The sequence below is a fragment of the Choloepus didactylus genome, chromosome 21, assembly GCF_015220235.1.
Source record: "Choloepus didactylus isolate mChoDid1 chromosome 21, mChoDid1.pri, whole genome shotgun sequence".
NCBI lineage: Eukaryota > Metazoa > Chordata > Mammalia > Pilosa > Megalonychidae > Choloepus > Choloepus didactylus.
This window is the reverse complement of record NC_051327.1, coordinates 41,126,068-41,198,156: the sequence shown is the minus strand read 5'-3', so window position 1 is coordinate 41,198,156 and position 72,089 is coordinate 41,126,068.

The window sequence follows — 72,089 nt, the reverse complement described above, 5'->3', positions numbered from 1 at the left end:
TTAAAGGCAAACTACATAGTATTCTTAATGAATATCAAAATCAAAATTATCAGAATAAAACAAATTTATTTCAGTTTTAAAAAAAGTGCCAGTTTGAATGTATTATGTCCCCCAAATGCCATTATCTTTGATGCAATCTTGTGGGGCAGACATATTAGTGGGAATTAAGTTGGAACATTTGGATTAGGTTGTTTGCATGGAAATGCACCCCACCCAACTGTAGGTGATAACTCTGATGAGATAGTTCCATGGAGGCGTGGCCCCACCCATTCAGGGTGGGCCTTGATCAGTGGAGCCATATAAATGAGAAGACAAGCAGAAGGAACTCAGTGCAGCTACAGCTGTGAGTGACATTTTGAAGAGGAGCTACAGCCAAGAGGGACACTTTGAAGAATGCACAGGAGCTGAGAAGAAGAGCTGCAGATGAGAGACAGTTTGAAGACGGCCGTTGAACGCAGACTTTTGCTCTGGAGAAGCTAAGAGAGGAAAAACACCCAAAGAGCAGCTAAGAGTGACATTTTTGAGGAACTGCAGCCTAGAGAGGAACATCCTGGCAGAAAGCCATTTTGAAACCAGAACTTTGGAGCAGATGACAGCCACGTGCCTTCCCAGCTAACAGAGGTTTTCTGGACACCATTGGCCATCCTCCAGTGAAGGTACCCGATTGCTGATGTGTTACCTTGGACACTTTATGGCCTTAAGACTGTAATTGTGTAACCAAATTAACCCCCTTTTATAAAAGCCAATCCATCTCTGGTGTTTTGCATTCTGGCAGCATTTGCAAGCTGGAACAGAAAGGTAAATTCAATCTCATTAAACCATTTTAGCATTGAAAATTCAGTTAGTTGTCAGTGTAAAGAATAGAATGCGTGCTTCATGCTTGTGATGAATGGAATCTAGACCTACCTACATGCAAATCTAAGACTAGTAGAAATCATTTAATATTGCAGAAGGTTTCCCAGCTGCCATGTCCAACCATTGCAAACACCATGCTAATTTGTGAGTACCTCTGAATTCGTGAACTGCAACAAAAGAGAAGCAAGAAAATGGTTGCTTGGCATAATTAGGAAACAATGCTTAATTTTGGAAGAGTATATTGCATTCATGTAATCTGAGAGGAAGGATGTGGCAAGTTAATTAACTTGTCTTTTCTCTTACCTAAGTATTTTCAATGTTGAAATCTCTGCCTTTCAAAGTAGTGTTTGTTTCCCACATCATCAGGGGCACCAGAGATAAATCTTCATGGAATTTGGAAGCAGTTGCCTTAAAAAAAACACAACTTTTTATTTTGAAAAGATTTCAAACTGACAGGACAATTGAAAAAATAATACAAAACCCATATAGAGAATTCCATCATACCCCTCACCCAGATACCCAGATCCACCAACTTTTAACGGTTTGCCACATTTGCTGTATCATTCTATTACCTATCTCTATCATCTATCTATGTACCTATCTGTCTACTGCTGTCTGTCTGTGTACCTATCTATCTGTTATCATCATCTATCTATTTACCTATCTATTTTGTAAAAATTTGAGAGTAGGTTGTATACATCCTGCTCCTTGAACACTCAATACTTCCATGTACATTTCCTAAGTAAGAACAAGGATGTTCACTTATGCAAGTATGTAATTTATCAAGTTCAAGGAATTTCACATTGATAAAAAGCTTTCAGCCTATATTCTGATAGTTTCAAATGTCCCAATAATGTCCTTTTTGGTATTTTCTCCTCCATTATTAGATCCAGTCTAGGATTATGTATTGCATTTAATTGTCATTGCCTTTTTATTCTCTCTCTCTTTTTTAAGTTATGGAAACATATACAACATAAACTTTCCCACTGAAACCACAGACAGGCATACAATTCAGTGGGAATAATCACATTTGCAATATTGTGTTACTATCACAGCCTTCCTTCACCAGAACTTTCCCATCTGCCAAAACAGAAACCCTGTACTCATTGTTTATTAACTCCCCATTTGCTCTCCCAGCTACCCCTGGTAACCATACTCTACTTTCTGTCTCTATAAACTTGCATATTCTAGCTGTTTCATGTAAATGGAATCATATAATATCTGTCCCTTTGTGTATGGCTTATTTCATGCAACATGATATTTTTAAGGTTCATCCATTTAGTAGCATGTATCAGAACTTCATTCATTTTTAAGGTGGAGTAATGTTCCATTGTATGTATACGCCACATTTTGTTTAATCCACTCATCTGCTGATGGGCATTTGGATTGTTTCCACCTTTTTTATATTGTGATTAATGCTGCTATGAACATTGGTGTATAACTATCCACCCAAGTCCCTGCTTTCACTTCCATGGGGTATATACCTAGGAATGGGATTGCCAGGGCATGTGGTAGCTCTATGTTTAACTTTTTGAGGAACCATCAAATTGTTTTCCACCTTGGCTGCACCATAACATGTGTATACCGACTGTGTATGGGAGTTCCTATTTCTCTACATCCTTGCCAGTACTTGTCGTGTTCCATTTTTAAAATGCTAGCCATTCTAGTGGGTTTGAAGTGGTATTATGTTGTGCCATTTGTAAATCTTTGGAGAAATGTCTGTTCAAGTCCTTTGCCCATTTTAAAATTGGGTTGTTTGCCTTTTCATTGTTTGGATGGAATTGCCTTTTGGTTTAAAGATACAAAGCCAAGGATGCAGAAAAGCGTCTCCCTGGTGCCTGAATGGTGCTAGTCTTGGTAGCAGGTGTGTAGGGTTATGGGTCACACTCTGATAGCATTGAACACCAGATCTCAAATGATGGAGCCTAGTGTTCTTTAATAAATTGATTTGTGTATCTGTTTGTAACATGTGGGGCTCTCTAAATTGTGGGAGCCCAACGTGGGGGCTCCTCTTGCCCATATCTAAGAGTGGTACTGACATATAGGGTGAAAAGGAGAGAGACACAAAGGAATTTGCAAGATATAGGCAGGGACCCAATCACGTAGGACCTCATAGGCCATGTTAAGGGGTTTGGATTTTATCGTAAGTACAATGGAAGCCATTGAAAGGTTTTAAATAGGAAAATTGCATGATCAGATTTGTATTTTTTAAAGATCACTCTGGCAGGTGTGTGGAGGAGAGATTTGAATGGGGATGTGAGGAGAGCCGCAAGGAGGCTATCACCATGGTTTCTTACGTCCAAGGTTCTTTGCTTCTGTAGACACATCAGCCTCGGCTGGTATCTCTTACATGGGAGGATATATTCGCATTCATTCTGGGTTTGTTTTTCGGAAGGGAGTTAGGCTTAGCAAATACCTTCTTGCTTAGGGAAAAGCCCTTCTTGAAACATGATTTTTTGAAAATCTCTAAGATTTAGGTTCAAATTAGCCATGGGATAGAAGACAAACAACCAAATTTGCTCAGTAGTCATTGTGGTGAAATGAACAGTTAGAAAATATTTGGGCCAAAGGATTCTCTAGCTTTGGAGAGGGTCAGGAGTTGAACTAGGAGGAATTGCTCTCCATTCCCTTATGCCGTAAAATGGATGGCCCATTCCATGAAGGGGGATGGAGATGAGGAGGTGTGATGGTAAGAGAAAGGTGTGTGTGGATGTCAGGTGAGCACTGCAGCAGCTCTTGGGGAGTCCCAGATCTCTGCTGTGCGTGGTGCTGTTGTGGATTTCCATGACCACTCCTTCCCTATGGACAAGGAATGTTTGATTCGGGAGGGTGGGGCCTGTGGTCTCACCTCTTTCCTTTTGGAAACAGCAGCAAGCCTTGGGGAGAAAGGCATGGAGGAAGAGAATGCCAGTGTTCTTGAATACTTGGGGATTGACCCCCAAACATTTTATTATTCAGGTAAGGACAATGAGCAACTTGTCACGGTTAACAGTAGTTACCTTGAAACCTCAGAATTTCCTTTAACATTGTCTCTCTCCCCATCCAAAGAAAAGCCCATGCTGGTGGATTATCCCTCAGTGGAATCTCTTCCTCTCATCTCCCCATTCGCATTCCCCAGGCCACTCGCTTAGTCCAGGACCTTTTCATCTTGTGTGTCATGTCATACAAAGGGCATGGGTTCTGCAGTCAGACAGGACGGGATTGGAACCCCAGTTTTCTTTGGGCAACTGGTATCACCTCTACAAACTGCAGTTTACTCATCTGTACAATCAGAACAATGACAGAGCCAGTTTGAGGAAGAAATGCAATCACGGGGTCCGGGATTAGTTTCCTTCCCTTTGACACCACTGTAAGGTCTAGTGACAGGTCAGAATTAGCACTCAGGTCTCCGGGCACCAGAAGAGGCCTGTTCCCTGCTTTAGATCCTCCTCTCTATTGGGCAGTGACTGCTTTCTCTCTCAGGAGGCATGTCTTGAGTTTCTTGAGTTTTGGGTGTCTGTGGAAGAGCTCTCCTCTTCCAGTCCAGTTGTGGCTGACCCTATTGGTCTTTTATCCAAGAACCATCCCAACTTCTTCCTCATTAATGTTCTCAGGAGAAGCAAACAGCATCCTCAGCCTCTGGGGATGAACCATAATTGGTTCAAGCCAAGCATATGCTCAAATCTCAGCTCTACTGCTTACTGGCTGAGCAACCTTGTGCAAGTTGCTTTACCCCTCTGAATTTCACTGCTGACATCCGTAAGTTGCTAATACGGACAGACGAGAGGCTACATGGAAGGTCCCTGGCATACCAGGAACACTTGATAACTGGTAGCTGTCCTGATATCTGACTGCTTTGCTTTTTACTTAAATGTGGGGTGTTGGATTTCTAGCTACATGGGTTCAAACTGGGATTCAAACTCGGATTCACTTTGAATTGCACTTCTTACACTTTAATGTGCTTAGGAATCACAGGGATCTTGTTGAAATGCAGATTCTGATTCAGTAAGTTTGGGGCAGGACCCAAGAGTCTGCGTTTCTACAGTGCTCCTAGGTGATGCAAAAGCTCTGGTCCATGGACCGCACTTTGAACAACCAGGTCTATGAGGAATGCAATACATAGAAGTCCTGTCGATGGCAGGTAGAAGAAGAGGAGTGAGAGCCTGTCTCTGCTCGGCTTTTTGCTTCTCATTCAGGCTTCTCTGACTTCTGGATGGGGTCTCTCTTGAGTAGAAGAAATTGTAGTTAGGCTCCAAATCTTGACAGTCTCATGCCTCAAGGTCACTCAATCCAGGCAGAGCAACACAGGAGCCAGGGGTGACGGCCCCGATTCTTCGAGGCCGTTCAGCGCATTTCTGAGTGATGGCTCCTTACGAGCAGCAAATTGTTCTCCGAGTTTGGGTTCTGCTCAACTGCTTCAGGCAAACCTAACCTTTTAAGCAGCAGCGGTGTCTGTCTGGGTGTGCAGAGGCACTCAGGGAACGAGGGGCAGGCAATTCTGATTAGGAGAATTACATTTGAGATGCAGTCTCAGATTGGTCTCTGCAAATGGCATCGCTGCCAAAATGAATGTGTCTGGAGGTTGAGGCTGAAAATGCAATCCTGTGGTGAATGGAGGGAGGTGTGTGTCATCGAAGTCCTGGAGTGAAGTCACCTGGGCTGTGACCTCAGAGTTACTGGGAAATGGCTGAAGGGGTTTGGGCTGCTGGGCTCAGAGTTGGCGAGTGGTGCATCTCACTTCTTGTTTGGGGCTCTCCTCTCCTTCCTCAGTGTCAGTGTCTGATACCAAAGATTTTGCATATATTATCTCAACAAATCCTCAAAACAAAACAATGCTGTCTTATAGGGACTGCGTTCATGTTCCCTAAGAGGAAATCCAGGCTCATGAAGGCTAGATAACCTGCCCAAGGTCACATGGCCAGAAAGTGGCAGAGCTGGGCTTTGAACCCACAGCTGTCTGACAGCCCATCCACACGCTGTTCAAGTACTTCCCCATCTTCCATGCCTTCTAATTCCTTAGTGAGCCCTACAGCATCAAGTGCAGTGGATGATAGTAACTGCTGATTGAGAAGTACTGCATGGGCAGAGGAAGTTCAAAACTCAACCTGTTCCACATCCCTTAAAGCAAACAGGCTGTGAATTAACCCCTTAAACACGGCGTGTGGACCCCTCACACTTCTCTTCAATGACTTAGCCCTTCATTTCACATGGGGGCAATATTGAGATTTAAAAACCATTAAGGAAATTTTTTTTTGTTACTCTTTATTGGGAGCCTATCACTTGGGAGCCTGGGTTCAGTTCTAAAACTGTTTACATATGTCTTCTCAAACCATTCTTTTCTGGGAACTGGATGCCATTATTATTCCCATCGTATAGATTATGAAGTAGAGATTCAGAGATGTCAAGAAACATACTCAAAATCTCAGCTAGAAAGTGACAGTGAAGGTACAGTGATAGTGATAGTGACCCCAAGGCTGAACACTCCATCATTTTATTACACCAGGAGAACTACTGCTGAACCCTTGCAACACGGGGAAGAGGGCTTCCTCTACGTTTGCAATGTGCATCCATCCCACTTCCTGGCATCCCTAGTTGCTGCAGTGATTCCTCATCTGCTTGTACATTTCAAGAAACATCTCAGTTGATTACAAGTTGTTTAGAAGAACTTGGCCACGGTGCCTGTTTTCAGTTAATATTGGACAAGATGGAAAATGGCTTGGTTCTAAGTGCTTTCTAATCAGTGACAACAGATGTTCACAGAAGGCAGAATTTTCTTTGAGTCAGTGTTTTGATAATAACATTAAACACACATCCTAAGGTAGAAAGAGGAGCTTTAGTTTGGGCCGTGTGTGCTTTTGCAGAGAGATTTTGGATTAATGGTGATGGAGCCTTCTATGCATCTCAATAATTAGGGTTGGCTGCCCTGAGATCACCGGAGCTGACTCCTTCTTCTCCAGCTTTGGGGATAGGAAGAAGGATGCCTTCTGAGTTGGGATTATAAGTGATTTAGACTTTTTTACTTAATAAAATCCAAAATACAAAGGAAATAAAAAAATCCGTTTCTTCTTGTAAATACCTCCTCTCTGCAAGGGCTCCTCTCTCTTTGTTCCTTTGGAGGATGCGGTGGTGTGCTGCACCCAGCTCCCCCTGGTTCATGAGAACACACTGTTAAATATTCAGGAGTTTTGCAAGTGGTTGTTAAACTGTTCGTAGCTTGAAATTTGTGATGGTGAGATTATTTACATTATGGACATCATCAGTGCTACAAATCATACCACTTGTTATAAAGGACTGTAGTTGACATTTGTGGTTTTTGCCTTTGGAAGCTCTAGTCCTTTGCCTCTTCTGATAATGGCAAATTACTTTGAGGATCACCATTTATTCATCTCAGGCCCTTTGGTTTTGGTGGAATTGACCATATTCCCAGCTCCACCATTGAGCATGTGACCTAGGCTTGGCCAATCAGAGCACCCCACTCCACTGGCCACAGTGATTGGTTCACAATGTGCATGTGACCAATTAAAAACCCAGTTAGAGCTAATTATGGAGTGCTTGCGGTTGCTTCAAGGAAGAGAATCTTGCTGCCATGAAGGAAAGAGACTTGTAGCTTGGAGAAAGCACAGGAGAACAAAGAGCTGAGAGAGGGAGGGACCGGGTCCTGATGATGTCGTTTGAGCACCTGCAACCCATGCCTGAAGACATTGAAATTATGAACTTTGAAATTGCTGAGTCAGTAAAATTGCCCCCCACCCCACCCCTCACCTCCGTTCAAATTCCAGTTTTACCACTTTCTAGCTGTGGGAACTTGGATAACTCCTAAGCATCTCTGAGTCTCAGTTCCTTCATGTGAAAACGCAGTATTGTTAGTGTCTAATTTTCATGGTTGGTATGAAAATTAAATTAGACAATCCCTAAAAAGTGCACACTGTTGTTTTTTTAAATTTGTTTTTATTAGAGAATTTGTAGGCTTGCAGAAAATACAGAGTTCCCATATCTCCACCCCCATTTTTAACAATTTGCATTAGTGCAGTAACTTTGTTACCATTTATGAGAGAATAGTACTGTAGTTGTAATACTGTACCATTATCTGTAGACCATGTTGGTGTTTTAGAGTCCTATGGTCTTTTTGTATTTAATTTTTTCCTAGCAATTCTATAAGACCACTTAAAATTTCCCCTTTTAACCACATTGAGATATATAATTCAGTGGCGTTAATTACATTCACAATGTTGTGTTACCATCACTACTATGTATTACCAAAACTTATCCATCACCTCACACAGAAATTCTGCACCAAGTCTGTACAAATTAACTCTACATTTCTTACACCCACCCCAGCCCATGGTAATGTGTATTCTAATTTCTGATGCTATCACTTTGCTAATTCTAATTATTTTATATCAGTGAGATTATGCAATATTTGTCCATTTATGTCTGGCTTCTTTCATATGACATGGTGGCTTCAGGGTTCATCCATGTTGTCACATGTATCAGAACTTTGTTCCTTTTCACAACTGAATAATATTCCATTCTATGTATATACAACATTTTGTTTATCCATTCATCTGCTTCCATCTTTTGGCAATTATGAATAATGCCACTGTGAACATCAGGATGCGAATATCTGTTCAAGTCCCTGCTTTCAATTCTTTTGGGTGTATACCTAGAAGTGGGATTTCCAGGTCTTAGGGTAATTCTTTACTTAATTTTCTGAGGAACCACTAAATTGTTTTCCACAGTGGCTGCATCATTTTACATTCCCACTAACAATGAATGACTGTTCCTATTTCTCCATATCTTCTCCAGCATTTCTTATTTTTAATTTTTCTAACAGTAGCCATTTTAGTGGGTATGAAATGGTATCTCATTGTGGTTTTGACTTGTATTTCCCTAATGGCTGGAGATGCTGAGCATCTTTTCTTGTGCCTTTCAGCTATTTGTATATTTTCTTTGGAGAAATCTCTATTCAAGAATTTACCCAGTTTTTGATTGGGTTGTTTGTCTTTCTGGTATTGAATTGTAGGATTTGTTTATAAATTCTGGATATTAAACCCTTATCAGATATGTCATTTCCAAATATTTTCCCCCATTCTGTAGGGTGCCTTTTTACTTTCATAATGAAGTTCTTTGATGCACAAAAGTTTTTAATTTTGATGAAGTCCTATTGATTTTTTTTTCTTTTGTTCCTCATGCTTTTGGTGCAAAGTCTAAGAAACCATTGCTGAATACAATATAGCTTCTTCACATGTTTTCTTCTAGTTTTTTTAGTTCTATTTAGGGCTTTAATCCATTTTGAATTAATTTTTGTATATGATGTGAGGTATGGGTTTGTGCCAGTTTGGATGCCCCCCAAAACACTATGTTCTTTGATGCAATCTGTGGGGGCAGACATATTAGTGTTGATTAGATTGGAATCCTTTGAGTGTTTCTGTGGAGCTGTGACTCAATCAAATGTGCGCAAGACCTTTGATTGGATAATTTCCATGGAGGTGTTACCCCACCCATTCAGGGTGGGTCTTAATTGAATCACTGGAGTCCTATAAAAGTTTTCACAGACAGGAGGAGATGCTGCAGCCAACAGAGACACTTTGAAGAATGCACAGGAGCTGAGAGTGGAGCTGGAACACAACCTGGGATCAGCAGACACCAGCCAAGTGCCTCCCCAGCTAACAGAGGTTTTCTGGATGCCATTGGCCTTCCTTTGGTGAAGGTATACTTGTGTTGATGCCTTAATTTGGACTTTTTCATGGCCTTCAGACTGTAACTTTGTAACCAAGTAAACCTCTTTTATAAAAGCCAATCCATTTCTGGTATTTCGCATAGTGGCAGCATTAGCAAGCTGTAACAGATTTTGGTACCAGAGAAGTGGGGTGCTGCTGAGTTTGCAAATACCAAACATGTTAGAATGGCTTTCTAAATGGATATGGGGAAATTCTGGAAAAATTGTGAAGAGCTTGATAGAAAAGGCCTAAATTAGCTTTGAAGAGACTGTTTGTGGAAATATGGACTCTAAAGATAGTTCTGATGAAGCCTTAAACACAAATGATGAATGTGATTTTGCAAACTGGAAGAAAGGTGATCCTTGTTTTAAAGTGGCAGGTTATTTGGCAAAATTGTGTCCTGGTGTCAGATGGAAGGCAGAATTTGAAAGTGACAAGCTGGAATACTTAGCTGAGAAGATCTCCAGACTACGTGTGGAGGATGTAGCCTGGCTTCTCCTTGTAGCTGATAGTAAAATGCGACAAGACAGAGATAAACTGAGAAATGAACTCTTGGGTACAAAGAAAGCAGAAACTGATAGTTTGGAAAATTCTGGGCTTCCAAAAAGTGAGACCTCAGAAGCTACAGCCCCATGTGAGGATTTAACCAAACATGGAAGCTGACCACCATTTCAGTACAAGCTAGGATTGGAGATGGAATTATCCAGAAAGGATTTGTGGAAAGTCCTATTGTCTGAAGGTTTTGACCCTGTAAACTTCATGCCAAGCCAACAAGATTTTTGTGAGATCTCTGTAGAAGGAGCCACTGCTGGTCTGGACTGGAGGAGATGGAGAAGGAACAAATTGAAGGAAAAATTTCTTCAAAGACAGAGCCGTGGGGATTGAGGTCTGGAGTCAAGAGGTCTTGGGCAGGGAGAGCGGAGCGGCCCACACACATGGAAAGGGTGAGTTTGTCCCAGAGGCAGAGCATGGGCCTTCCGCCTTGATGCTCAGGAAGAGTGCTGCCATCCCAGGCCTCAGAGAGGGTGGAGCACATTCCTTGGGGATTGGGGAGAGCCTGGCCACCACCCCACCATTTGGAGAGGGGAGAGCTTTTGCCCTGGAGAGGCAGATTCTGGGTGACACCCCAATGTTTGAGGAAGGTGGGGGCAAGAAGGTGGTCACCCCAATGTGTGGATATGTTGGAACACTCACCCCAGTGTTTGGAGAGAAAGGGGCTGCCATGAAGGCCCTTGGAAAGGGTTGGACTCCTCCTTTCTCAAGCCCCAAGGATAAAATGTCATTGTATAAATGACTCTCAGACTTTGAAATCTGATGGAGTTTGCCCTGCGGGTTTTAGGAATTGTTTTGGTCCAGTGAACCCTATTTTCCTTTCATTTTCTCCCTATGGCAATGGGAATGTTTATCCTTTGACTGTCCCTCCTTTGTATATTGGCAGCAGATAACTTGTTCTAAGTTTCACAGGTCCACACCTATAGGGGAATTTTGCTTTAGGACAGACCATGCCTGTAACTGATTTTGATGGGATCTTGTACTTGCCTACTGTTACTGAAATGATTTAAGCTTTTTTGATATTATGTGGGGATGAATGTATATTGTATATGGAAAGATCATGTCATTTGGGGTCTAGGGTATGGAATGTGCCAGTTTGGATGTATTATGTCCCCCAAAACACCATGTACTTTGATGCAATCTTGTGGGGGTAGATGCATTAGTGTTGATTAGGTTGGAATACTGTGATTGAGTGTTTCCATGGAGATGTGACTCAATCAACTGTGGGTGAGAATTTTGATTGAATAATTTCCATGGAAGTGTTACCCCACCCATTTATGACGGGTCTTAATTGAATCACTGGAGTCCTATAAAAGTTTTCAGAGACAGAAGGAGGTGCTACAGCTAAGAAGATGCATAGGAGCTGAGAGTGGAGCTGGAATACAACCTGGGATCAGCAGACTCCAGCCACCTGCCTTCTCAGCTAACAGAGGTTTTCTGATGCCATTGGCCTTCCTTTGGTGAAGGTATACTTGTGTTGATTCCTTTATTTGGACATTTTCATGGCCTTCAGACTGTAACTTTTAACCAAATAAACCCCCTTTATAAAAGCCAATCCATTTCTGGTATTTTGCATAGTGACAGCATTAGCATACTGTCCACCTTCATTCTTTTGCATAGGGATATCCAGTTTTCCCACCATATTTTGTTGAAGAGACTAGTCTTTTCTAATTGAGTGGTCTTTGCCCCTTTGTCAAAAAGAAATTGGCCATAGATGTAAAGATCTATTTCTGAGCTCTCAATCTGATTCCATTGGTCTATAACTCTGTCCTTGTGCCAATACCGTGCTGTTCTAATCACTCTAGCTTTGTAGTAAGTTTTAAAATTGGAAAGTATGTGTCCTCCAACTTTGTTCTTTTTAAGATGGTTTTGGCTATGTGGGCCCCCTCATTCTTCCATTTATATTTGATGATTGGCTTTTCTATTACTGAAAAGAAAGCTGTTGGAATTTGAATGGCATTGTGTTGAATCTGTAAATTGCTTTGGGTAGAATTGACATCATGACAATATTTAGTCTTCCAATCCATGAGCATGGTATGTCCTTCCATTTATTTAGTTTTTCTTTGATTTCTTTTAGTAATGTTTTACAGGTTTCCATGTATAAGTCCTTTACATCTTTGGTTAAATTTATTCCTAGATATTTGATTCTTAGTTGCTATTGTAAATGGAATTTTTCCTTAATTTCCTCTTCAGATTGTTCATTACTAGTGTTTAGAAACACTACTGATTTTTGCATGTAGTTCTTTGTACCGCACTACTTTTCTGAATTTGTTTGTTAGTTCTAGTAGTTTGTTTTGTGTGTGTGTGTGTTTGGATTCTTTGAGATTTTCTATATATGGGATCATGTCATCTGCAAGTAGGGAAAGTTTTACTTCTTATTTTCCAAATTGGATGCATTTTATTTCTTTTACTTGCCATTTTGCTACATGATCTTTGTAAGTCTTATGCTTTTTTTGGCCCCCAATTCTTCTGTTAATGCCTATTTTCATAATTGCTTTGGTTAGAACTTCCAGTACAATGTTAACAACAGTGACAGTGGGCATGCTTATCATGTTCCTGGTCTCAGAGGGAAAGCTTTCAGTTTTTCACCGTTGAGTGTGATGTTAACATGGGGTTTTCATATATGATGTTTATCATGTTGAGGAAGTTTCCTTCTATTCCTAGTTTCTAAGTGTTTTTATCAAGAAAGGATGCTGGATTTTCTTCATCAATTGAGATGATCATATGGCACTTGTCATTTGTCCTACTACTGTGGTATTTTACATTAATTGATTTTCTTATATTGAACCACCCTTGCATGCCTGGGATAAATTCCACTTGATCTTGGTGTATAATTATTTTAATGTGCTGTTGGATTTGGTTTGCATCTATATTAATAAGAGATATTGGTCTGTATTTTTCCTTTCTTCTGATATCTCTATCTGGTTTGGGTATTAGGGTAATGCTGGCTTCATAAAATGAATGGGGGAGGTAGAAAGCCAGGAACTGCGTGGACTGGACACCACAGAGCAATCTGACTTTGGGCATACTTCATACAACACTCATGAAAACATGGAACTGCTGAGATCAGCGAAATCTGTAAGTTTTTGTGGCCAGGGGACCCGCACCCCTCCCTGCCAGGCTCAGTCCCATGGGAGAAGGGGCTGTCAGCTCTGGGAAGGAGAAGGGAGAACTGCAGTGGCAGCCCTTATTGGAAACTCATTCTACTGATCCAAACTCCAACCATAGATAGACTGAGACCAGACACCAGAGAATCTGAGAGCAGCCAGCCCAGCAGAGAGGAGACAGGCATAGAAAAAAACAACACGAAAAACTCCAAAATAAAAGCAGACGATTTTTGGAGTTCTGGTGAACATAGAAAGGGGAAGGGCAGAGCTCAGGCCCTGAGGCTCATATGCATATCCCAAAGAAAACCTGATCTCTCTGCCCTGTGGAACTTTCCTTAATGTCCCTAATTGCTTTGTCTCTTAGCATTTCAATAACCCATTAGATCTGTGAGGGGGGCCCTTTTTTTTTTTTAATCTTTTTTTCTTTTTTTAAAACAATTACTCTAAGAAGCCTGATACAGAAAGCCTCAAAGACTTGCAATTTGGGCAGGTCAAGACAAGAGCAGAACTAAGAGAGCTCTGAGACAAAAGGCAATAATCCAGTGGCTGAGAAAATTCACTAAACACCACAACTTCCCAAGAAAAGGTGGGTGTCCACTCACAGCCATCATCCTAGTGGACAGGAAACACTCCTGCCCATCACCAGCGCCATAGCCCAGAGCTGCCCCAGACAACCCAGTGTGACGGAAGTGCTTCAAATAACAGGCACACACCACAAAACTGGGCGTGGACATTAGCCTTCCCTGCAACCTCAGCTGATTGTCCCAGAGATGGGAAGGTGGAGCAGTGTGAATTAACAAAGCCCCATTCAGCCATCATTTCAGCAGACTGGGAGCCTCCCTACACAGCCCAGCAGCCCAGAACTGCCCTGGGGGAACGGCACTCACCTGTGACATAGCACAGTCATCCCTCAACAGAGGACCAGGGGGTGCACAGCCTGGAAGAGGGACCCACTCGCAACTCTCAGGAGCCTTATGCCAATACCAAGGACTTGTGGGTCAGTGGCAGAGACAAACTGTGGCAGGACTGAACTGAAGGATTAGACTATTGCAGCAGCTTTAAAACTCCAGGATCACGAGGGAGATTTGATTGTTAGAGCTTTCCCCCCTCCCTGACCGCCCAGAAATACGCCCCATATACAGGGTGGGCAGCACCAACTACACACGCAAGCTTGGTACACCAATTGGACCCCACAAGACTCACTCCCCCACTCATCACAAAGGCAAAGCAAGGGAGAACTGGCTTGTAGAGAACAGGTGGCTCATGGATGCCACCGGCCGGTTAGTTAGAGAAAGTGTACTCCACGAAGCTGTAGATCTGATAAATTAGAGATAAAGACTTCAATTGGTCTACAAATCCTAAAAGAACCCTATCAAGTTCAGCAAATGCCAAGAGGCCAAAAACAGCAGAAAATTATAAAGCATATGAAAAAACCAGACGATGTGGATAACCCAAGCCCAAGCACCCAAATCAAAAGATCAGAAGAGACACAGCACCTAGAGCAACTACTCAAAGAACTAAAGATGAACAATGAGACCATAGTACAGGATACAAAGGATATCAAGAAGACCCTAGAAGAGCATAAAGAAGACATTGCAAGACTAAATAAAAAAATAGATGATCTTATGGAAATTAAAGAAACTGTTGACCAAATTAAAAAGATTCTGGATACTCATAGTACAAGACTAGAGGAAGTTGAACAATGAATCAGTGACCTGGAAGATGACAGAATGGAAAATGAAAGCATAAAAGAAAGAATGGGGAAAAATTTGGAAAAATCGAAACGGACCTCAGGGATATGATACATGATATAAAACATTCGAATATAAGACTCATTGGTGTTCCAGAAGGGGAAGAAAAGGGTAAAGGTCTAGGAAGAGTATTCAAAGAAATTGTTGGGGAAAACTTCCCAAATCTTCTAAACAACATAAATACACAAATCATAAATGCCCAGGGAACTCCAAATAGAATAAATCCAAATAAACCCTCTCCGAGACATATTCTGATCACACTGTCAAACACAGAAGAGAAGGAGCAAGTTCTGAAAGCAGCAAGAGAAAAGCAATTCACCACATACAAAGGAAACAGCATAAAACTAAGTAGTGACTACTCAGCAGCCACCATGGCGGCGAGAAGGCAGTGGTATGATACATTTAAAATTCTGAGTGAGAAAAATTTCCAACCAAGAATACTTTATCCAGCAAAGCTCTCCTTCAAATTTGAGGGAGAGCTTAAATTTTTCACAGACAAACCAATGCTGAGAGAATTTGCTAACAAGAGACCTGCCCTACTGGAGATACTAAAGGGAGCCCTACAGACAGAGAAACAAAGAAAGGACAGAGAGACTTGGAGAAAGGTTCAGTACTAAAGAGATTCGGTATGGGTACAATAAAGGATATTCATAGAGAGAGGGGAAAAATATATATGGCAAACATAAACCAAAGGATAAGAAGGCTGATTCAAGAAATGCCTTCATGGTTATAACGTTGAATGTAAATGGATTAAACTCCCCAATTAAAAGATGTACATTCGCAGAATGGATCAAAAGAAAAATGAACCATCAATATGTTGCATACAAGAGACTCATCTTAGACACAGGGACACAAAGAAATTGAAAGTGAAAAGATGGAAAAAAATATTTCATGCAAGCTACAGCCAAAAGATAGCAGGTGTAGCAATATTAATCTCAGATAAAATAGACTTTAAATGCAGGGAAGTTTTGAGAGACAAAGAAGGCCACTACATACTAATAAAAGGGCAATTCAACAAGAAGAAATAACAATCATAAATGTCTATGCACCCAATCAAGGTGCCACAAAATACATGAGAGAAACACTGGCAAAACTAAAGGAAGCAATTGATGTTTCCACAATAATTGTGGGAGACTTCAACACATCACTCTCTCCTATAGATAGATCAACCAGACAGAAGACCAATAAGGAAATTGAAAACCTAAACAATCTGATAAATGAATTAGATTTAACAGACATATACAGGACATTACATCCCAAATCACCAGGATACACATACTTTTCTAGTGCTCACGGAACTTTCTCCAGAATAGATCATATGCTGGGACATAAAACAAGCCTCAATAAATTTAAAAAGATTGAAATTATTCAAAGCACATTCTCTGACCACAAGGGAATACAATTAGAAGTCAATAACCATCAGAGACTTAGAAAATTCACAAATACCTGGAGGTTAAACAACACACTCCTAAACAATCAGTGGGTTAAAGAAGAAATAGCAAGAGAAATTGCTAAATATATAGAGACAAATGAAAATGAGAACACAACATACCAAAACCTATGGGAAGCAGCAAAAGCAGTACTGAGGGGGAAATTTATAGCACTACACGCATATATTAAAAAGGAAGAAGAGCCAGAATCAAAGAACTAATGGATCAACTGAAGAAGCTAGAAAATGAACAGCAAAGCAATCCTAAACCAAGTAGAAGAAAAGAAATAACAAGGATTAAAGCAGAGATAAATGACATAGAGAATAAAAAAACAATAGAGAGGATAAATATCACCAAAAGTTGGTTCTTTGAGAAGATCAACAAGATTGACAAGCCCCTAGCTAGACTGACAAAATCAAAAAGAGAGAAGACCCATATAAACAAAATAATGAATGAAAAAGGTGACATAACTGCAGATCCTGAAGAAATTAAAAAAATTATAAGACGATACTATGAACAACTGTATGGCAACAAACTGGATAATGTAGAGGAAAGGGACAATTTCCTGGAAACATATGAACAACCTAGACTGATCAGAGAAGGAATAGAAGACCTCAACCAACCCATCACAAGCAAAGAGATCCAATCAGTCATCAAAAATCTTCCCACAAATAAATGCCCAGGGCCAGATGGCTTCACAGGGGAAATCTACCAAACTTTCCAGAAAGAACTGACACCAGTCTTACTCAAACTCTTTCAAAACATTGAAGAAAATGGAACACTACCTAACTCATTTTATGAAGCTAACATCAATCTAATACCAAAACCAGGGAAAGATGCTACAAAAAAGGAAAACTACCGGCCAATCTCCCTAATGAATATAGATGCAAAAATCCTCAACAAAATACTTGCAAATCGAATCCAAAGACACATTAAAAAAATCATACACCATGACCAAGTGGGGTTCATTCCAGGCATGCAAGGATGGTTCAACATAAGAAAATCAATCAATGTATTACAACACATTAACAATTCGAAAGGGAAAAATCAAATGATCATCTCAATAGATGTTGAAAAAGCATTTGACAAAATCCAACATCCGTTTTTGATAAAAACACTTCAAAAGGCAGGAATTGAAGGAAACTTCCTCAATATGATAAAGAGCATATATGAAAAACCCACAGCCAGCATAGTACTCAATGGTGAGAGACTGAAAGCCTTCCCTCTAAGATCAGGAACAAGACAAGGATGCCCGCTGTCACCACTGTTATTCAACATTGTGCTGGAAGTGCTAGCCAGGGCAATCTGGCAAGACAAAGAAATAAAGGCATCCGAATTGGAAAAGAAGAAGTAAAACTGTCATTGTTTGCAGAGGATATGATCTTATATCTGGAAAACCCTGAGAAATCGACGATACAGCTACTAGAGCTAATAAACAAATTTAGCAAAGTGGCGGGATACAAGATTAATGCACATAAGTCAGTAATGTTTCTATATGCTAGAAATGAACAAACTGAAGAGACACTCAAGAAAAAGATATCATTTTCAATAGCAACTAAAAAAATCAAGTACCTAGGAATAAACTTAACCAAAGATGTAAAAGACCTATACAAAGAAAACTACATAACTCTACTAAAAGAAACAGAAGGGGACCTTAAAAGATGGAAAAATATTCCATGTTCATAGATAGGAAGGCTAAATGTCATTAAGATGTCAATTCTACCCAAACTCATGTAGAGATCCAGTGCAATCCCAATCAAAATTACAACAACCTACTTTGCAGACTTGGAAAAGCTAGTTATCAAATTTATTTGGAAAGGGAAGATGCCTCGAATTGCCAAAGACACTCTAAAAAAGAAAAATGAAGTGGGAGGACTTATACTCCCTGACTTTGAAGCTTATTAAAAAGCCACAGTTGTCAAAACAGCATGGTACTGGAACAAAGATAGACATATAGATCAATGGAATCGAGTTGAGAATTCGGAGATAGACCCTCAGATCTATGGCCGACTGATCTTTGATAAGGCCCCCAAAGTCACTGAGCTGAGTCATAATGGTCTTTTCAACAAACGGGGCTGGGAGAGTTGCATATCCATATCCAAAAGAATGAAAGAGGACCCCTACCTCATACCCTACACAAAAATTAACTCAAAATAGATGAAAGATCTCAATATAAAAGAAAGTACCATAAAACTCCTAGAAGATAATGTAGGAAAACATCTTCAAGACCTTGTATTAGGCGGCCACTTCCTAGACTTTACACCCAAAGCACAAGCAACAAAGGAAAAAATAGATAAATGGGAACTCCTCAAGCTTAGAAGTTTCTGCACCTCAAAGGAATTTCTCAAAAAGGTAAAGAGGCAGCCAACTCAATGGGAAAAAATTTTTGGAAACCATGTATCTGACAAAAGACTGATATCTTGCATATATAAAGAAATCCTACAACTCAATGACAATAGTACAGACAGCCCAATTATAAAATGGGCAAAAGATGTGAAAAGACAGTTCTCTGAAGAGGAAATACAAATGGCCAAGAAACACACGAAAAAATGTTCAGCTGCACTAGATATTAGAGAGATGCAAATCAAGACCACAATGAGATAACATTTAACAACGATTAGAATGGCTGCCATTAAACAAACAGGAAACTACAAATGCTGGAGGGGATGTGGAGAAATTGGAACTCTTATTCATTGTTGGTGGGACTGTATAATGGTTCAGCCACTCTGGAAGTCAGTCTGGCAGTTCCTTAGAAAACCAGATATAGAGATACCCTTCGATCCAGCAATTGCACTTCTCGGTATATACCCGGAAGATTGGAAAGCAGTGACACGAACAGATACCTGCACACCAATGTTCATAGCAGCATTATTCACAATTGCCAAGAGATGGAAACAACCCAAATGTCCTTCAACAGATGAGTGGATAAATAAAATGTGGTATATACACACGATGGAATACTACACGGCAGTAAGAAGGAACGATTTCATGAAACATATGACAACATGGATGAACCTTGAAGACATAATGCTGAGCGAAATAAGCCAGGCACAAAAAGAGAAATATTATATGCTACCACTAATGTGAACTTTGAAAAATGTAAAACAAATGGTTTATAATGTAGAATGTAGGGGAACTAGCAATAGAGAGCAATTAAGGAAGGGGGAACAATAATCCAAGAAGAACAGATAAGCTATTTAACGTTCTGGGGATGCCCAGGAACGACTATGGTCTGTTAATTTCTGATGGATATAGTAGGAACAAGTTCACAGAAATGTTGCTATATTAGGTAACTTTCTTGAGGTAAAGTAGGAACATATTGGAAGTAAAGCAGTTATCTTAGGTTAGTTGTCTTTTTCTTACTCCCTTGTTATGGTCTCTTTGAAATGTACTTTTGTTGTATGTTTTTCTTTTTTTTTTTTTTAATTTTTTAAATTTTTTTTTCCATACAGTTGATTTAAAAAGGAAAAAAAAGGGGGGGAAAAAAGGGGGAAAAGAAAAAAGGAAAAAAATGTGTAGTGCCCCCTTGAGGAGCCTGTGGAGAATGCAGGGCTATTGGCCTACCCCACCTCAATGGTTGCTAACATGACCACAGACATAGGGGACTGGTGGTTTGATGGGTTGAGCCCTCTACCGTAGGTTTTACCCTTGGGAAGACGATTGCTGCAAAGGAGAGGCTAGGCCTCCCTATAATTGTGCCTAAGAGCCTCCTCCCGAATGCCTCTTTGTTGCTCAGATGTGGCTCTCTCTCTCTAGCTAAGCCAACTTGAAAGGTGAAATCACTGCCCTCCCCCCTACGTGGGATCAGACACCCAGGGGAGTGAATCTCCCTGGCAACGTGGAATATGACTCCCGGGGATGAATGTAGACCTGGCATCGTGGGACGGAGAACATCTTCTTGACCAAAAGGGGGATGTGAAAGGAAATGAAATAAGCTTCAGTGGCAGAGAGATTCCAAAAGGAGCCGAGAGATCACTCTGGTGGGCACTCTCACGCACACTTTAGACAACCCTTTTTAGGTTCTAAAGAATTGGGGTAGCTGGTGGTGGATACCTGAAACTATCAAACTACAACCCAGAACCCATGAATCTCAAAGACAATTGTATAAAAATGTAGCTTATGAGGGGTGACAATGGGATTGGGAAAGCCATAAGGACCACACTCCACTTTGTCTAGTTTATGGATGGATGAGTAGAAAAATGGGGGAAGGAAACAAACAAACAAACAGACAAAGGTACCCAGTGTTCTTTTTTACTTCAATTGCTCTTTTTCACTTTAATTATTATTCTTGTTATTTTTGTGTGTGTGCTAATGAAGGTGTCAGGGATTGATTTAGGTGATGAATGTACAACTATGTAATGGTACTGTGAACAATCGAATGTACGATTTGTTTTGTCTGACTGCGTGGTATGTGAATATATCTCAATAAAATGAAGATTTAATTAAAAAAAAATGAATGGGGAAGTGTTCCCCTCTATTCAATTTTTTTTTGGAAGTTTGAGCAGTATTGGTGTTGTCTTCTTGGAATGTTTAGTAAAATTCCCCTATGTAGCCTTCTGGTCCTGGGTTTATCTTTTTTTTGGGGGGGGGGGGGGTTGGTTCTGATTCAATCTCTTTAGTTGTTTTTGGTCTATTGAGATCTTCTATTTCTTCTAGAGTCAGTGCAGGTAATTGACTGTATTTGTCCATATCATTTAGGTTATCTAGTTTTTTGGCACACAGCTGTTCTCTGCAGTTGTTTCTGTGGGGTGAGTAGTAATGTCCTCCATTTCATTCCTGATTTTAGTTATTTGTGTCCTCTCACTTTTTTCTTTGTCAGTCTAGCTAAATGTTTGTTGAAGACATTCTTTTCAAAAAACCAAATTTTGGTTCTGTTGAGTCTTTTTTTAATTCTCTATTTCATTTATCTCTGCTATAATCTTTGTTATTGTCTTCCTTCTGCTAGCTTTGGGTTTAGTTTGCTCTACTTTTTCCAGATCCTCCATTGTGAAATTAGATCTCTGATTTGACATCTTTCTCCTTTTTTAATATAAGCATTTAGAGCTATACATTTCCCCCTGAGCACTACCTTTGCTGCATCCTGTACATTTTGGTATGTTGTGTTTTCATTTTCATTCATCTCAAGATATTTCCTAATTTCCCTGGGCTGCCTTCTTTGACCCAATGGTTGTTTAAGTGTGCATTATTTAATTTCCACATATTTGTGAATTTTCCAGTTCTCCCTCTGTTATTGATTGCTAGTATCATTCCATTGTGGTCAGAGAAGAAACATTGTCTGATTTTAATATTTTTAAATTTATTGAGACTTGTTTTTTGCCCTAACATATGGTCTGTCTGGAGAATGATCCATGTGCTCTAGAGGATAATGTGTGTTCACCTGCTGTTCAATGAAATGTTCTATATATGTCTGTTAGATTTGTTTGGTTTATAGTATCATTCAAGCTTCTATTTCCTTATTGATCTTCTGTCTAGATGTTCCATCCATTATTGAAAGTGGTATACTCCTACTATTAACGTAGAACTATCTATTTCTCCCTTCAAATCTGTCAATATGTGCTTCATATATTTTGGGGCTCTGCTGTTAGGTGCATATATATTTATAATTATTATGCCTTCTTGTTGAATTGGCCCTTTTAGTAGTAAATAGTGAACTTCTTTGTCCCTAGTAACTGTTTCTGACTTAGAATCTATTTTATCTGATATTAGTATAGCTACCCCAGCTCTCTTTTTGTTACTATTTGCATGGTATCTATTTTTTCCCATCATTTCACTTTCAGCCTATGTTTGTCTTTGAGTTTAAGATGAGTTTCTTTTAAGCAGAATGTAGTTAGGTCATGTTTTTTAATCCATTCTGCCAATCTCTGCCTTTTGACTGGAGAGTTTAATTCATCGACATTTAAAGTAACTACAGATAATTCAGGACTTTCTTCTGCCATGGTCTTTGTAAGTCTTATCCTTTTTTTGGCCTTCAATTCTTCTGTTAATGCCTACTTTCATATTTATTTGATTTTTTTTTGTATTGTACAATATTGACTCCATTCTCATTTTTTTCTGTGTAAATTTTTCATATATTTTCTGTGTGGTTACCACTGAGATAAAATTTAACACCTTAAATCTATAACAATTTTGTTTGATTTGATACCAACATAACTCAATAGCTAATGCTAACACTCTTCCCTTATCCCTTTGTCCCCTCACCTTCTGGTTTTGCCTTTTAGGAAATTTGTCTTTATACATTGTATTTCACAAACCATGGATTTGTCATCATTATTTATGTATTTACATGCTTCAACCTCTAAGGAGTAAAAAGTTGAGTTACATAAAAATATGGTAGTACTGGCATTTATAGTCACCCATATGGTTACTTTTACCAGAGGTTGTTATTTCTTTCTGTTGATTTGATCCACTGTCCAGTGTCTTTTCCTAAAGAACTCCTTTCAGCATTGCCTGATGGTCAGATCTAGCGGTGACAAACTCTCTTAGCTTTTGTTTATCTGGGAATGTTTTAATCTCTCCCTCGGTTTTGAAAGACCGTCTCACTGGATACAAAATTCTGGGTTGGAAATTGTTTTTTGTTCTCAGTACCTTAAGTATTCCTTCCCACAATCTTCTTGCCCCCATGGTTTCTGATGAGAAATCTGTTCTTAATCATATTGGGTCTCCTTTGTACATGACACATTTCTTTTCTCTTTTACTTTCAGAACTCTCTTCCTCTCCTTTGCGTTGACTTCCATGTGACCAAATGTATTTCTCTTGAAGTTTATCCTGTTTTGTGTTCATTGGCCTTCTTGGATGTGCATATTCAAGTATTTTGCTGAACTCAGGAAGTTTTCTCTCATTATTTCTTTGAATATTCCTCCTGTGCCTTTATCTCTTTCTTCTCTTCCTGGGATTCAGCCTGACTTATTTCAACTGTCTTGTCTTCAAGTTCATTGATTCTTCTTCTGCCAGCTTCAATCTGCTGTTGAAACCCTCTAGGGATTTTTTCATTTCAGTATTGTGGTCTTCAACTCCAGTAGTTCTGTTTGGTTCCTTTTTATAAGTTCTATCTGTTTATTGATATTGTTATATTGTTCATGCATTGCTTTCCTGGTATCCTTTAGTTCTTTCTCTGTGTTTCCCTTCATCTCTTTGAGTACACTGAGTATCATTTTTTAAAAATGCCTTTGCCTGGTATATCTATAGACTGGTCTTCTTTATTGATGTTTTCTGGATATTTATCCTCTTCCTTTGGATGGACCAGCATTTCCTGTTTCTTTGTTTGTCTTGTATTCTTTTATTGCACACTTTACATTTTAATATTTTGAAGTATTAACTCTGGGGTTTAGTCCCTGAGCTTTCTGTTTCTTGAGTGTGTACACAGTTGGTGTTATGACAGAGATTTCCTTGAGTGTCAGGAGCTAACAAAACCAAACCCATGCAAAAGATGTCTTTCACAGTCTTTGCAAATTGGCTTTGCATTGGCTGGTGCTCTCCTTCAGAGTTCAGCTCTCCCATCCAGAAGGTCAACCCTAAGTGAATGCAAAGTGCAGGATCCTCCTTGTCTTTTCTGAGCCTGTGTCTTAACCTGGGCTTGTACTTGCTAGTGGTGTTAGGAGTTCCCCTGTTTACAGGAATTTGAGTGCCCCCTCTACTTCCTATAAGTAGACTTTCTCCCTCTCCAGGATGCTCTGTTGTAGGACTTAAAGCAGGTAAACCTTTGCCCCACGTTGTTTGACTTAATTGTTTCTTACACTGCTTTAGCTGTCCCATGTTGCCTTTGCCCATAGGGAAAATTAGAGGGGCCACCCTGAAAGGAAATTCCTAGGTTAGTCTTTCTTAGCTGGAACAAGGCCAGGGAGACCCACTGTGCCATGATCTGCAGAAGCTGCTCAAAAGTGGTGAGCAGTGATCAGACTGCACACCCTTGGATCTTGGGGACCTAGGTCTTTATATACCACCCTGGCACCAGCAACCTGCACCAGAAGCCGGTGTTGAAGATTTCATCATTGCCTGCTGTGAGGCTGCAGGATGGGAGAATGCTAGCCATTGCACTGAGCATGAAATTCACCGGTATTGACTGCAATTTAACAGCCTCGTCCTCTCATTCTTCCCTGGTGGCTGCACAGTGTTCTATTAGACTCAGGAGTTTCAAAATAGTTGACTCAGAAAGTTCCTGCCAGTTCAATAGTTGTTCTGGTGGAAGGGCCAAATTTTGCAGCTTCCCAATCTGCTATCTTCCCACAATCTTCAATCTGTACAGGATTCTGTACAGAGTAATATATTACTATAATTACTGGTCTAATGTGCATGCGGTAGTCCGAGACCTTTTGTTATGCTTTTTATAATGGACTTTATATGGGAAAATATCTTCCAAGATGCAAAGCCATGACTTCCTCATGCTTGGACCCCGAGGAATTCCCAGGTTGTATCACTGAAAATCAGTAATTTATGGTGAGGGGAAGATTTTAGATCTGGAAGGGATCAGAAAGCGATTCCTGGTGCATGCCTGAGAGTGGGTTCCATGACATTTCATTCCCCCCTGTTTCCCTGTGTTTATTGCTCAGTGGGGTTCCATACAGACTAAGAGAAGCTAAGTTATGTCATGAGTAAGTGGCCAGAAAAGGAACCAGAATTCAGAGCCAGTCTTCTTAACTTACAGTGTATGAAGGAAAGGTAGCTATTAAATATAATCTTAAAACCTGACACTGGAAATTTTCCTGGGGAAACAACTGCCATTGATAAGCTCAATGGTTTAGATAAGCACTGCCCCAAAGTAAGATCATGTAGTGCACATGTGAAATTTTAAATTTTCTAGTAGCCACAATAAAAAAGTAAAAAGAAACAAGTGAAATTGTTTTACTTATTTTATTTAGTTCAATATACCTGAAGCATTTATTGAAATTATTACTGAGATATTTTAATTTTTGTACCAACTTTTCAGAATCTAATGTATATTTTGTACTCATGACAGATCTCAATTTTGCTCAGTCACCTTTCAAGTGCTCATTAGCCACACGTGACTAGTGGCTGCTGTATTGGTTTAGAGAGTGAACCCCAAGGATTTGCTAAGCTGTTTTGTAGGAGATAAAGAGAGAGACTGGCAGCGGCATCTAAATGCAGAACATTCTGGCAAAATGACAGAATAATATATACTTCTGCAAAGCATATTGAGATACGTCCCTGGGAATTTCCAAACATTGTAGGAAAATCAAACAATCCTCTCTGTGCTGGTGAAAGTGTTTTTTAATTGTGAAAACCTGAAGAAAGGCTTAAGTTTCCCACAGGGCATGGTGTGGTCAACCAGAAGAGCCTGCAAACAAGTTCACTGGCACCATGCATTCCACAGTGTTTGGAGGGGCTTTGAACAGGAGTGTAAGTCATTGGGAAATGATGGTTTAATGCAATCCTATTTTGATCCCACAGCTGGTAATGGGGTAACTCAAATAACAAAGTACATTGACTGATAAAGGGAGACACAGGGGTCTGCATGAACAAAGGAGGGTTCCTTGAGGCAGTGATGGATGGGCCAAGTCTTGAAGAATATGGAGGGGAGACGGGTCTTCTCAGAAGAGGGGAACACCAGAGAGAGCAGGGAGCATTCTAGGAATTTCAAGGACTTCCCTTTGGTGGGAACGTGAGTATGAGGGGATGGTGGCTGGAAAGAGTCAGAGAGAAGGGTGGGAAGCAGATCCTGAGAGCCCACATAGACCACATAGATCATGGTAAAGAGTTTGGATCCTATCTTCAAGGCTATGGAATAGAGTTTATGTGCTTAAAAGGTCATTTAGGCCATGGGGCCATGGTCAGAGGGGCAAGGGGTAGAGGCAGAGTGATTAATCAGGGGCATTGATTTATCCAGATGAGAAGTGATGGTGGCCTGGGTCTACTGTGCAACTGGTGAAGATAGATAAGAAGGTTCTAGACATGTTTCAGAGGGAAAACAGACAAAATCTGATGACCAGTTTGTGTATGTATGTGCCTGGGTGGGTAAGTGTGTGGGATATGGGATAGAGGGGCATGAGAGAGAGAGAGGAACCCAGGATAATTTCCAAATCATGTAGAAGATGATGCTATTTAGTGAGTAGAAAATTAGCCAACCAGGAATGAAGGATAAGGGATATTGACAATGAAGGCATTTTCCAAACCCCTAAATCAGACACCCACATTTTGAGGAGAAGAGAGGATAATTGAAATCAAGTTTCTCCTAGAAATTCCAGGAAAGCCACAGGATTGTAGAGTTGGGAAAATTGTATTTCCTCTCTAGGTCTGGATTTTTTTTCCCATTTGCAAAATGAAAATAATAATTCTTACTTTTATAAGGGTGCTGACAGAATAAAGTTCAATGATAGATGCAGAGGCATTTTGAAAGTAAAACATTCAATTATTATTATTGTTATACTTATCGGAAGGGTAACTTACTGGAAATTTCTCATCATTATTATCAAAAATCAAGCTGACACCCTGGGCTAGTGGGTTATGTAGATAATTATTCCAAGAGAAATTTGCAACAGAGACAAAAACTCTGTGTTTTGGAAGCTTACAATGAATGGTCTTGGCATTCAACCCATTCATCCATATGTTCGTTCACTCAATGATTCAACCTTAATTGTGCACCTACTAAGTGCTAGACATTATGTTGGTTGCTGGGAAATTGAAAATCTGGTTTCTGTTACCAAGGAGCATGAAGAACATGTCCAATAATTCCAATTCCATCATGTTTGAAGTTTATTATCATCCACAGGATACTTGTACACACTTTATTCTCTTCGATGCTTTAGAAATAAAACCCTCCAGAGTAGCACCATTTTCCCACTGTTGTTGACATAAAGACTGAGGTGTAGAAGGATAAGTTACCTTGGCCAACGTTACCTAGATGGGGACCCAGGACACAAATCATGAATCCCAGCTCAATGCTAAGGGTGGATGACTTGAAATAATAACACCAGCTACGATTTATTGAATGTTTCCTGTGTGCAAGATGCTGTGCTGACTGGAAATATGTTATTTTAGTCAATTCTCCTGACACTAAGGAGTTAATTTCATCTCTAAAGGACAGACAACAGACATATACACACACACAGCCAATTGACCAAGCACTTACCATACGCCAAGCACTGAACTTGCATTATGTTATTTGTTCTTCACAATGGCCCAAGAAAATTGACACGATTGTCATCTCTATACTGTGGATGGGAGCTCTGAGGCTCAGAGAGGTTAAGTAACCTGCCCAAGTTCACACAGCAAAAGACACAAATGAAGTGCCCTAGAGTTCAGCAGATAGCCATTTAGTGGTTGGCCTGAAAAGGTAGAGGAAAGCTTCCAAACCCACAGAAGTGAATATGGCTCTGGTGGGACCTGGTGACAGATAAGTGGAAATATATACATCCAGGGTGTGACCGGGACAGGACTGAATTGGGGTGAATGTTTCAAAGCCTGGACATTGGTCTTTCCCTACCATCTGGCAATGGCAACATTCTCTTCTCCCCACACCCCAGGAGCCCTGTTTCCTGTTGGCTCTAGGAATCCCCAGGCCTGACCTATTCCTCTCACTTCCCTGATAAAATGGAACTGTCAGGGTCTTAGGCTGTAGTGTTAGTCCCAGGCTGTGAAAATGAGGAAAAGTTACTTAACTTCACTGAGCCTCAGTTCCCTCATGGTTAAATGGGCTTAACAATGCCTACTGCTTAAGACTATTTTGAGGAATCCATGTACCTGCAGCAGTTATTACAGTGCACGGCCACCCTGCAGGCACTCGGAGATGTTGACTATCATGATGAGTCAATTCCCCAAGAAATACCCTTTTATGGCTGTTCTGATGTCAAAGCATTAATATTTGCAGGTAGAATATCTGACCCTCAAATTGCATTTTCCTGGCATCAACCAAGTCTGTTTTATTTATTTGGTCCACTTTGTGGGTGGGGATGCTGACTGTAATGCTAGCTGTTGTAACAAACAAACCCCTAAATTTAGTAGCTTAACACTATAAAAGTTTGTTTCATGTCGAAGTCCAACGTGGGTGTTCCTGGTCCCTGGGGTGGTTGTTTGCAGGATGATTCACGGACTCGAGTTCATTCCAGCGTGTGGCTTTGCTCCCTTCTCTGGGGTCTTGGAGCCTTCTGCATCCAGCCAGAGGATGGAGAGAAGAATGCGGAGGAGCAGGACAGGGAGGTTTTCATGGGCAAGGCATGGAAGGGGCTCACACCACTTCTATCTACATCCAGGGTCTAGAATTCAGTCTTACGGCCACATATATCTGCAAGGGAAGATGGGACGTGTGGCCCAGCCATGTGCGCCAGAAGAGGGAGTGGGTTTGGTGAGCAACTAGCCAGGCTCTGCCTCACTGATAATGTCAAGGGGTCTTTGAAGTTGGTCAAGGAGCCCTTGAAGAACTTATCTTTCCTCTTCTGATTTGTCTGGGAAGACTCAGGAGGAGAAGAGATTTTAGGAACTGCTAGAAAGCATGAAAGTCATCTTCTTGAGAACATACTATGTGCAGAGTGTGTCCAGTGCTCTATTTCTGAACACTTTGTTTAATCCTTGTGATTTTATTATCCCCATGGAGCAAACCCTGGTAAACATCTAGTTACTATTCATTGAGGACCTACTATGTGTTAGGTTCCTTGCTTTACATGTGCGATCTCCTTTTAGCCTCGCAAAAGTCTGCCAGGTAGGCATCCACTTGCACAATTTTTCATCAAGGAAATGGAGGCCCAGATGTGTAAGTGACTTGCCCAAGGACACAGCTAGCATGTGGCTGGCTGGCACTGGAATTGAGCTCTGCCTTGACCCTGGAGGCCTAGCTCTTTCCACTGGGGTTTGGGAAGAAACCCCAAATGAGGATTCCTTTAAACATAGGATTGATTGCATCTCGGACTCCCTATCCCCTGCCTGTCCTCCCCTGAAGTGGAGTGGCTCTAGAGCATCCAGAGATTTCCAGTACCCAGAGAGAGACAGAATGGTTGTGGTCTTGCCCACCAAGGCCGTGCTTATGAGTTCAGTTCTTTTCCAAATCCAGTCTCTGCTGCATGCCAAGCAGTGACTAAGCCACTGATTCACTTCTTTTATGACCTGAGGAGTCCAGTGCAGATGGAATGTGAAGCTGCTGCAAGTCAGCATCTGGGCCTGATGTTGGGGTACACCTTTGGGTGTTTGTGGTGGAGGCACTTAGAAGCACCATTCAGATTGATTTTCTATGTCTTACACAATCAGCAGTGTATCAGCCCATGTATCAGCAGATTGATTTACCTTATTTAAATCTCTGTTTACTCTCTAGATAGAGATTGATATAACTTATTTTGCAGTTCTTAGCCTTAATAATACTAATTCTAACAGTAATGCTAGTAACCATAAAACTAATACTTATCAAGTCCTTATTATGTGTCAGAGTCATACACTTGTACTAGTTATTACCCTATTTCATTTGCCCAACAAACTGAGGTGGGTCCTAATATTATCTCCATTTTACAGAGGAGGAGACTGAGTCCCAGAGAGTTTAAGTAGAGTAGCTGAGGTCATGTAGTTGGAGCTGAGTTACAGACCTTGACAGATTTGCTCAAGAGCCCACTCAACCAGGAGACCTAAACTGAGGGACCCTCAGAGTTTTAAGGGTGCTTCTTGAAAAAAAAATTAATGTGGAAGGTGAAGGCCAGGAGCCACAGAGATGGGCTTGACTGGAAGGCTGAGTGGCCCCACGACATGGCACCCGGCTTCCCTCATAGTGATCCAGGAGGGTGTGAGAAAGCCCAAGACAGAAGCCACAGTGTCTTTTATAACCCAACACCAGAGATGGTTTTCCATCACTTCTGCCCTATTCTTTTGGTCACACAGATCAATCCTGGTACAATGTGGGAGGAGCTAGGGAAGAGTGTATACACCAGGAGTGGGGAGCAGTGGGGTCTCTTGGAGTCACCACCCCAGGTATTGATCTCCAGCTATATGCCAGGCATGGCAAGGGCTCTTTACCAAATGCAAAGCCCTTGAAGTTTGGAAGACAAGGGTTAAGTTCTGACACCCTCACTCTGGGATCTCTATTTTTCTGCTTGAGCCCTACACAGGCAGTAGAGTGAAGAGATTAAGGATGTAGGTATGGGAGCTCACCTGGGCTCAAATCCTAGTTCTACTTCAACTTAGTCCTGTGAACTTAGGCAAATTATTTAACCCCTCTGGGCTTCAGTTTCCCCTTCCTTAAAACAGGGATAATTATAATACTTCTTAGGGGTGTCACAAGGATTCAATGAGATAATGGACATAAAAGACAGTGGATGTAGACAAAATGCTTGTCTCAGTGCTTGACCCAAGCAGGTGCTCCATAAGTTTTAGCATTTACATGTTAAATGAGAGGGTTGGACTCAGATTCTTCTGGTCATAAACTGAAACTTATGGCCACCCAGAACTGCTGCATCGCTGAAAGTGAACAGCTCACACTCAGGACACTTCCAATTTTTCACTCAGTTTCTCCCACCAAAGCTGATCTTTGCCTCTTCTACTTCCCAAAGTTGCCTTCACTTCCTTCTCCATCAAAGACTAGGAACCGTGGTCCATCACTTTGCCTACTTTCTCACCAATGCCTTCAACTCCCTTCCTCCACCATCCCTCTTGTGCACCACTGGAGGATCACCCATCTTGGACCAGTCCATCATTCTGCCTACTTGCTCCTCCATCTGTTCTGGGAGCTCTCCTGGACAAAGTCCCAGAACGTCTACACTGGCACCACTGCAATTCAAGTGGTCCATTCTCAGTGTAGCCTAGAAATCCTTCCAAGTCCCCATATTTGGCTCTTTTTTTATTTCTAGCTTCCTTAACTTGCCTAAATCTCCTTTCCTACCACTCTTCCTTCATTTTTTTTCTTCTGTCCTTCTTTCATCAAATATTGTTTGAGCTCCTACTTCATGGCAGGCACATTTACAGTCCTGGGTGGATATGGTCTTGCCCTCTGAAAGTTTCACAGAGAGAATAAAAGCCATCAGATAGGGACTACCTTAACTTCCTGTTTTAACAGGAAGTTGTGGTTATACCCACCCTGAGGCTTTTCCTCCTTCCACATCCTCTTCCTTCTCCACCTCTTGTCATTCATACCATGTTCACAATCTCTTACATCACCCCTACTACGTGCCAAGACTGTCCCAGGCAAATTACACACACAAACTCATTTAACACATGAAATACATTAACTCACTACAAACCTCTCCCTTTTCACGGATGAGAAAATGAGGCCCAGAGAGGTTTAGCAGCTTGTTCAAGTCATACCACATTTAGTATAAAACTCCTCCCTTACTCTCTTACAATGGAAGAGATGTCCCGTCCTCTGTTGAAGGTCAGTTAATCTCTCCATATTTGTTCTGGAGCAAATAAAAATATAGGATACCCAGTGAGATTTGAATTCCAAGTAAACAATGAATAATTTTTAACCTAAGTATAACCTGTGCAATATTTGGGGCATACTTGTGATGGTTAAGTTTATGGGTCAACTTGGCTAGGTCATGATGTTGAGTAGTTTGGTCAAGCAAGCACTGGCCTGATAGTTACTATGAGGGTATTTCATGGATTTAAATCATTAGTCAGTTGATTTCATCTATGGCTGATTGTATCTACAATCAACAAAGGAGACTGCCTTCAGGAACGAGAGAATTCTCATCCAATCAGTTGAAGGCCTTAAAGGGAGAACCAATGATTTCAACAGTCCAAAAGAAGAATTTCCATCTCTACTGCCAGCTAGCTTCTCCTGGGAATTTATCAAAACCTTCATCCGAGTTCCCAACTTGTGGACTGCCCTGCAGAATTTGGAATTGCCAATCCCCATGGACGTGTGAGCCAATTCCTATAATAAATCCATTATATTTACATATTATGGAGAACCCTGACTAATACAATACTTATGCTAAAAATTATCTGAAATTCAAATTTAGTGGGGCATTCTGAATTTTATCTGACAACCCTACCTGGATCCCAAACACCTTGTGGCTGCTGTGTGGGGTGTGCTCTGGATTGAGGGAGAGTGTGGAGGCAGGGAAATCAGGTTTGGCAAAGCTCATGGAATGTGGTGGTCTCATTTTGCATTATAAAGATTTTCCCACCCAGCACGGTCCCTGGAGCTGGAGGAGAGGGGGCTCTGGAGTCTTCCTTATCAACTGCATGCAAACAAGGGCCTCCAGCTCCTCTCTGTGCTACTGGGCAGAAAGCTGAGACTCCAGTGAGAAATGAGGTCAGCAGGACAGAGGAAAACACGCTGTGGGTTCTTTATTGAATCCAATCATTTACATCTCATTGAACCCAATCAAATTAGCCACTTATCACATTAAAATGGCAAAAGAGGAATTGTGTCAAGCAGTGCTAATTCAGTAGGAAAGAGGATCTGACAGACAGGAGCCCAGTGTAGGATCCTGACACCCATCTTCAAGAGGTGGATGTTGGTTGTCCCTCTGCACCCACAATTGTCAAAATGACCATCCCCAGACAGCTCCTCTGGGTGTCAGGCATTGGCACACAAAAGCAAAGCAGGAATCCTGAGCATTGCAGAGGCATAGGATGGGAAGAGTGGGACTAAAGGGGAATGGACATAGGATGCCTCAGACAGGCTCAGCTGGTTAAGTCAAGATCTGCAAGCTGTGTGACTTTGAGCAAGCTACTTGACCTTTCTGATTTTTACTTTCATCATTCATTAAATGGGGGATGGCAATATTTGCCATGGAAATGCTTCCCAAAGCCTACAACTCTGATCACAGGTGGTATCCAGAGACAGCCATTCCCTTTTCAATCCTCTTTCATGTCAAGGAGAAAGGCTCAGTTTAGTCCTAGGCTGTCTTTAATGCCTCTTTAGTCCTTGCAAACTCTCCCTGATCCTTTTCCGAGTGTTGGGGAATTAGGGTATGGTTGACAGTTGGAATCATGCAGGCTTGCTTTTGAATCCCAATTCTATCCTCACTAGCTGTGTGGTCTTGGATAAAGTGGCTTAACCATTCTATGCATCAGTTTCCTCATATGTAAACTGGAAATAATAATAATATCCACCTCATAGGGTTGTTATGAGTATAAATGAACTAATGTATGCAAAATGCTAGGACCAGGCCTGGCTCATAGTAAATACTCAATACATGTTAGTTTATGTTATCATTATTATCCACTTCAACCTCTTCTCTGCCACTTCCTCCTCTAGACCCTCAGCCCTTCTGTACTGCACCCATTAGAAAAATTGCAGTTCCCTCCATATGCCATGCGTTTGCTCATCTCACTTTGCATGTTTTTCCTTCTGCCTGGAGTAGCCTTCTCCCAGCCTCTTTCCTGGCCAACTCCTACTCATCTTCCAGACCTCAGTTGATACGCTGCTTCTTCCTGGAAGCCTGCCCTGATTTATATGCCCCTCCTATGTTTCTTCCCTAGGTCTGCCTTGTTTACTCTTGTATTTCCAGCTCCCAGTACAAACTCTGATATCTGGTAATGGCTTGAGAGTTTATCAGGGACCTGGAACCGGTTCTAAATACTTTACACATATTATCTCATTTAATCTTTACAACTTTCTGAGATCTTTTTTAACAGCTTTATTGAAGTATAAATTACACACCATAAATTGCACATATATAAAGCATGTAATTTGATAAGGTTTGACCTATATATACAACTGTGAAACCATCTCCACAATCAATATAATGAACATGTCTATCAACCCCAAATGTTCTCGTGCACCCCTTTGTAATCTGTCTATCCCACTTGCTCCCTGCCACTCCCCTTCCCAGGCAGCTACTAGTACATTTTCTGTCACTATAGATCTGTTTGAATTTCCTAAAATTTTATGTAAATGGAACCATGCAATATGCACACTTTGTGTTTGGCTAATATTGTGTGACATGATGATTTTGAAATTCACCCATTTTGTTGCATATATTAATGTTCACTCTTTTTTTATTGCTGAGTAGTATTCCATTGCATGGATATACCACAATTTGTTTATCCAGGTACCTGTTGATAGGCATTTGGTTGTTTCCAGTTTGGGGGCACTACAAAGAAAGCTACCATGGATAAAGCTTTTATTTTTACCCCATTTTACAGAAGAGGAAACTGAGTCAGAGAGATTATTGATTGCTTAAGGTTACGAAGCTCATAAATGGCAGAGCCATTTGAGGATCTGGATACTGTAGTCCAGAGCCCAAGCTCGTCCTTCTCCATCTATATTAAATAAACTTTCAAACATAAACAAAAGTAGAGAGAATAGAAAAATGCACACCCATGGATCCAGCCTGCCCCGGTGCCAGTGATTTTAACTCATGGGTAATATGATTTCATCCTTCTTACATTTTAAATATTTCTATTGGAATATTATAAAGCAATCCCAGACATAATGCTATCTCACTTACAAATAGGTCAGTATGCATCTCTAATGTATGCAAACATTAAAAACTCTATTGTGGAAATTTCAAACATATGCAAAAGTAGAGACAATAATGTAATAATCCCGTTTACCCACCATCAGCTTCAAGGGCTGTCAACTCATGGGCATTCTGGTTGTGTTTACACCCCCATCTATATTCCCCTCCCCGCCCCCTGCCAATTATTTTCAAGCAAATCTGACATTTTATCATTTTTTTCTGTAAATAATTCAGCATGCATCTATAAAAGATAAGGAGTCTTTAAAAAAAAAGCGTAGCCATAATACCATTATCGCACCTAAACACTTTGCAAGACTTTCCTTTATATCATTAAATATTCAGTTGACATTCACATTTCCCCAACAGTCTCATGCTGTTTTTTCTCTCTCTGAACCCCCTATCCCTCCCTCCCCCCTCCTCCTTCTCTCTCTCTCTTTCCTTTTGCTTTTTACAGTCTGTTGGAATCAGCATACAAACAATGACCATATGTTGCAATTGGTTGAAATGGCTCTAAAATCTGTTTTAATCTTTAAATTCTCCCTCTATCTCCCCCCCGCCCCGCTTTTGATTGATTTGTTAAAGAAACCAGGCTATCAAGGTCATATTTTACATAACCTCCATGCTATGATCACTCCTCGCAAAATTAACAATAATCCTTAATCTCATCTCAAACCCATCTGCAACTCCCTTATTGTCTTTAACATGTCTTTGGCTTTTTTTTTTTTTTTTTTTTTTTTTTTTTTTTCAAATCTGGATCCATATAAATTCCTGCCACATTTGGTGGTGATGCCTCTGACACCTCTCTATCCCACTACCGACCCTCTACCCCATGGGCCATTGCTGTGTTCTGCAGAATGCCCCACAGCCTGGGTTCTAAAGGCCATGCTAGAAGTCCCTGGGCTGGGCTGCCTTTCCTTGTAAGCTCTCTGTAATTAACTGCTGAATAAGTGAATTAATAAATGAACAAATGAAATGCTGTCTAGGAAGAAGCAGCTAAGGGACGAAGGGTCCTACCATTCATGAAACAGTCTCTGAAATAGTTTCTTCTATCCTCGACTAGCTCAGTGGTTTCCTGATGAGTGTGTACCTGCACGTGCACACACAGCCAAATGGAATCACACACAGAAACCTGCACAAATGAAAGATGAGGAAAACCGAGTGTTTAAGAGCCTGCATTCTGGATTAGAATCCTGGCCTTGCTGCTTGCTAGCTGGGTAGCCTTGGAAAAGTCACTCAGCCTCTCTGAGCCTCAGTTCCCTTTTCTGTGAAATGGTATTTGTAGTAGCACCTATCTCCCAGGGCTACTGTAAGGATGAAATGTGTTGACCCATGTGTGAGAAACAGCACTATTCCTGAAAGGAATAAACACTTACTCGATTGTGGAGAAGAAAAGAATTTATTTATGATCTTGTAAGAACGGGCACCCAACCAAAATGTGTGGGGTTGCACCCAGAACAATAGACCCAGCAGTACTTATTCCTTACACCTAACTCGCAAGTCTCTTCAGTTTCTCCAGTGGCTGGATACTTCAGGGGTTACATTCTATTCCGCAAGCCTAACTAGCCCATGCACATTTGAAACATGCAGCAGGTGCAAATTGGAAACATTTGAAATAAGTTTCCTGAGCGAATTTGCAACATTTGAAATGGTTGGAACAAATCTTTACCCCTGACTATAATGGTTATGCCCAGGCCTCTTTAGAGCCAGTCTGGGCTAGCTGGGTAACAAGTTATGAGGCTATTTTGGGAACCTCTACCCCCAGTCTCCAGCTTGCAAGGATAGTAGATAGTGGGCAGATAAAGAGGGGGACTGACCGTGGATTACAGTTTGTCTTTTTAACCTTCTGCCAATTCCTGAACTGCCCCACCCCGCCAGGCACACCTATCCTGTGTGAAAGCTAAACTTAATCTCATTCTCACACCATGCAAACTACTTAGAACTGTACCTGGCATATTGTGAGTCCTTAGTAAATGCTGGCTCTGATAATAATAATTACTGTTATTAAAAGGGAGGGTGGAGATGGCCTGACAGGGCCTGAGGTTCCCTTTCCAAGGCTCTGGGGAGCACTGTTTGACAATGTCTGGCCTCTAAGATACCCAAGGGCTTCTCTTTCCATTCACCCTTTTTTGGAGGGGCTCATTTCCTACACCCCATCCCCACTCTGTCAGCTGTGTCTAAGGGGGGCCCCAGGTGGGCAAGAAGCCCACATTCCTTGGCCTGAGGACTTCAGTGGCCTGATCTGATTACCTGATTAAGCCAGAGAACAATAACCTCCACCCCCTGCAACCCCCACTTCCCTCCCCCCAGGGCTGCTCATACGGCTTCCAAGGACTGTCTTACAAACGTGAAACCACCCAGTGCCAATGCTGTGTTTTGAAACCCAAAGCCTGAAACCGATCTCCTGTAACTTGGCTGGCAAAACCAAGTACATCTGCTTTAGCGCAATTAAGAAATTGCAGCCCAACAAAGAAAAACATGCTGTTGAAACAAGCTTCTGTGTGCCATTAAATATTCACGGCCCACTGATGGGGTGTCAAAACAGACCAGGAGGGAATCTCGGTCAGTGAACCCGGAGGTGCAAAGCCAACCCAGTCATCGACACCCTGAGGCCTTTTCATTAATAATGAAATGGCTATAACCAACATTATTTTGCGGTCTGAGCGTCAGGCAGTGTGCCAACCCAAATGTTACATGTGTCTTCTTATCTGACTCTCACAGCTCTCCTAGGAGATAGATTGAATTGTTCCCATTTTGCAGATGAAGGAAATGAAGCTTACTGAGGTTAAGTCACTTGTGCGAGATAGCCACTGGGACAGAGCTGGAATTTGAACCCAGTTCTGTTCAGAGCATAAAACCACACTCCCGAGCATCCTCTCAGCCAGGAAGTATGTCCTTTCCTAGGATGTCTTATGTATCAAGCTCAGCCCACTTGATCAGCTGTGATCAGAAGCCATCGTTTGCCTTCCTGTAATAGGACATGTCCAAAGCATTGGGAAAACAGCATTGCAGATCTATTCCAGCTTGATGGCTAATGGGTTAATGTCTGAAAGATGTTTCCATAGAGACACATTTTTAATACATATCAGCAGCCTCCAAAATACATGTTTTACTTTTAATTCCTTTTTCTTGGTATCCACTTGCTTCTTATTCACTATCCCTAAATCCGTTAAGTCTGACCTCCCTCCCCTCAGCCATGCCTTCCTCTCCCATCTCTATTTCTCACTCCACAGCTTTCTCCTGATTTCAGCATGCTCTGAGAGTGTATGCTAAAGACACACACACTCACACGCTCACACACTCCCAGCCACACATACTCGTACACTCCTGGCTTGTAGTGTGAGCATGAGTTTACACATCTCTGACTAATTGGTTGACAGGATTTGAGTAGTGTGTTGGAATTATGCCTGGGACAGTAAGCCAGAAAAAAATACATTTTCACTTGAACTTGGCTTTCAGGAAATTACTTTGAGTATCTGGGGTAAGAGCTGGACAGGCAGTGAGACATCTTAGCTGCCGGGGTCTGTAAATATGGTGGGCATCTCTTAGCAGGAGACTCCACCTTTTCAGCTGCAGAGTTTTGAGGATATAAACAAATTGGCATCAAGCTGGCTTTAGTTAAAGAAAGAGAAAACATATACCAAGAAAGATGCTGCCTCAGTCACTTGGAAGGGGTTTGAGTGGCATGGTGATTCACCTGGAAGTTGTAAATGCTGGAGGACTTGCTCAGGCCAAGCCTTGGAGTCCCATCAATGCCTCTCATGCACGCAGTGATCTTGTCAGCTCTACCTTCTTGAGAAGGGTAGATAACCCACCTTTGCTTGCATCCCACCGGTTCAAACCACTTCAGCTCTTATATACCTGATGTGCCAATTTGGATATATTAAGTCCCCCAAGAAAAAGCCATGATCTTTTAATCCAGTCTCGTGAGATATTGGGATTGTGTTGTTTCCATGGAGATGTGACCCATCCAACTGTGAGTGACACCTTTGGTTAGGGTGTGGCCTCTGATTGAGGTTTCCATGAAGGTGTGGCCCCGCCCATTCAGCATGGGTCTTGATTAGTTCACTGGAGTCTTATAAAGGGGCTCACGAACAGAAAGACCTCAGAGCTGCAGCTTAGAGACACAGTTTGAAGATGGCTGTTGAAAGCTGACGGTTACATTTTGGAGAACGCTGTTTTGCAATGCAACCTGGGAGCAAACAGATGCCAACCACGTGCCTTCCCAGCAAACAGAGGTTTCCCAGATGTCAATGGCCTTTCTCCAGTGAAGGTACCCTACAGTTGATGCCTTACCTTGGGCACTTTATGGCCTTAAGACTGTAACTTTCTAACAGTCTTTATAAAAGCCACTCCATTTCTGGTGTCTTGTGAAATGGCAGCATTAGCAAACTGGAACACCTGGATTCTTGCAACTTCCTCCCAAGTGGTTTCCTCCCTGGGAGTCTGTCTGCTGCATGGAAGCCTGACGGATGCTGTGATCAGATCATGTCACTGTCTTGTCACTCCTCTGCTCAAAACCTTCTGCTGGGTCCCACCTCCCCCAAGTAAAAGCCAAAGCCCTCCCCTGGACCCCCAGGGCCCTACGTGAGCTGGCTCTGTGCCCTCTCTGAGCCTCCCCTTCCCTCACCTCCTGCCTCACTGGCATTCTCACTTTTCTAACACCTACAAGTCAGGAGCCTACCTCAGCACCTGCTGTCCCTTCCGCCAGGAATGGTGTTTCCAGGGTAGCTACTTGCTACTTGATTTCCTTTAGCACTTTACTCAAACAGCCCTTGCACGGACCCCCCCCCCCCCACCACCCAATCTAATGTTTTGATTCCCCACCTTCAACACTTCACGTTCATCTTTCCTCCTTTATTTTTGTCTCCACGGTACTGATCATTACCTAACATGCCAGATGGTTTATGTATTTTTCTTGGGTGTTGCTTATCTCCTCCTCCTGCCCCTGGCACTAAAAGGTAAGCTTCATGAGCACTGGGGTTTTCGTTAATTCTGTTCACTGCTCTATCCCCTTGCCTAAAATGGCGCTCAACAAATATCTCTTGCATGATTAAGTGAAATTGAATTTTTGGATGGTCCATAAAACTCTCCTTAGAGTGCTGACTTGACATCCACACTAAGGAATCCCAAACAGGTGCAAGTTTTATAACGAGACATTTTTGGTTATGATAAACAGGCTCCCTTGCATGGGGCCACAGGAGACCGTCTGGCTATTGAATTCTGTTTTGTGGTTGGTGCATGGGGCCTGACTTTTTCACATGGTCTCTTGAGAGATAGCTATAGAGGGAAGACATTTAGATGAAACTAGAGGAATAGAGAGCCACCTTCATGAAACAGTATACCCCCAAATGCTAATAAGGCAGGATGAGAACACAGGCTCCAGCTTCAGACTGCCTGTGTTCAAATCCTGGCTCTGCCTTTTACTAGTGGGGTGATGGAATTTGGCAATTAACATCTCCAAACTTCAGTTTCTCCATCAGAAAAATGGGGATGGTAATAATAGTGCCCAGTGCCAGGGTGGTTGAAAGGATTCAGAGAAACGTTGAGTGTAAATGGGTTAGCAGGGTGCTTGGTATGTAGTGGGGCTTTATAAATGTGAGCTGTGGTTGTTAGCAGAAGACAGGGGGACTGGTCACTGATGGCACAAAGAGAAGCCAGGGGCCAGGCAGGATTGCAGAGAGCTTGGGTGAGATTTGAGGAGTCCTACATGTTGTGCCGTGAGGCCTCAGAGTGGAACTGCAGAGAGCAGTCCATTGGGTTCCCAGAATTTGGCACCTCCAAACTTCGAATCATCTATTTCTTAATTCTGGCTCTAGGCAGAGGATGTTTGGAGGGGGGGACATCGGCTCAGGCAGGTCTCCCTCCCTTATCTTTAAGACCTATTTTTTTTTTTTTCAATGGCGGAGCCAAGTGTACACAGCATGACCCCACTCATAGGCTAAAGCTGATTACACCTAACCTAGATTGGAACAATCAGACCACATCTCCTGGGAATTTAGGGTCTGGAGTCAATTTCTGTTAGCACGTGAGCTGGGAGGCTGTGTGCACTCAGGAGCTGTGGGAGGGCATGTTTGGTCATGTGCATGGAGAAAGCCTGCCTTAGGAGAGAGAGATACAGGGGGGATTTCCCATTTAGGGCTGTCCATGGTCTCACCCAGGTTTGGGGGATTTTCCTTCCTGTAATCTTGGCTGGAGCAAAGCTACCTCTGGTCACAGAAGTCAAAAAGGCCAAGTCCTTGCTTTCCCTGGTGCGGTGCCTGGGCAGGCTTGGCCAGTTGTGTCGAGCAACTCAGGGCTTGAATCTGGAGGCAGAGCTGCAAAGAAGTGGGGACACAATAAAAGGAACCAGGGCTCCTTTGAGAAACCACAGATTCTAAGTCCGGGATAGGAAATATATACAACAAGCCTGGGAGATCTTGCCATAACAGGAAGCAAGGACGCTATCCAAGAACACTGGGGTATGTCAAAAGGACTCAGAAGGTACCATGAAGGGGTTCCCACTGGCCAAATATGAAACAATTTGAACATCAACAGGAATATAATCACAGCAGACTGAAAACACCTCTACTCTGTTTAAATTCATGATTTCATAATAATACTAGCAACGATTACAACAACAAAACTCACACTTCCCTTTTGGAGGAGGCTAGTTTACCAATGCCCCATTTTGAAAACTGGGAAAGAAAGGGAAAGACTCAAGCATTTATTCTACTTCTCCTAGATGAACTGTATGTCAAGGTAACCAAACAATCAAGGGACACGTTTATCTTTGTAAATATTCTAGCTAATAAAATGAAGAAGGCAACAAGACGGGCAAACATCATGGACCTTCTCCTATAAGTGCACTCTGTAACCTACAGAACAGTTAACAACAGAACTTGAATTGCATCAAGCCTCTAGATATAACTACTGATTTCCAGGAAAAACAGGGGACAGAGGAGCATGTTAACTTAAACACAGCAGCGTTATTCACAGTAGACAAGTGGAAACAGCCATGTGTCCATCAGCAATGCATAAACAAAATGTGGTGTATACATACAATAGAATATCATCTGGTCATAAGAAAGAATGAAATTCTGAGACAGGCTGCACCAAAGAAGAAACTTGAAAAACATTATGCTCAGTGAAATAAGCATGAAGGCAAATATTGTGTGATATCACTTCGAGGAGATGACGAGAAATAGCAAATCCGCAGAGATAGAAAGTAGATTAGAAGTTCCTGGGAGATGGAGGGAAAAGGGAAAGAGGATTGTGGTGGCTTAGAGTTATGTACCCCAGAAAAACATGTACTTGATCTTAGTCCATCTCTGTGGGCGTGAGCTCATTTGTAAATAGGACCTTCTGAAGATGTTATTTTTAGGTAAGGTGTGGCCCAACTGAATCAGGATGGTCTTAGTCCTGTTACTGGAGGCCTTATAAAGAAAGCCACAGAGAGGAAACCACAGGGAAAGAATGTGGAAGTCAACAGAACCCAGAAAAAAAGGAGAAGATGCCACCATGTACATTGCCATGAAAGGCTCAGGACCCAGAAGGTCACAGTCTTCAGAGAGAAATAAATGCCTTGTTGATGCCTGTAATTTGGACTTTTCCTGGCCTCAAAACTGTGAGCCGATGAATTCCTGTTGTTAAGCCAATGCACAGTATGTTATTTGTTTTAGCAGGTAGGAAACTAAGACATGGATATAGAGTGTTTGTAAGTAAAATTTTAAAAACACTATAGAGCATAATAATAATAATAATAATAATAATAAATTAAACCGTAGAGATATAATGAGTAAAATTTAGACATTTAGACTGTGAGAAACTACAGGACCTGGTTTCTTAAATAAATTTCAAGAGAAAAAAGAGAAGGGGAAAGGGGAAGCTTATTATTATTACAAGAGCCTTGTGAAACTTGTAAACCCGTTGCAATGTATGGACTTTATTTTAATCCTGAGTTTGAAAAATAAATATAATAAAAGTATTTCCAAGACAATTGGGTAAATTTGAACTCTGACTTGACATTTAGTGATATCAAGGAATTATTTTCTATTTTTGAAGTATGATAATAGTTTTGTAGACAGACACACATGTATAATAGAATATTTATCCTTCTCAACTGGGGGTGATTTTGTGCCCCCCCCCCGGATATGTTTGGCAATGTCAAGAGACATTTTTGGTTAGAATGGGGGTGGGGGTGCTATTGACATCTAGTTGGTAGAGACAGAGATGCTGCTGAAAATCCTACAATGCACAGCACTGCCCTTCACAACAGATTATCTGGCCCAAGATGTCAATAGAACCAAGGTGGAGAAACCCTGTTTTAGAGATACGTGTTGAAATGGTTATGGATAAAATTATAGAATGAATGGTTTTTGCTTCAAAATATTATGACAGGGTAGGGAGAAGTGGATGAAGATACAGTCTACACAACATGGGCCACAAGTAGAGAATTATTTAAGTTGGTGATGGGAGCTCATTAAACTATTCTTTCCATATGTATGTATGTTTATATATATATGAAAATTCCCATAACAAAAGCTTGTAAGCAAAATCCAGGGGGAGTGGAGATTTTATTCCGGCCAAGATGCATACAGCAGCTTGCAGTGTCGGTGCCAGTGGTGGAGAGGTGCAAGCTGAGATGCTCTGGTTTCAGTAGCGGCAGCCCTGGTATCCTTGCTACGCTTGGTCTGCACCAGGATTTTGGCTGTCGTTCTGGCTGTCTTGCTCTTTGGGCTTCTTGGAGATTCTGAGTCATCTGATATCCTTTCAACAAATGCCTTTTCTATGTCAATTAGTCAAGTTAGTTTCTGTGCATCCAGGAATTCTGACTGATATGTGAGAAGAATGAAGCAGATACAAAGATAGAGGCTGATGTGACAGACCACAGGAAGAAAGAGAGAGAGAATGACCCCATGGTTTCTCCCTCTCCTGTTCCTTGTTCCTATCTCTCTTAAGGCCAAAGTTTAATTCCTGTCCTTGGATTCCATGTCACGCACCTGCACTTTTACAATAAACTTATACTTCTGCTTAAGTGAGTGCAAGTGGTCTTCTGACATCATCAAAGTGTCTCGGTGTAAGATCTCTGATGACATGCTCAAAAAACCACCTGCTTGCTCTGTCTGCTTTTGCTCACCCCAGTGCTGATGCTTCATAAATATTTGTTGAACGAGCAAACAATTACAGTTAGGCTTTAGACAAGGAACAAATGTGCCGTTCACACCAACAGAGGCCTCAGGGCCCCGTGGCACTTACTGTCATGGCTGTAAACGAACAATTTACTGTGCGTTCATCCAGGTTTATACATCAGTCTCTCGTGAGCATAGTCACTATGTGTCTGTTTCCCTGAACGCCACTGACTCGAGAACCCTGAGTCCTTGTGCTTGTGAGGCCCCACGAGGGCCAGCTCACCCTCCTGTCGTGGTGATGGTTCTGTGTGGACAGACAGCACCTGTTCATACTTCAGTGAGGGAGAGGGAGGCGGGAAGAATGTACAGGCAGGGTAGCCTACAGTTTGCGAGAATGAGCTTTTTGTCAAACAACCTTGGATTAGACTCATAATGCTATCACTTGCGAGAATGTTTATGTCAGGCAAGTTCCTTTACCTCCCCTCGGTTTCCTCATCTATAAAATGAACTATTTTAAAGATTAAATGAAATTATACATATATTCTTGTATATGTGTGTGTGTGTGTGTGATGCACATACTAACAGGAGTTGGCCCATAGGGAGTACTCTTTAAATGTTATTATTATTATTACTCTGCATTTTCATCATTATTATTATCATAGGGAGGTTTCTCTGGTACAATGACTGCCAACCAAGAGATGCTCAAAGTAAAAGATGATAACCTTTGCATCTACTCAAGGCACTGTGGTTTCCATTATGCCATATACCCATCAGCTCAGTGATCTTATATTTGCTTGACCCACATAAGTTACATGGCATCGGCAGCTCCCAAAGGCCAGTCTGGTGGTGAAGGTGTGGGCAGGGGTGAGGGTGGGGTTCTGGGGTCTTGCCAACTGGGCTCCACCACTTTCTACCTCTGGGAACTACAGTGTGGGACCTAATCTCTTGGAGGTGTCTTTTTACTCACCTGTAATAGGAAGGTGATTATGCCCATCCCATGAAGTTGTTGGTGAGAACTGGATGCAATAATACATGATAGGGATTCAGCAAATGTTTCACTTCCTTCCATTTACTTTTCCTTCTGGCTCTCCAGATTGGTGACCACTCATTTCTACCAAAGAGTTCTTTCTGTTGGTTCCCATTGGTTCCAGTTTGGAGGAGGGAGTGCTCAAATGTTGCTTCGAGGTCATTTAGCTTGAAGGAACAAGGGGCAGGACCCTTTGCTTTGTCATCACAGTGCACTACTTCAGATTATTTATCTTAGAAGCCAGCTGTGGTCTTCAGACTTGCTTTCTTTGGCTTCCACAGTGTTTTTAAAATTGGGAAATTCCACCTAAAATTTCACAGCTTCACTTGAAAAATCAAAAGGTCTGGCAACCCTGGCCCACATTTCCACAGGGCAAAAGTTGGTTGGAGCTGAGCTATGGATGGTCTCCAGACAGGGCAAAAAGATTCTATTTTTCCACAGTCCCCACCACTCTCTATTGTAGTCACCCAAACCCATTTCATTTACTTCTTATAACTGGCTAGTCCCTGTAGGCACCTGAGATCATGTCTGTGGAGGGTTTAAAACATGGCCCCCAAATTCTTTAATCCATCAAGAGGTGGAGTCTATGTGGCTGCTTTCATCAAGAAAGTGTGGCAGAAATGACACAATGTGACTTCTGAGGCTGGGTCAATAAAAGGCAAAAATGTCTGCCTTGTCATCTTGGAGCACTTGCTCTGGTTGTGTGTGGGGGGGGGGGGCACCAGCTGCCACATAAGACATCTGAGCACACTGAGATTGCCATGCCAGAGAGCGCAAATATAGGTGTTCTTGTCAACAGCCCTGACTGAGCTCCCAGCTGACCGCCTGCATCACTGCCAGCTGCATGGGTGCATGGGTGAGCCGTTTTGGAACTGGCTCCTCCAGCCCCAGTTGAGCCTTCGGGTGACTGCAGCCCCAGCTGACGTCTGACTGCAACTTCACATGAGACCAGATTCCTGACCATCAAAATCATGAGGAAAATGCCATTAAGCTTGGGGTGGTTTATTACACAGCAAAGATAGCCAGAACAAGGATCCTTGTTTGCTCCAGAACTTTCAGAGGTTCACCAGAAGATGAACAAGTCTTCTCTTTTTCCAGTGGCCGTAGGGAGAACTAGGGATCAGAGTGCATGCATGCAATCAACGTTTCAGTCAACAAATACTTATTGAGCACATATGATGTTCAAGCATTGCAGGAAGTTCTGGAAATTTGACAAAGCAGACCAAGATCTTTGTCCTCAAAGAGCTTATATTCCCTGTGAGAAAAACAGATAATTACAAATAAGGAATTGTATATCAGGTGTAGTTACGGGCTATGGAGAAAAATGAAGCAGGGGAGGGAGAAAGGGGGTGCTCAGGCAGGGATGGGGGAATCCTGGGACTTTTATAGGGAGCCACTGAAGTATATTAAATATCCTATTCAAGTACAATGTTAATACTAATACTAACATTAATGGCTGCCATTTATTGAGTGCCTACTACCTATTGCTTGTTAAATGTGTCCTTCCATTCAAATTTTACAACAGCACTAAGAGGTAGGCATGATTATCCCCATTTTGCAGATGAACAAACAGTGGCTCCCAGAGTTAAGCGACCGCCCCAGAAGACGTTTGCTTGTCTCGTGATGAACACTCAACGCTGTATGAGTTGTACACTTAGGTGTTCCCAGAACCTCTGCTGCTTTCCTGGAGTTTCATTGTCTGATGATGACAAACGGATGATCCCTGATTCCTCAGTGAAATGGCAAACGAAAAAGAAACACAGAAAGGAAAGAGAAAACGATTCCCTTTGGAGAAGAAACAGTCAGGAAATGAAGGGACACGCTTGAAAGATTATGTATTTAATGTTTATGTCTCTTTCCTCTTGTCCCTCAAGTTCAGTTTAGCATCCGACTGTCGACGCTGACGATTTATGAGGATCTTGGGCGAGTTACCACTTGAAACTTCCCTGTGGCTCTAGCCATAGCAGGCAATTAATCCAGCAGACTGTGGGGTTTTAGGGAAAAACACTTTTCTAATATTTTTTCCCCTTCTGTTCAGGCTTTTCCCAAAGGGCGACAAACGGAAGTAGTTTGCCAGGAAGGCGCTGTATATGGTCTTGAAGGAGACTGTCCTTCCGCCTTGTGTCACTCTCTGAGAAAGGCAAATGATCAGTTCCCCCAACCCTCAGACCCAGCCTAAACCTGGGTCTCTGGAACTCCAGCGACCCCTCCAACGCTGTCTCATCCATAGGCAGTCAATCCTCCCTCCCATTCTCCCTTGGACATGGGACAGAAAAAAGCACAGCTTTTCTTTATTCCCTGTAAATCATCCAGAGTTAGGTCTTCTGAAAAAAAAAAAAAAAAGCCTTGGGTAGGGGTCAGGAAAGTGTGAAAAGTTTCCTTGGACAAGTGAAGTGAAATATTGACTATGGTGATATTGGCAAAGAATATTCTGGGACAAGGAATAGACCCCCACCCCCCACCATAGCCACTTGGGGTAACTCTAGGCTGCTGGGATCAGTTCTAGGCATTTTAAACATCTTGTCTTCCTTAACCCTCCAACCACTTGTGGAGGAGGCATAATTATTAGCCTTTTAGGTCAGTTGAATCTTAAAGAGGTGAGGTGACTTGCTGAAGGTCACGGTGTTACCGAGGAAGTGGTACTGAGGAAGATGTTTGTGATTGCTGGAGGTGAGGGGGCATGGCTGAGAGACGGGTGTGGCTAAGGAAGTCGCAGGAGATGAGTTTGGGGAGGACTTTAGATGCTAAAGATGGTGGGAGTCTCTAAAGGGCTTTTTAAAACTTTTTATTGTAGTAGCATATATGCAACTCAAAATTTTCCATTTTAACCACTTTCAACTGTATACTCAGTGGTATTAACCATATTCATAATATTGTGCTACCATCACCAACATCCATTGCCCCAACTATTTCAGCACCTTAAACAGAAATTCTGCACCCATTAAGCCACAAACCCCCTTCCCCTCCGGTTGCCCCTTCCCCTGGTAATCTGTGTTCTACTATCTGTCTCTAAGATATTTTCTTATTCTAGGTATTTCATGTAAGTGAGATCATACAATATTTGTCTTGATTGGCTTATTTCACTCAGTATGCTCTCTTAAAATTTCATCCATATTGTAGCATGCATGAGAAGAACTTCATTCCTTTTCATGGCTGAATAATATTCCATGATGTGTATATACCACATTTTGTTTAATCCATCTATCTATTGATGGACACTTGGGTTGCTTCCACCTTTCGGCTATTGTGAATAATGCTGCTATAAACATTGATGAACAAGCATCTGTTTGAGTCCCTGCTTTCAATTCTTTTGGATATATACCTAGAAGCGGAATTGCGGGTCATGTGGTAGATCTATGGTCAACTTTCTGAGGAACCACCAAACTGATTTATACAGTGGCTGCACCATTTTATAGTGCCACCACAATGCACAAGTGTTACAATTCCTCCGTGTACTCACTTACACTTGTTTTTTTTTTCTTTTTCTTTTTTTAAAACTAGCCATCATAGCGGGTGTGAAGTGGGATCTCATTGTGGTTTTGATTTGCATTTCCTTGATGACCAATGATGTTGAGCATCTTTTCATGTGCTTATTAGTCATTCTTCTTTAGAGAAATGTCTATCAAGTCCTTTGCTCATTTTTAAATTGGGTTATTTGTCCTTTTGTTGCTGAGTTGAAGCAGCTTTTTATAAATTCTGATTATTAAACCCATACCAGGTATATGGTTAGCCTTTTGTTTCTCCCTTTCTGTAGGTAATCTTTTCACTTTCTGGATAGTGCTCTTTGTCATGCAAAAGTTTTTAATTTTGATGAAGTCCATTTTATCTATTTTTAATTGTGTTGCTGTGCATTGGTGTCGTAGCTAAGAAATCATTACCGAATCCGTATGAAGGTTCTCCCTAAGAGTTTTTACGGTTTTAGCTCTTATTGTAGGTGGTTCTTGATCCATTTAGGGTTTTAGTATATGGTGTGATGGAGGGTCAAACTTAACTATTTTGCAAGTGAATATCCAGTTTTCTTACCACCATTTTTGAAGAGACCATTCTTTCCCCGCACTTAATGCACTTGGCACCCTTGTCAAAAATCAGTTCACCATCTTGAGTATCTGGTTGACACCTGAAACTCAGAGCCAGAGCCCGGCAGATATGAATGTCAGTATTAGCACATACAGCAGCTGTTAACAGTAAAAGCTAAAAAAGAGCCCAGACTTCAATTAGAAATATGAATGAAGCAGATCTGGTTAAGACTAGGGCAAAGAGGGCCAAAGGGCAAAGGTCAAATCTGACTGTCTTTTAAAACATCAACTTCCAGGTGAGACCAAGGGAAGAGATGTTTACTTGTTGCAGGATATATATTTTCTAAACAATATAATTTCTACAGTCAGTTTGTTCAAACACCATAATTACATGGAACTTTGAATAGGAAGTGAGATCTGGTAGGTTTGTATAGGCTAGTGTGAAATAGTGACACATCCCAAAATAATTGGGGCAGAGAATAAAAATATATATGCAGGGGCCCCCTGAGGAGCTGGAGGAAAATGCAGAAGTGTTGGGCTTCCTCACCTAGGTTGTTGCTGATGTTTTCACAAACATTGAGGACTGGCAGTTTGGTATGCTGAGCCCTCTATCACGGCACTTGCCCTTATGAAGCTCAAAACTGCAAAGGAGAGGCTAAACCTGCTTATAATTGTGCTTAAGAGTCTCTCCCTGAGTGGCTATTTGTTGCTCAGATGTGGCCCTCTTTCTCTAGCTAAGCCAACTCAGTGGGTGAACTCACTGCCCTCCCCCTCTACGTGGGACCTGACTCCCAGGGGTGTAAATCTCCCTGGCAACACTGGATATGACTCCCGGGGATGAACCTGGACCTGGCATCATGGGGTTGAGAACATCTTCTTGACCAAAAAGGGGATGTGAAGTGAAAGAAATAAAGTTTCACTGGCTGAGAGCTTTCAAGTGGAGTAGAGAGGTCATTCTAGTAGACGTTCTTATGCACTATATAGATAAACCTTTTTATGTTTTAATTCATTGGAATAGCTAGAAGTAAATACCTGAAACTATCAAAATCCAACCCAGTGGCCTTGACTCTTGAAGATGATTGTGTAACAATGTAGCTTACAAGGGGTGACAGTGTGATTGTGAAAACCTTGTGGATTGCATTCTTTATCCAGTGTATGGATGGATGAGTAGAAAAATGGGGACAAAAACTAAATGAAAAATAGGGTGGGAGAGGGGGGATGAGTTAGGTGTTCTTTTTTACTTTTATTTTTTATTCTTATTCTTTCTGGTGTAAGGAAAATGTTCAAAAATAGATTGAGATGATGAATGTACAACTATATGATGGTACTGTGAACTGCTGATTGTACACCATGGATGATTGTATGGTATGTGAATATAACTAGTTAGACTGAATTTAATTAAAAAAATCAGTTCACCATAGATGTATGGGTTTATTTCTGAACTCTCAATTCTATTCCATTGATCTCTAGGTCTATCTTTATGACATTGTTTTGGTTACTGTGGCTTTATAGTAAGTTTTGAACTTAGGAATTGTGAGACCTCCAATTTTGTTCTTCTTCTACAATACTGATTTGGCAATTTAGGGCCCCTTGTGATTTCATATGAATCTGAGGATCAGCTTTTCCATTTTTGCAAAAAAGCCTGCTGAAATTTTGATTAGGTATTGCAATGAATCTGTAGATCTCTTTGGGTTGTATTGACATTGTAAAAATATTAGGTCTTCTTACCCATGAATACAGGTTGTCTTGCCATTTATTTATGTCTTTAATTTCTTTCAGCAGTGTTTTGTCATTTCCAGTGTACAAGTCCTTCACCTCCTTGGTTAATTTTATTCCTAGGTATTTTACTCTTTTAGTAGATATTATGAATGGAATTATTTTTTTCATTTCCATTTCAAAATATTCTTTGCTAGTGTATAGAAAGACAATTGATTTTTGCATGTTAATCTTGTAGTTTGCAACTTTGCTGAATTAGCTCCAGTTGTTTTCTTATAGATTCCTTGGGATTTTCTATAAAAAAGATCATATCATCTGTGAATAATTTCATTTCTTCCTTTACAATTTGGATGCCTTTTATTTTTCTTGCCTAATTGCTCTGGCACAGTCTTCCAAGACAATGTTGACTAGCAGTGGTGAAAGTGGGCATCCTGCACAAATCTTCAGGGGGAAGGATTTCAGTCTTTCACTATTGAGTATATTGTTAGCTGTGGGTTTTTCATATATGTCCTTTATCATGTTGAGGAATTTCCCTTCTATTACTATTTTTCTGTGTGTTTTTATCATGAAGGGTGTTGGATTTTGTCAAATGGCTTTTCTACATCACTTGAGATGATTGTGTGATTTTTTTTCCTTCATTCTGTTAATGTGGCGTATTATGTTGATTGATTTTCTTATGTTGAATGACCCTTGCATTTCTGGGATAAATCCCATTTGGTTACAGTATATAATTCTTTAATATGCTCTTATATTTAACTTGCTAGTATTTGAGGATCTTTGCATCCATGTTCACAAGAAAAATTGGTCTGTAGTTTTCTTTTCTTATGATGTCTTTAACTGGCTTTGGTATTAGGGTAATGCTGGCCTATGAGAATGAGTAAAGAAGACTTCCTTCCTCTTCAATGTTTTTGGAAAATTTTGAGAAGGATGGTGTTAATTCTTTGAATGTTTGGAAGAATTCACCAGTGAAGTCATCTGGCCTTGGACTTTGCTTTGTTGGGAGGTTTTTGATTACTGATTCAATTTCTTTACTTGGTATAGTTCTATTCATATTTTCTATTTCTTCTTGAGTCAGATTAGGTAACTTGTGTGTTTCAGTAATTTGTCCATTTCCTCTAGATTATCTAATTTGTTGTTGTACAATTGTTCATAGTCTTCTCTTACAATCCTTATAATGTCTGCATGATCAGTAGTAATATCCCCTCTTTCCTTTTGGATTTTGGTTATTTGCATCTTTTCTCTTTTTCTCTTTGATAGTTTAAAGTTTTGTCAATATTATGGATCTTTTCAAATAACTATCTTTTAGTTTAATTGATTCTCTTAATTGTTTTTCTATTCTCTATTTCATTTATCTCTGCACTGATGTTCATTATTTCTTTTCTTCTACTCATTTTAGGTTTAGTTTGATCTTCTAATTCCTCCAGATGTGAAGTTACATTGTTGTTTTTAGATCTTTCATCTTTTTAAATATAGGCATTATAGCTAAAAATTTCCCCCTGAGCACTGCCTTTGCTACATCCCAGAAGTTCTGGTATGTTGTGGTTTTGTTTCCATTCATCTTAAGATATTTCCTAATTTCCCTTATGGTTTCTTCTTTGACCCACTGATTCTTTAAGAGTGCATTGTTTAATAAGTTTCAGATTCTAAGAGATTTCAAATAGAGTCTTGGGGTAATTCTGGAGGTTACTCTTATGCAAGCTTCAGCCATATATTACAAGTTGCCATGGTATATCAAGCCCCAACCAACAGTATTCCTGAAAACCTTAAAGAAAATCCAGAGCTCTATCTATGACTTTATAAAAGTTTTACTTATTAAGTTTATTTTCCAGAAACTGAAAACCTCCAGATTGTTCCTATGCCAGATAAGCCCTGAATCTTACAGGTATCAGTCTTTCCCAGAACATAAACCAGTTGCATTTCCCTACCCCATAATGTCAACACCCCTTTTGAACATGAAGAAGTTGGAATGGTCATTGCCCAAATATCCCTGAAGACTGAGAAAATGATTGAATGAGAGGGAGGAGTTGTAACAGAGAAGTTAGGATTTAACAAATGACTATGACTACTGAATCATTATTTAGATATTTCTTTTTAGTTTCTAGTGTATTAGAACAGCCAGAAGGAAATACCTGAAATTGTGGAACTGTGTCCCATACTATCCTCGGAACTTTGCTCAATAACTACCTGTTAAACTATATTTTGAAATTTACCATTTTTCTGTATATTTCATCATAAAATTGTTTAAAAAAGATGTTTTTAAATTTCCACATATTTGTGAATTTTCTAGTTTTCTTTGTGTTATTAATTTCTAGCTTCATTCCATTGTGGTTGGAGAAGAAACTTTGCATAACTTTGATCTTTAAAAATGTATTGAGACTTATTTTGTGTCCTAACATGCGGTCTATCCTGGAGAATGATTCTTGTGCACTTGAGAAGAAAGTGTATTTTGCTGTTGTTGGGTGTTAGGTCTAGTTTGCTTATAGTATTATTCAAGTTCCCTGTTTCCTTATTGATTTTCTGTCTAGATGTTCTGTACATTATTGAAAGTGGTGTATTGACATTCCCGACTATTAATGTAGGACTGTCTTGTCTTCCTTCACTTGTGTCAATGTTTGCTTCATGTATTTTGGGGCTCTATGATCAGGTGCATGCATGTTTATAATTGTTATATCTTCTTGGTAGATTGACCCTTTTATTAACACGTGGTATCTATTTTGTCTGATATTAGTATAGCCACCACACCTCCCTTTGTGTTACTATTTGCTCAGAATATTTTTTTTCAATCCTTTCACTTTCAAACTATTTGTGTCGTTGAGTCTAAGATGAGTCTCATGTATGCAGAATATTGTTGGATCACGTGTTTTTTTAATCCATTCTGCCCGTTTCGGTCTTTTAATTGGGGAGCTTAATCCATTTACATTCAAAGTAGTTAATGATAAGGCAATACTTCAAAAAAAGGTCATACTTCAGTCATTTTGTCCTTTGATTTTTGTATGTCTTATACCTTTTTTGTCCTTCATTTCCTCCATTGCAGCCTTCTTTTGTGTATAGTTGGTCTTTTGTAGAGTAACAGATTGATCCCCTTCTTATTTCCTTTTCCACATACATTTTAGATACTTTCCTTATGGTTACCATGGGGTCTATATTTAACATCCTAAATCTATAACAAAATAGTTTAAAATGATATCAACTTAACTTCAATTATATACACAATCTTTGCTCCTATGTTCCTCTGTCCCACTGTTTTATGTTGTTCTTGTCACACAGAATCTCTTTATATTTTCTGTGCTCAATAACAGAAATATGATTATTTCTTATGTAATTATACTCTAAATCTTGTAAGAAATAAAAAGTAGAAATACATCCCAAGAATACAACAATACTGGAATTTTTTTATTTATCCATGTATTTATTTATCTTTATTGGACATTTTTATTTCTGCGTCTAGCTCCAAACTACTATCTTCTGTCCTTTCCTTTGTTTTTTGAAATAAATTCAAAGTTATAGGAACAGTTGCAAAAACTATACTAACCCCATACAAAGAATTCCATCATACCGTGACCCCCCTCCCCCGATAGCTCAATCCACCAACTTTAACATGCTGTCACATCGCTATTTCTTTCCCTCCCTCCCTCCCTATCTATCATCCATCATCTATTGCTCTGTCTTCTGAACATATGAGAGCTAGCTTCACACATCCTTGAACATACACTATAATTCACGTATATACTTCCCGTGAACAGGAACATACTTTTATGCAATCCCATTAAGCACAGCTACAAAGTACAAGAGATTCAACAATGATACAAAGCTTACATTCTATATTTCCTTTACCTTATGTCTCAACTGTGTCCCTTTGAGCCACCTGTCCTCTATTCTCCAATCCCATCCAAGTTCATTCTTGGCATTCAATCATCATCTATTTTGACTGTCTTTTTTTTTTTTTTTCAGTTGTGGAAACATATATACAGCCTAAATCTTCCCATTCCACCCCCTCCCTAGCCTTCCATTAGTGGGATTAATCACATTTAGAATGTTGTAATGCTCTTTCCCATCATCCATTACTAAAAATTTCCCTTCACCTCAAACAGCGACTCCACACTCATTTCTTAACTCCCCATTGCCCCTTCCCCCATTTCTCTTAACCCAAACTCTACATTTCATCTCTATGGTTACATTCTCTGATAATTTCTTTGTGTTTGCTGTGGGGGTTAAAATTAACCTCTTAAATCCATATCAATCTTGTTTTTCTTTGATACCACCTTCACTTCAATAGGGCACATAAACTATGTTCCTATACTCCGCCATTCCCCCACCTTTATATAGTTGTCTAAAATTACATATTTTACATTGAGTTCAAAACCACTGATTTGTCATTAGAGTTTGTGTAATTTATATCATGTAGGAAGTAAATAGTGGAGTTACAGTTCAAAAATTATTGACTTATATTTGTATTCCATTGTGGTTGGAGAATGTGCTTTGAGTATATTCAATTTTTTTTTTTTAATTTCTTGAGGCTTGTTTTATGTCCCAGCTTATGGTCCCTTCTGGAGAAAAATCTGTGATCGCTAGAGAAAAATGAGTGTCCTGGTGCTTTGGGGTGTAAGGTACTATATATGTCTGTTAAAATTCTCTATATCTCTTTCTCCTTCCTGTTGTTTCTCTGTTGGTAGGGCTCCCTTTAGAATCTGAAATAGGGCAGGTCTTTTATTGGCAAAGTCTCTCAGCATTTGTTTGTCTGTGAAAAATTTAAGCTCTCCCTCAAATGTGAAGGAGAATTTTGCTGGATAAAGTATTCTTGGTTGGAAATTTTTCTCTCTCAGAATTTTAAATATGTCATGCCACTGCCTTCTCGCCTCCATGGTGGCCACTGAGTAGTCACAACTTAGTCTTATGTTGTTTTCTTTGTTTGTGGTGAATTGCTTTTCTCTTGCCTCTTTCAGAACTTGCTCCTTCTCTTCAGTATTTGAGAGTCTGATCAGAATATGTCTTGGAGTGGGTTTATTTGGATTTATTCTATTTGGAGTTCGCTGGGCATTTATGCTTTGTGTATTTATATTGTGTAAAAGGTTGGGGAAGTTTTCCCAAACAATTTCTTTGAATACTCTTTCTAGACCTTTACCCTTCTCTTTCCCTTCTGGGACACCAATGAATCTTAAGTTTGGACGTTTTAGTTTATCTATCATATCCCTGAGATCCGTTTTGATTTTTTTGATTTTTTTCTCCATTCTTTCTTTTGTTCTTTCATTTTCTGTTCTGTGGACTTCTAGGACACTGAGATGTTGTTCAGCTTCTTCTAGTCTTGTATTGTGAATATCCAGAGTCTTTTTAATTTGGCCAACAGTTTCTTTTATTTCCATAAGATCTTCTATTTTTTTATTTAGTCTTGCAATGTCTTCTTTATGCTCTTCTAGGGTCTTCTTTTTGTCACTTATATCCTGGACCATGGTCTTCTTGATGTCCTTTAAATCCTTTGCCATGTTTTCATTCTTCGATTGTAGTTCTTTGTGTAATTCTGTGAGGTACTTTGTTTCTTCAGATAACTCAATTTATGTGTTTGGAGTTGGATTCTCCATATCGTCTGGTTTTATCATATGCATTGAGATTTTCTGTTGTTTTTGGCCTCTTGGCATTTGCTCTGCTCGACAGTGTTCTTTCAAGTTTTGAAAAAAAACCTATCTAATTTTTCAGAAACACAGTTTGGTGGCATACACTTTCTCTAACTAACCAGCAGATGGTGTCTGTGAGTCACCTATACCTCTCAAGTCATTTCTCCACATTGTCCCCGTGGTGTGTGGGGAAATGATTCTTGTGGGGTCCAGCCAGAGAACTCAGCCTGGCTGTGTTGTTGGAGCCGTCTGCCCTGAATGTGGGGCGCTTGCACGGGTGGCCAGGGAGGAAGGACAGCCTCAGTATTCAAATCCCCCCAATTCCCGGAGATTCAAGGCCGCCGCAAAAGTCCAAGCCTTCATTTCATGTCAGCCCCAGACCCTCTCTCTCACTGTCCCACAAACCACTGGACTTGGCATAGTGTCCCTGGGTTCTCCAAGGGGGTCCCCCCGCCCAGCCGCGATCCTCCAGGACTTCTGCCGAGGGAATGCCATGCTATATCACCAGATGCGTGCTGTCCCTCAAGGGAAGCCCCAGGCTGCCTGGCTGTGCCGGAGTGCTTTCAGCCTGATGCACAAATGGCTGAACGAGGCATCTTAGCCCCCTCCTCCTCGCACAGTTCCTCCTTCCCAGCTCCAGGACAACTGGCGGGGCTCTGGGCTGTGGGCACGGCCCCAGGCAGGAGTTTATCCAGCCCTCCAGGGGGCCAGCTGCTAGCCGGGGGGTTTCTTACTGCTTCTGGCTCTCCCCTCCATTCCCCGGGTCCCAAGGGTATCTGCAGTGGGCTATCTTCCAGGCCAGACACCGAGAGGTTGGCCCAGCCCCCTCTTGCTGTGTTTTACTGTGTGGTTCCCACAATCGCAGCTGTAGCCGCTCCCGGGTTTTTCCCTTTTTTTTTTTTTAAAAAAAGAGCCTGTCGGTCTCCAGACACAAACCCTGGCTTCCCCAGATCGCCGCACAGCTACGGGACTTCCAGCCAGCTCACTCACTCGTTTCAGAGTGCAGACTCCTGGTTTCACCAAGTATACAGCCTCTGGGAACTAGCAGATCTTGTCCAGCTGGCACATCGCTGTAACCGGTATTCTGGGTCACTCTCTGGTCTTTATCTAGTGTTTTTCACGGAGGTGTTCCTTTGCCCTGTCTCACCTAGCCACCATCTTAGTTTCTCTTCCCTGTCCTTTCCTTTTAATTGAAAGCCAGTTCTTGACCCACAATTTTTCTTTTTTAGTCCTTCGGATGTCATCCCACTGCCTTCTTCCCTCCATGCTTTCTGATGAGAAATCAGCAGTCAATCTTATTGAGGATCTCTTGTACATAATGAATCACTTTTCTCTTGCTGCCTTCAGAATTCTCTTTAATCTTTAGCATTCAACATTTTGATTATGCTATGTCTCAGAGTAGGTCTGTTTGAGTTTATCTTGTTTGGAATTCTTTGGGCTTCTTCAGTGTTAATATTCATGTCTTTTGTCAATTTGGGGACATTTTTGGCCATTATTCAAACACTCTTCCTTCTCTTTCTCTTTTGTTTCTCCTTCTGGGCCTCCCATCATGTTTATACTGGTATGCTTCATGTTGTCCCACAGGTACCCCAGGCTCTGCCTATGATTTTACCATTTGTTTTCCTTTCTTCTCTTCAAACAGAATGATTCCAATTATCCTCTCTTCTCATTTGCTGGCTCTTTCACATTTACTGTTGAACCTCTTAAGTTTTAGAAATCTCCATTATTGTGTTTTTCACCCCCAAACATTCTGTTTCGTTCCTTTTCAAAATTTCTAATTTTTCCTTTTGTTTATGCATGATTTTTTTTATTTCCTTTAATTCTACGTCCATGTTTTCCTTCAGTTCATAGAACTTATTTAGGAGAGTTGACTTAATGTCTTAGATTAATTGTTCCAGTGTCTGTGCTTCCTCTGTTGTTTTATTTTGTTCCTTTGAATGGGCCATCTACTTCTATTTCTTTGCATGCTTTGTGATCTTTTATTGAAGCCTGGGCATTTGATTATTTTGATGTGCTAGCTCTGGAAGTCAGATTCTCCATCTTACCTAGGGTTTTAGGGTAGATGGGCTTTGGGTTGAGGATCTTCTTTAAAGCTTAGCTTAGTTTATACCTAACCTATAGACCAACCTATGGTGAACAGTTAGGCTCTTCTCAGGTCTCTCTGAGCTGGAGTCCAGCCCTGGGCATTCATGGTAGCTTTCAAGATTTGCCCAGTGTGTGTGACTATTTTCCCTCTAAGGAAGGAATTTCCTTCCCCAGCTTCTCCTCCCAGGGCCCTGGACTGTGCTTTTTAACTTAAACTGCAGTTTTTCCTACCCAGCAACCACTATCATCCAGGTCCACTGCCTGTGCTTTGGTCTATCTTTCCACTCTAGCTTTCAGCACTGAGTAATTTCCATGGCTCTGAGACTCAGCTCCTGCTTGCTTTATTTGCTGCTTTTCTGCCTCCAGTAACTTCTGGGTTAGGGGACCCAGACCCATGCCCCGAGTCTGTCTTCCACAGAGCTAGTTGGGGTCTATGTACAATGACTTCCATTATTTTTATTTAGTTGCATGAGTAATCAGGCCCCAGGAACCCTCACTGGAAATGCACATGGGCCACCTAACTACTGCTGTGGATCACGTGGGCCTCAGGTACTCATACTTGAGTGTGCCCAGGTCACAAAACGTCACCATGGGCCACACAAACGGCTGCACAGAGCCAAGCCTGGTGCCTCTTCTACTATTATTATTTTATACTTTTTCCAATTCAGCTTTGGTTGAGTTGTTCTTCTAGTCTCAATTGTCTTCCGGAGTTTTGAGAAAGTTGAGTCTACCTCTTCTTGGTTGTTTCTAAGAGAGAACATTCACCAGTGCATCTTGTTCTGTTCTTGCTGACATCACCTCTCTCTGAGGGATTCTTAAACTGGGGAACAACATAATTTAATTTGAATTTTCAGAGATCCCTCCAGAGGATAGGCTTGAGGAGGACCAGAGTAGAGACAGGATGGCCACAAAGGAGGATCTTTTCTCAGGTACCATGACAATGCAGGGGATTTGAAGCAGAGTACGAGGGAAGAGGAGGCCAACACACAAGGGGAGATGATGTGGTCACCAGGGATACAGTGCCAAGGCTAATATGCATGGAGCAGCACATCCCACCCGAACAACAGATTCTTCCAATTCCTCCACAGTCAATAGACCAAATGAGTTGGCTTCCTAAACTCCTGCTATATTGCTGTTGCTCTCCTCTTCCTATAGGTTGTGCATGTGTATGTGTGTGCATGCCTGTGTGTGTGTGTGTGTGTGTGTGTGTGAAGAAGGAAACAATGTCATGGCCTCTGAATCAGGGGAGAAAAATTCCATCAACCTCAAAAATCATTTCAGCACAGTCTTTGACGTTAGGTGGATCTGAATTAGATCTGAATTAAATTCCAACCCCAGACACTACGCTTGAGCAAATCATTTCATCTCTATACCTCAGTTTCCTTTTAATGGGGATTTATTATGCTGTCTTCTCCCTAAGGTTGTTGTGAAGATGAGATAATGCATGTTGATGCATTTGCTCAGAGTCTAGCATGGAGTAAATGTGAAATAAACATTGACCATTGTTTCTTGCCTTGTTATCTGTGAACTTTTTCCCAGGTATGTTGGCTGTGATCCATCCCTGACATTGTCTAGAAATCTTGAGAGTCATTTTGCTTTTACTCAGACCTCAGTGAATACTAGAAACCCCAATAAATACAAAATAGACTTGGACTATCCCCATAGTCCAGGATATCTGATTCCCAAGAGTGACCCAAGGATCCCCCATGGAGGCACAGCCCACCTGGAACTAGCTCAAGAACATCTGGACTCAGTCTCTCACGACTCTTCTTAGTCATCAGAAACCCACAGCTGAACTTCCCAGCAGGCATCATCAATCATTAGCCACCCATAACACAAGCAAAGGGCTGAGGCTATTCACCAGGCATTTAGGACAAAGATGACACTGTTATTGTCCTTGGTTCCAACTCAGTAATGGAGAGAAGGAGAAGCAAACTCATAGATTAACTTCAAACCTCACTTTGAAGTTCAGTCCTCTCTTCCTTCCCATGTCCTTCCACAAATCCTTCCACAAAACAGCAGAAAATGCTGACTTGCTGCAAAATATTTGACAGGAAAGAGGGAGAGAAAGGGGAAGGGAAATGAGTATATATCCCATGTCCTCTCACATTTTCACCATCTATTAATAGCTATGAGTCATTCAAAGTTCCCCTGAATGTTTGTGACCACCCTATGAGGTAGCGACTGTCACTCCCAATCCCGTTTTTTAACATGAGGAAACCAAAGCTCAGAGAGGTGGCATTAAGTGTCCCAAGAGACAAAGCTGGTAAGACACTCAAATCCAGTTAGCTTAACCACATAGCCTGACCTCTTAACTACTATCTTGTACTTTTTCCTATTGTACAATAGGAAATTGTCCAGTTTAACAGATGGGGAAACAGAGGCTAGAGGGTGTTAAATAATGTATTCAAAGATCCACAGCCCCAAAGTAGTAGAGACGGGCTTTGAACTTGGGTCTCTGATTCTAAAGTCCTTGCTACTTAAAGTGTGGTCTGTGAACCAGCAGCATCAGCAGCATCTGAAGCTGGTTAAATCAGTGGATGCTCAGGACCCACCCCAGATCTACTGAATGAGTCTGCATTTCACCAAGATCTTCATGGTATTTGTGGGTTCATTGAAGTTTGAGAATCAATGGTTTATATAACTGGTCTTTGCTGTGGAAAGACACTTGCTAAGTATAGGGGCCTGGTGGCAGCTAGTTTCCAAAGATGGCCTTCAACAATGCCTGTTCTCTCTCCATGCAAATGCCCCTCATCACAGAAAGGGATGGAACTTGTGTCCTCTCTGTGGTGGTTTAGAGTTATGTACCCCAGAAAAACATCTTCTTAGTCTCAATCCATTCCTGTGAGTGTGCACCCCAGTACTAGCCATGGGAGTAAGCCACCTTAGATGTTACATCCTGATAACTGTATCCCCAGGCAACATCACACAGGGCAGAAGAATCACCCCGCTGAGCCCAGTCAGCCCACAGAATCATGACAGATAATAAAATGATTATTTTAAGTCACTAAGTTTTAGGAGGTTTGTTATGCAGCATTAGATAATGAAGAGAAATTAGTACCTAGAAGTAGGGTACAGCCACAACACAAACCTAAGACATCTGACATGGGCTTTGGGACCAGGCAGCAGACAGAGCCCTGAAGTGCCTTGAGGAGACCATTAAATGGAGGTTGGAAAGGCAGTGAGGAAAATGCTGTTAGAGAAGGAGAAAATGGGTCTTGAGTTATGAACTGCTAGAAGAATTAGCAAAACTGTCCCCTGCAGTCAAGTGGAGATAGAAATGTTAGCTAATGAACTTGTCAATCTGGCTAAGGAGATTTCCAGGTTAGAATGCTGAGAGGGCCAACTGACTTTTATTAGCTCAGAGCTAATTATTTTTATTAATTAAAATTAAATAAAAGAAAAAAAATCCAATTCCTCAATTGCACTAGCCTCATTTCAAGTGCTCAATAGCTATGTGTGGCTACTCCATAGGAGACTGCAGAATTTTATAGAGCATTTCCACCATTGCAGAAGCCGCTCCGGTCTGCCCTCTTTTTAAGTATTGGGGTGTCAGGAAGTGGATGGCATGCCCAAAAGCTTTACGCAAAGCACTGCTATTCAAAGTGTGGTCCCTGGGCCAGCAGTATAAGGATCACCTGAGGGCTTGGTGGAAATGAAAATTCTCAGGTCCTGCTCCAGACCTACTGTTTCAGACTCTCTGGGGGTGGGAAGCAGGAACCTGTCTTAACAAGCCATTCAGGTGATTCTCATGCACATTAAAATTTAAGAAGCACCAACCTAAAGAGAGTTTACGAAGCAGAGTTAAGGGAAGCAACAAAGGATGGTGAAATATCAGGAACTAGCAGGGTGGGAAACGGATCTGTCTTCTGGGATCATCCATCGAGAGCCAGCATCTTGGAAGACAGGCTGACTTGCAGGCCCTCTGCAGGCTGTTGAGGGATAGGGAATGTGGCTAGCCATTCCGGAACTATGGCAAGGCAGGGAGGGTGGGTGGGAGGCTGAGCAATATCTTCAACCGTCTCTCCTCCCGCCCTCTGATTTTTTAAAATTCAGTTTTATTGAGATATATTCACATACCATACAATCATCCACAGTGTACAAGCAATTGTTCACAGTGTCATCGTATTGTTGTGCATTCATCGCCACAATCAATTTTTGAACATTTTCCTTTCTCCAAAATACAAAAATAAATAAATAAATAAATAAATAAATAATAAAAAACTAAGAATAAGAATAAGAATAAAAACAAAAGTAAAAAGGAACACCCAAATCATTCTACCACCCCCCATCCCACCCTATTTCTCATTTAATTTTTGTCCCCATTTTTCTACTCATCTGTCCATACACTGGATAAAAGGAGCGTGAGCCACAAGGTTTTGACAATCACACAGTCACACCGTGGAAGCTACATAGTTACATAATCGTCTTCAAGAATCAAGGCTACTGGGTTGCAGTTCAACAGTTTCAGGTATTTCCTTCTAGCTATTTCAAAACACTAAAAACAAAAAAGAGATATCTACATAGCGCATAAGAATGCCCTCCAGAGTGACCTCTCGACTCCATTTGGAATCTCTCAGCCACTGAAACTTTATTTTGTTTCATTTCGCTTCCCCCTTTTGGTCAAGAAGATATTCTCAATCCCAGGATGCTGGGTCCAGGCTCATCCCCAGGAGTCACATCCTGCGTGGCCGGGAAGATTTACACCCCTGGGAGTCAGGTCCCACATAGTGGGGAGGGCAGTGAGTTCACCTGCCGAGTTGCCCTCTGATTTTTTACATCTCCTTTGGCCCAAACCAACCCAAAGTCATAGAGCAAAGGATCCTTCCCCACCCAGAGCAGGCAGAGGTTGTTGGAGAATGGATCTGGAGGGGCAAATGGCATCTAACAAGCATACAGTCTTGCTGTGCTAACTACATTTTTAAAAATACACATTTGATGTACAAATGCATAACTACTAACATTTAAAAAATATTAGAGTACCAGTGAAAATCATCTTATTTACATTTTGGGGAACCGTGCTATTAACAATGACTCACCATTCAATTTTAATAAGGGAAACACTGCTGTTCCTGTTTCCTCCCAGTTAGTTATTTTTATCTGTTTTTTTCCTTTCCTTTCTGTCCCTTCCTTGCCTTCTCCTGCCTTCTCCTCTTTCATTCTGCTGCCTCTTCTCCCTCCCTCACCCACTCTCTATCTGTCTCTCTATTATGCAACGATATCATAGTAAATAAAGTGTCGTATCCTGTCTTTTCCATTTAACATTATGTTGTGATTGTTTCTTCGTGCCATTAAGGATTTTCTGAAAACATGTTTTTAGTGGCTGTGCAGATGGTTTACAGATTATTGTTATCGTAAGCTGTCTCAAATCCTTTTGGGAAGTAGGTGGTGTATAATGCATAAATTATAAATGGAAAGCAAGTTGTTCTTAATTTCATCCTCAAACTCCAAAGCGCAGTAGCTGTTTGTGGAGCTGTTTGTGGAGCTCTATCTCCAAAGCCTCAGAGACCAAAGGGACAGTGACGATGACCGCCAGAGTGGAGGGCTCTTGAACTGGGACGTGGGATCACACTCAGCCTCTGTCCAGTGACTTTGGGGAAACTCACTGGCCAGACAAGGGTGCTTGGACCAGCTGATGTCCACAGTCCCCTTTAGTTCTGACTATGACCTTCTGATACAAATCTAATGCCCTAGTTGTCAGAAAAAACTCTTCATCTCAAAGAATGCCCATCTCCTCCATTAATGGCCTGGTCAGCAGCCCTGACCTCTCTCTAGTGGTCCCCTTCTTCCACCCTTGTCCCCACCAGGCAGCCAGAGCCATCCGTGCAAAGCTAAGTCAGATAATGTCACTCCTCTTATTAGTCCTCGATATGACTAAGAAGGCCCCTGTGATCCCACGTCCCACCACTTTTCTTGTCTCATCTCCCCACTTCCCACTTGCTTGCCCCATCCAGCCGAACTGGCTCCTTGACATCAACAATCACACTCCTCCTGCCTGAGGCCTTTGCGTGTGCTGTTCTCTCTGTGTAGAATGCTGTTCCCTCAGTTTCCCCATGGTCATACCTTTACTTTCTTCTTTTTCTTTTTCTTAGCTTACATGTACCTTATCAGAGAGGCCTTCTCTGACCATGTTCTATAAAATAGCCCTGACTCCATCACTCCCCACCCCATTCCACAGTTTTATTTTCTTTCTTGGCACTTATTCTCTGATATATTAATTCTCCAAGAGCTTATTTACTTATTATTTGTCTATGCCCACTAGGATATAAGCTCCATGGGAGCAGGAACTTGATCTGTTGTATTCATTGCTGTATTCCCTGCACCTTGGAGCACACTTAGTGCTTCCTCAAGTGTACTTGGTAGGCAATCAATCAATATTGAATGAATGAATGAACAGATGAATGTCATCCGAGGGAAGTCAGACCTTGGGAAGAAAAAGGTGCACACCCACCTCAACCTAATGGCTGGCTCAGATGGTCTGATGCTCAGCCTGTGCTTGGAGCCTGGGTATTTTATGCAAAAGCTGTGATTTCATTCTCTCTGAAGTCACTCTTCTTTCCATTCTCTCCTAATGACTCTTCCCAGCATCTCCTCTAGCTCTTTCACACGTTTTAGTCTCTTCTTTCTCATCTCTGCCATGGCTACCCTTTCCTCTTCCCGCAGCATTTTACAGCTTATAATGCACTCCAAAGCAAGCCATTTTGCTCACTTCTCCCAAAGCTCTGGAGATGTTGAGGTTCATTTTCATCATTTTCTCAAGCCTCACGATTTACAGAGCACCCACTCCAGTGGGGGACCAGGGGACAGTGATGAACCAGGCAGAAAGATGCCTTCTGCTATCGAGCTGATGATCTGAAACAGATAATAATGGGAATAGTTTCTGAGATTATAATTATTCTAAGTGCTATGGAGGGGAAATGGGTAAAACTTATTGAGTGTCTAAGCATTTTATGTAGCTAATCTCACAAATCCTCTCATCAACCCTCCGAGGTGAAAGTAATCTTAGTCCTATTTTACAGAGGAGGAGACAGAGTCTCGGAGGATATTTTTCCCAAGGTCAAATAAGCTAGTGACTGGAGGGGCCAGATTTGAAGCCAGGTTTGCTGACTGCAGAGCCTGAGTTCTAAACCACTGGGCTGCACCGCCTTCCAGGCTGCTCAGCTGTGGCCGGGGTCGGGAGGCAGTCCAAGGAAGTTCTTGGAAGAAGTTAAGGTGAGACACGAAGGGCAAGCAGGAGCCAGCCAGAGAAAGAGGGAGGGAGAGGACGGCAGTCTGAGAGAAGCAAACATGTAAAAGAAGAGAAGGTGGAGATGTGCCTCTGAGGAGCTTTGAGAAGCCAGTGTGGCTGGAGCACACAAGATGAGGGATGAGTGCTGCAAGCTGAGGGTTCCAGGATGGGCAAGGCTGGAGCATGCAGCTCCTTGCAGGAAGCAGGAGTTTGGGCCCTACCCTATAACAATTTTTCTTTTTAAAGTGGGGTGGGAGGTAGAGGATACTATTAGGCTTGTATTTTCAGAGCACCCTAGATGAATCAGGGAGAATGAATTAAAGGAGGAGGAGGAGGGATTCAGGAAAACGGATGGAAAAGCTAACCCTCAGGGAAATGGGGCGATTTGTCCAAGTTCCCACAGCTCAGACATAAACGATGTTGAGATTAGAGTCCAGCTTTCCGACTCCAAAGCAGATGCTCCTTTTATGCTCCTGCAGCTGCCTCCAGATCTGCATCCTAGGCTCCTGACAGCATGTCCAGAGGGTTAGGCAATCCTTTCCAGGGTGAATGAGAGGACAACGCCACACTGCTCTCTCATCGGGCACCAAGAGCACATGCTGCCCCGAGTGTTCCAAGCTTTGATTCACTAATTGAGAAAAATCTGACCCCAGAGCACCTGGCGGCCCAGTTGGTGTTATTGCACCCATTATTCAACACCTCGTTCAGCGCCTGCATCCTCCCAGCTCCCAGCCTGAAAACTAGGCAGGAGGAGACAGCCCTAGTCTGTCCAAACCTCCACTATCATCAGTGTCTCGTCAGGTCCATGTTCGACTCTATTGTCTGCTCAAATGCTGGGCATCGCAGGCAACTTTGTCATGTCTGCCTGACTGGAACTGCCAGCAGAGTCTGTTATCCTGAGCTCCATGGAAACTCCATCCAAAGGCTGTGCCACATTGAGGGTGGAGTCTGCTCTAATGAGAACATAGCTCAGAACTTAACTGCCCCCCAAGCACCGTGGCTTGGTGTTCTGGTTTGCTAATGCTACTGGTTAAGCAAAATACCAGGAATGGATTGGCTTTTATAAAGGGGGTTTATTTGGTTACAAGGTTACAGTCTTAAGGCCATAAAGTGTCCAAGGTAAGGCATCAATGATAGGGTACCTTCAATGGAGAAAGGCCGTTGGCATCCAGAAAACCTTTGTTAGCTGGGAATGCACGTGGCTGGCGTCTCCTTGCTCCCAGGTTGTGTTTCAAAATGGCTTTCTCCCAAATGTCTCTGTGTCAGCTTCTTGGGGCAAACTCTGAGCTAGTACCTCCAAAGCATCAGCAAAACTCTGCTTTCAATGGCCATCTTCAAAATGTCTCTGTAAGTTGCATCAGCAAGCTCCTTCTGTCTGAGCTCTTACATAGGGCTCTAGTAAACTAATCAAGGTCCACACTGAATGGGTGGGGCCACACCTCCATGGAAATTATCTAAGCATAGTTATCACCTACAGTTGTGTAGGTCACATCTCCATGGAAACAACCTAATCCAAAGGTTCCAACTTAGTCAACACTAATGCATCTGCCCTCACAAGATTGCATCAAAGAACATGGCTTTTTCTGGGGGACATAATACATAAAACCAGTACACCTGAGTTATAAAGCCCACACTAGAAGCCAATGGGCTGGGCATTCCTTATAAGCACTCTATAAATAACTGGTGAATAAGTGAATTAATAAATGAATGAATGAATTTGCTGTCTAGGAAGAAGCAGCTAGGGGAGCAAGGGGTCCTCCACTCTTGAAACATTCTCTGAACAGTTACTTTATACTATGTGCATGTTCTATTTTATTTCATGTATATATGAATGTGCCTACATGTATAGGTACACATATGTATGTACTTTTTTTTCTGCAGTGATAAGAGGCAGTGGATGAAATGGAAAGAGGATTTAGACCATGAAGATGGATGTAGAATCATGCCTCTGCCTCCTAACTTATAGTCAAGCCCTTTAAGCCCCCTGGGCCTCTTTTCCCCATCTACAAAGTGGGAATCATGACACAGCTTGTTGTTGTTGAGGTGGGTACTTGTAATTTTATGCAAACAGTATGGATCCCCAGACTTATCTCCATTTTCCTATATGGCTCTGCACAAAGGGTTTATACCCACAATGGACAAGAGCCAGTGGGCACCTGGGAGAGAGAGAGGTGGAAAGGAACAGGTTGCACAGCACTGCCTGCCTGGGAATGGGGGGCCTGTCTCCACTCCAGTGCAGGCAGAACCGAGAAAGAGCTTGGAGATTGGCTCTGACTTCTGCCTGGTGGGCTGCTACCTGGAGCACAAGGACAAGATAATGAGAAAGGAATAGGGAATTTCTGTGCTTACTTCTCAGGCCTACCCTGAGAGGTGAGACCCTTTACCAATCCTCCAGAGGGAGTGGGAGAAAGTAGAAAGAGTGCCCTGCTGCCACCAGTCCTACAGGACCCACCATGTAAAGCAGAATGGACCCTGCTCTTCAAAGGATGTTGGCCCAATGAATAACCCATTAGCACTTTTTCCACCCAAGGGACTGGGGGGCACATAGGTGACAGACACTGCAGAAGGGCAGAAATTCCCTCTTCTCTCCAGGAAGAAGCTAAAAATGTGAGCAGAGAGGAAGAAACACACCCTCCTCTGGAACATTTTCTGGGTTTTGGTCCCTCTGTAACTGGGTTAAATGGCTAACCCAATGCTCAACTTGGAGGAGGAGCAGATGCCTATCTGAGAAATTCTGCTTTTACTTTGGGGAGAATTCCTTCCCAAAACACCTTTGGGTATTTTCCTGGAATGAGTAGGATGGATGGTTCAGCTCTTGCCCACCAGAATTCTCTGAAATGGATCACGACAACCCACTCATTAAGTGAAGGCTTGCTCGGTGGCTGAACTTTCAGCCTCTGTTCCAGTGTCTGTCTAAAATCACACCTACCAATGCCCAGCTCAGCAATCATACCCTGTCCCAAATGGAAACCATATAACACCCCTCCAGTCAACTCCCCTTTTCTTTGTAAATTAGAGTTCAAAGAAGTTAAAGCCTCCAACTCCCAATTTCTTACTCTGCTTTATCTTAGTCTGAGTAGTTTCATTCAAAATCAAGACTAATAATAATAATAAAATAATAATAATAATAGGAGGGGGAGAGTATCACTATCCTATGTTGATCACTTGCTGTGAGCCAAGGACTATTCTAAGCACTTTGCAATATTAATTTATTTCATGCTCACAACCACCCTATGAGGTTGGGGCTCTCTAATTAGCTTCACCCACGTTTCATAGATGAGGCTATGGAGGCACAGAGGGGAGAAGTGATTTGCCTGCAGTTGCCTGGAAAGTTGACTCCAGAGTCCACACTCTTCACCACTGAACTCCAGGCCTTATGCTCATGGGTCAATGAGCAGATTTAGTTTTATCTGGGAAGACAGACACAGAAAATAGGAGGGAAAAAAAGATCATCTCTATGGGTGTATGCCTTCTAGGACCCCAGCCACTTTATGCCAGTTGTGTGGAATTTAAGAACTGTGACTTCAAACTCAGTTGGGAAAGACGTCCGGTGTAGAGGTTAATTGTGCTCTCTGCCACCCTTGGTTTGGGGAAGAATCACCTGTATGTCATAGCTTGCATCCTTTCTACAAAGTAGGGCTCGTTTTAAATAGTTCATGTGTATCTGCTTTCCAAATTGGATGTTTTCTGAGGTGACAGCTCATCTCCAGGTCTTGCTTGTAGGCGTTCCTTTCCCCATTAGTCCCTAAATATCTAAAGCATCTGATGCCCATTTCCCCGTTGGGTCAAGTGGTTCTGGTACCCAGTGTTGAATTGAGTATGGATTCTGTTGAGGACAATCCACCACTTGGCCATGGGGGAATAATATAGAGAATCTCTCCAAGCAACTTCAATGCCTTGCACTCTCTAGGGGCCCCGCTGCCTGCTCTTGTTGCTATTTTTCCATCTTCAGCTATATTTCAAGGCTTTGGGTCAATTCAAGTAAAGTCAATTGCTGAGAGCGAATTTAGCAAACGGGCTTTCAGTGGATTGACTGTTGCTGAATTGGCACTTGCTGTATTGGTTTGTCTGAACTGGTCTGATTCCATGTCTCTTAGCTCTTTAACCCTTGTTCTTTTTTTGAAGGAAGGAAGGGAGGAAGAAAGGAGGGAAGGGAGGGAGGGAGGGAGGAGGGAAAGGGGAAGAAGGAAGAAAAGGAAAAAGGAGGGAGGGAGGAAAGAAACATCATCCCCTGAGGTACAACTAGCTAACTAACTAACCAACCAGCTAGCTGACTATACTAACTAACTGGGACCTAGCTCCTATTTAAAAAGAAAAAGATATAGTATGGACATATCTAATTTCTGTTGTCTGAAATGTCAGCTCATGTCCTCAGGAAAACCTCCCTGCACTCAGTTCATTCTTCTTTTCTCCTTGCTTTGCAGTTTCCATGTCTGACCCAAACTCTGCTTTTAAAACGAATCCCTATGTTTCTCAGCAAAATTGGTGCCTAATGTGTGTCCTTGAATCCTTGAGTTTTTCCTTCACCAGCATCCAAGAAACCCAAGTGTCTGAAAATTGCTTTGCAAAGAACTGGACACTATAAGGGCCAATAACTATGGTGATGAGGGTGATTGCCCCAAATTATATTAAACAATTATTTATTGAACTGTAATCATGGGCCCAGCCATATACTTGGCTCTGTGGATACTGAGTTGAATAATAATAACTGCAGTCCATTTTATTGGGTATCACTTCATGCCAAGCATGGCTCTACGTACTATACATCAATAACTCACTCGACTCTCACAAGAATCCTGAAAGCAGCCACTGTGACATCACTGCAGAGAGTGAAGCATAGAGCAGCCCAGTAGCTTGCTGAGTCGCACAGCTAGGATGAGAAAGCCAGCTTTCACACCCAGCAGTTGGACTCCAGAACCCCTTTCCTATCCCCTGGGCCTCTGCTGCCCATCCCCAGCTGCTCTAGAGCTTGTGTCTAGCCTAGAGCAGCAGTTTGGGGGTGGCTGAATCGAGTAGTGTGGGGCATCGGGTGTCATGGGGAAGGGATTCTGTCTAAATCCTCTTCTCAGAATCCCTATGCCTAAATGAGTTCTTGAGACATCACTAAACTGAATTGTGGCTCCCCAGACTCCACTGGCACAGCCTCCATTGATAATTTTACAACCCAAACAGCCGAGCCATGGACGGGGTGGCTTGCTGTGGTTGCTGCACCATCTGTTTTGCCCCTCCAGGCTTACTGTGTCTGCACGGGAAGTCGGGCAGAGCTCCATGCTCTGGGCAGTGAGGAAAACGTGGAGCCTGGAGACCTTGTCTGATGGTCAGTGGGGACGCTGTCCATCCCATCCATGTGTCAAAGCCATGTCTCCTGCTCCCCTTTGCCTGCATGATAGCTGAGATGTCATCTCCTCTGCATCCCCGTGCCCTCCACATCCTTGGATGCTGAATTCCAAGCCCACCAGTATCCCAGGCTCTGTGAACGGCCCCATGTAAACCCCCCCACAGACATTTTGGCTCCAGGGTTCATACAGACCACCTTCTGCCCATCCTTTCTGACCTCTCCCAATCCCTTGTTCCTCAACTACCCTCATTGCATCCTTGTCCTAAGACTCAGCTCAGTTTATGTACCCTCAATGGACAACCATTCTTTCTCCTTCTACCCTACCAGGCCCTTTCGCAGGTCAGACAGGAGGTGAGGCTTTGCTCTCCTGCTGCCTTCTCCATCTCAATTAAAGGCAGCTCCGTCCTTTTGATGCTCAGGTCCACAACACTGGTGCTCTCTTTCTTGACTCATCTCCTCTCACACCCACATTTGCAGATGATGCAAATCCTGTTGGCTTCACCCTCAAACCGTATCCAGGATCCAACCACTGCTCATTCTCTCCATGAAAATGTCCTGGTCCAAGTCCCCATTGTCTCTCCATAGATTGTTACAGCAGCCTCCTAAAGGGTCCCTCGGCGTCCACCCTTGATCTCTGCAGCCTAGTCTCAATACTTTGAGGGTCAGAGTGAGCCTTTCAAGATGGTATACACTGTCATTCCTCTACTCACAACCCTTCTGGCTCCACATCCATGCAGAGGGCAACCCAAAGTCCCAACCTGGGACTACAGTGCTGCACATCACCTGTCCGCTGTCATCTTCCCACCTCAACGCCCTCCTCATCCCCCCTTCCTGTATCTCACTGCTTTCTTTGAGGGTCCTTGAACTTACCAAGAACTTTCCCATCTCAGGGCTGTTGCTCCTCCTGAGATTTTCCTTCTCCCACATGTCCTCAAGGCTTCATTTAGGTCTCTGCTCAAAGACTGTCTTTTCTGAGAGCCTGTCACTTTCTATTCCTTTCCATGCTTTATTATCCACCATAACCCTTATATCCTTCTGACATATTAATATTTAGGTGTTTATTATTGTCTCTCACCCCCACAAAAGCTCCAAGGGAGCAGAGACTTTGTCTGTTTTATTCTCTGCTTTATCTTTGCCAAGAATAGCACTTGGCACATGGTGAGTCCTCAAGACATATGTGATGAGTGCCTTGAACTGAGAAAAAGGACAGAGGATGGTTAGGAGATCA